The sequence below is a fragment of the Homo sapiens genome, chromosome 4 (genome assembly GCF_000001405.40).
Source record: "Homo sapiens chromosome 4, GRCh38.p14 Primary Assembly".
NCBI classification, from domain to species: domain Eukaryota; kingdom Metazoa; phylum Chordata; class Mammalia; order Primates; family Hominidae; genus Homo; species Homo sapiens.
The window spans coordinates 70,552,979-70,613,926 of NC_000004.12; the positions used below are offsets into that span (position 1 = coordinate 70,552,979).

The 60,948-nt window shown below is 38.7% G+C and overlaps 1 protein-coding gene across 1 annotated transcript, besides 1 other annotated feature; it reads left to right on the plus strand.

Annotated features, from left to right (window-relative positions):
• On the plus strand, positions 39,278–54,310 carry AMBN (ameloblastin). The gene is made up of 13 exons (NM_016519.6): positions 39,278–39,395; positions 40,349–40,417; positions 44,021–44,071; positions 45,378–45,425; positions 46,558–46,668; positions 48,440–48,676; positions 49,646–49,684; positions 49,820–49,858; positions 49,994–50,032; positions 50,282–50,341; positions 50,438–50,482; positions 50,899–50,943; positions 53,207–54,310. The coding sequence occupies exons 1-13, from the start codon at positions 39,381–39,383 to the stop codon at positions 53,750–53,752; spliced, it is 1,344 nt and encodes a 447-aa protein (NP_057603.1). The 5' UTR covers positions 39,278–39,380; the 3' UTR covers positions 53,753–54,310.
• Positions 46,150–46,355: a silencer, noted in NCBI's record as "fragment chr4:71464845-71465050 (GRCh37/hg19 assembly coordinates)". NCBI's record gives its function as "represses an EF-1alpha promoter that drives an FKBP-Casp9 reporter gene in an ReSE screen in K562 erythroleukemia cells {active_cell/tissue: K562}" and the evidence as "EXISTENCE:reporter gene assay evidence [ECO:0000049][PMID:32094911]".

Below are 60,948 nucleotides of genomic sequence, written 5' to 3' on the forward strand. Positions count from 1 at the left end.
CCCGGTTCAAAAACCCAAAGATCTTGTGATATGACAACCACCTGAATTTCTCCTTCACAATCCGAGTCAACAATTCCTGGGACTACAGTAATGTCCTATAAGTTAAGATGACTTTTACCCAAAATTAATCCCATATATCCTGTTAGCAAAGATCTCCAAATACAAGTGTGAATCTTAGTGGGTTTGTTTCTTCCAATTAACGTAACCTGTTCCCTAACTGGGAGAGCTAATCCTGCACTTCCAGGTGTTCCTGGGGAGAGACAATCAATGTGCCTCCGGAAACCCACCCCTGAAACCGAGATGTGGCCTGGACAGGGTATGCCCTCATAGTTTGAGGTGCCTGGGTCCAGGCTGCCTTCTCACTTCCCGACAGGAAGATGCCATTTTGATGAAATTTTGAGTGGTATTGATTAGCCCAATGATTGCAATGAGGGCGAAGTCCTGGCGTTTTGTTGTTAAGATGGGAACTGTGTTACAAGATCCCTTTTTTCCAGAGGTCTGGCATTGTTCTCTTTTGAAACGCCTAATTCTTCTACACTTATAACACTTTCCCACTTTAGGGCTTGACCCTTGGCTTCTTTTAGATCTGTCAGCTACCAAATTAGCCATAGCCTGAGTCAAAACTGCAGAGCAATGAAGCTCAGTTCCCACATCTTGACAAGCTCTGAGAAAACCTCTCAAGTCCTCTGCACATCTCACAGGTGCCAGTGCATGTTTACAATCGATGAAAGCCAAAGCTAAAGTTAGCCTTTCTATAGCCACAAAAGACGGTACAAGCCAATTTCCATTGTCTTTCCTGTTCACCACTTTCCATAGGTGCTGTAGGTGTGGGAAAAAATTATCTCAAATTTTGAAATAGCAAAAAGGTGGTACATACCAAACTCCAAACAAACAAAAAAAAAGAAATAACCAAATTATTCCTCATGTTAACCTGATTCAAAAACTTCTCTTTCTTTGTACCTCTAGGGCACTGACCAGTACCTTTTTAAAGCACTGACCTTATGTTGCTGCCGGCAGACCTGTAATAGGGTTTCTCATTCGTCTGGGTTGGTTTTAGTTTTTTCTGGGCTTTAGTTTTTTCTGTTCCAGCAGACCCTCCTCGTTCAAGTCCCCATAGGACCCTACCTATCCCTATTGGTCCTTGCAAATCTCTGCCAGTCTTTGCTAGTCTCTACTTTTGTACCTCTTTAGGGTACTGACCTTATATTGCTAGTCTTTGCTAGTCTTTATCTATCCCTATCTGTCCCGGTCTGTCCCTATGGTACCTGTTAGTTCCTTCAAGTCCCTGTCTTTTCTTACCTATCTCTACTTATCTCTATTTATCTCTATCCCTGCAGGTCTCTTCAGGTCTCCGTTTGTCCCTGATAGTCCCTGTTGGGGCACCACTTGTGGCTGACTGCCACGGTTACTACTTGAGACCATCACTACAGCAGTTACTACTGTTACCACTTGAGACCACCACTACATCTGAACGAAGGGACAAACATAGAAATGAAAACCAAGGAAAAAAGAAACTATTTTAAGGAAAGGCTAGCATGGGGAAGAAGAAGAGAGCTCCCTACTACCCAATGATCATAGGCCACCCCCTGTATATATTGGATAACAAGAGCAGGAAGGAGGAGGTAATGATTGATCAGCTGCTCAATTGATCACAGGTTCATATTTTTACTAACAGGCTTCAATCATGCCCAATCATAAGAAACACTTGTGCGGCCTCCAACACCTCCTCAAGGAGAACTACAAACAATTGTTCAAGGAAATAAGAGAGGACACAACCGAATGGAAAAACATTCCACGCTCATGGATAGGAATAATCACTGTCATGAAAATGGCCATACTGCCCAAAGTAATTTATAGATTCAATGATATCCCCATCAAGCTACCATTGACTTTCTTCACATAATTAGAAAAAAACTACTTTAAATTTCATATGGAACCAAAAAAGAGCCCGTATAGCCAAGACAATCCTAAGCAAAAAGAACAAAGCTTGAGGCATCACGCTACCTGACTTCAAACTATACTACTACAAGGCTACAGTAACAAACACCATGGTACTTGTACCAAAACAGATATACAGACCAATGGAACAGAAGAGAGGCCTCAGAAATAACACCACACATCTACAACCATCTGATCTGACAAACCTGACAAAAACAAGCAATGGGGAAAGGATTCCCTGTTTAATAAATGGTGTTGGGAAAACTGGCTAGCCATATACAGAAAACTGAAACTGGATCCCTTTTTACACCTTATACAAAAATTAACTCAAGATGTTTAAAGACTTAAACATAAGCCTAAAACCACAAAAACCCTATAAGGAAACCTAGGCAATAGCATTGAGGACATAGGCATAGGCAAAGATGTCATGACTGAAACACCAAAAACAATGGCAACAAAAGCCAAAATTGACAGATGGGATCTAATTAAACTAAAGAGCTTCTGCACAGCAAAAGAAACTATCATCAGAGTGAACAGACAATCTACAGCATGGGAGAAAAATTTTGCCATCTATCCATCTGACAAAGGGTTAATATTCAGAATCTACAAGGAACTTGAACAAATTTACAAGAAAAAAAAACAACCCCATCAAAAAGTGGGCAAAGGATATGAACAGACACTTCTCAAAAGAAGACATTTATGCGGCCAACATACCTATGAAAAAAAGGTCATCATCACTGGTCATTAGAGAAAAGCAAATCAAAACCACAATGAGATACCATCTCACGCCAGTTAGAATGGCGATCATTAAAAAGTCAGGAAACAACAGATGCTGGAGAGGATGTGGAGAACTAGGAACGCTTTTACACTATTGGTGGGAGTGTAAATAAGTTCAACCATTGTGGAAGACAGTGTGGTGATTCCTCAAGAATCTAGAACCAGAAATACCGTTTGACCCAGCAATCCCATTACTGGGTATATACCCAAAGGATTGTAAATCATACTGCTATAAAGACAGTGCACATGTATGTTTATTGCAGCACTGTTCACGATAGCAAAGATTTGGAACCAACACAAATGCCCATCAATGATAGGCAGGATTAAGAAAATGTGGCACATATACATCATGGAATACTATGCAGCCATAAAAAAGGATGAGTTCATGTCCTTTGCAGGGACATGGATGAAGCTGGAAACCATCATTCTCAGCAAACTAACACAGGAACAGAAAATCAAACACCACATATTCTCACTCATAAGTGGTAGTTTAACAATGAGAACACATGGACACAAGGAGGGGAACATCACACACTGGGGCCTATTGAGGGTGGGGCACTAGGGGAGGGATAGAATTAGGAGAAATACCTAATGTAGATGACGGGTTGATGGGTGCAGCAAGCCACCATGGCACACGAATACCTATGTAACAAACCTGCACGCTCTGCACATGTATCCCAGAACTTAAAGTATAATTTAAAAAAAAAATTTAAAAAGATAGTTGACAAATATTACATGATAGTAATAAACCATAATGTATCTGAAAAAAAAAGAAATTTTGAATCAAAAAAAAATTTGTCTCTGTTGATCCAACTATATAAAAAATTAAGTTGGAATTTCCTATCATTGTGAATTGTTTACTCTTTATCCCTTCCTGAAAACTGGAATCAGTGAGATAATTTTTTTTTTCTGTTTATCCCTCTCTGTTGCTGCAACATGATATTTCCTAAGGATAACAGAGGGGGCATTTGGTAAGAGAACAAAAAGAAGGGAAGGGAGAGTTTTTAGGAATAATATCAAATGGAAGACAAGCTAAGAGGTGGTCTGTCTTAGCAATGTGAAAGATCTTACCACCTCATAGGCACTCCATCCATGGAATGAGACCGCTCCATCAGCCCTATCCAATGAGGAATCAGATAGAAATGACTACTTGCTTTGGAAGCCTGGGACAAATAAAGTGTGGGGCCTAAACTAAAATAATCTAGCAGCCATGGAAAATGCTTAAATCCAAAGGGAAGGTTTTTTTGTTCCCCTCTGCTGTATAGAGTAATATATAAACTTAAACTGTTATTTCTATGAGAGATGGAAGAACTCTTATCTGTGAGTAGCCAGTGAGGATGACTAATTGCACCCATGCCCCTGAGGGATCTATATGAGTTGCAAGATATGACTCTGACCAGGACTGTGTTGTACATTCTTGTGGGCACTATTTGTGTGATTGATCAGCTAATGTAAGATTGCTTAATTATGTCCTATTTCTCCCCAAACTCTAACACTCGGAAGGATGTAGTTGTGGGGTAACAGAAAAGGAAAATTCCTGTACAATAAGCACCAACATGCATATATAACACTGCTAAAAATCAGACGTTGTGTCAGCAAGTTTCTTCTAGTTAATTACCAATCATTCACCCACCTCCACGTTCTGTCTGCCCTACACACTGTAATCGTAATCTGGTTTGCTTTTCAAAGAAATGTCTCACCAGACTAATTGAAGCTAGTTACACCAATGCAATCTTAAGAAACATGCTTAGGGAAGCTTTTACACCATGCCAAACAAGTGACTACTACATGACTGCCGAAAGTCATAAGCTTACATTCTCAGATCTGATCAAATCTGTCTTTAAACCATTACAATCGTAAGCACATTAAAATTTTGACAAATTATTCTAGATGCTTTAAAGAAGTCAAATAGTGGGCATACTGCAGAGTTGACATTACACACATGACATATTTGAAAATGCAGGCTGGGCACGGTATCTCACGCCTGTAATCCCAGCACTTCGGGAGGCCGAGGCGGGTGGATCATGAGGTCAGGAGATGGAGACCATCCTGTCTAACACGGTGAAACCCCATCTCTACTAAAAATATAAAAAAATTAGCCAGGCGTGGTGGTGGGCGCCTGTAGTCCCAGCTACTCGGGAAGCTGAGGCAGGAGAATGCTGTGAACCCAGGAGGCGGAGCTTGCAGTGAGCGGAGAGCACGCCACTGCACTCCAGCCTGGGCGACAGAGCCAGACTCCGTCTCAAAAAAATAAAAAGGAAAAAAAAAAAGAAAATGCAATTCTCTTCCCCTTCCCCCAAGTTTCTCTTTCTTCATCCTTATTTTTGTTAATGGTTCTACCACATTCCACATTACCAAAGCTCATAACCATCGTGACCCTTTATGCTTCCCTCTTCTCCTGCCCATCATATTCAATCAGGTGCCAATCCTCTCCTTGTCTGCTTCAACACCCTGGTGACATTGCAAAGAACATTAAGTAAGAGCATTTACTTGGAAAACAAACTTGACAAACTCTCTAGCATGTCATAAAAATTAAATAAAGATTGACTATAATTATTATTTATTGCACTGTAAGTTTTCTGGCCTGTAAGAAGAGCAAGAGAATTTTACATTCCACTTTCACTTTCAGAAAGTGTTGGAAAGTTTCAGGGAGGAAGGAAAGAGTACTGGTCAATAACCTGCTCTGTGTCCTTAGACAACTTAACATCTCAAAGCCTACATTTTGAAATCTGTAAAACAGTGATGCTAACTAATAATAATCACCCTATCTCAGTGCTGTGGAGGATAAAATGAGAAATGAATTCAAAGCTGTTCTGCAAAATTTGAGCAATATATACTTATAATTTCAATTCTCTTTTTAAAATACAAAGTGAAAATAAACAGGTTGGACTACGTGATAGGTTTAAGATAAAATTCTAGCCGGGCGCAGTATCGTGCCATTGCACTCCAGACTGGGTGACAGAGCAAGACTCCGTCTCAAAAAAAAAAAAAGATTCTGCAGAAAATATAATCTTCACCTCACAGGAACAATGCTTTATGGACCTTGTGACAGTTAAGGTGTCACAGCAGATAGCCAAGGCTGCTTCTGCTTTCTGTAATGAAATTATCATTCTTTACAAAAGAAAATCTGAATTACATTTATATTTTTTATTTCTTCTTTTTCATGAAGATGGTTAGGGTTGCAGTCATATGCTATGAACTGAATCAGGATGAAAAGGCATAGTTAAACTTTTCATTTTGTAGCATAAACAGTTTTTTATGTTTTAACCTTTTATGTGGGAATAATTTTAAACTTACAAAAGCATTAGAAAGATAGCACAGTGAGTTTCCATACACTTCAAACAGCACTTGGAATAATGCAGTAAATACAAAAATCCCATTCCTTGAGGAGCTTACATTCTGTATATGATGTATCTAAAAATAAAAATAGATATACAGCCAAATGTGAGCAAAAGTTAGTTCTGGGCAATTTTTATTTTCTCCTTTAAACTTTCTGGTATTTCCACATTTCAAAATCAAATAAAAATAGACACTTTCCTCTAATGTATTATTCACATGGTGTCAAGATTAGTTAGCACTATAAAATTAACCTTATACTGGAAGACTTAAATTAAGCCGTCTTGACAATTTCAAATTCATCTGTTTCCTTTTCTGACAGTTGAATTTCTGTAGCTAGAAACTGTCTCCTTTCCCTAAGGTCCCTAATTGTAAGGTGGACCTTGAATGCCCTCTGCTGGCCAGACAACATCAGCAGAAAAAGACAGTGAAAAGAAACCAAGAAAAATCACAGCGCAGTCACCATTCTCTTTACACATGTATTTGTCCCTCATTCTTTCATTCAAAAGACACTCACTGTGTGCCTATTATGTGCTAGACACTATAGCTGGAAATACAAAAGATATAAGATGTAATCTCTGTCCTTGAAATCACCCTATACTTTTTTCCAGGAAATTACCAAGTCTCAGAAAATTTCTTGGGCCTGGGACTCAAGAAAAAGCACCAACTCTTGCAAGAAAGGATGATTGGTATGTATTTATGCTGGGCTATGAAAATAACTTCTTTCTCCATGAAAATCAGGAAAATAACATCTATCTATGAAAGGATACAATATCCTTTGGAAGATACTGAACATTTAAACTTCAAATTTCCATAATACACTACAGTCAGTATACAGTAAGAGACCTGACATTAAAGGAGAAAAAAGACCCAAGAACTTGAGTACAAATGTGGTCAGTTGTCCTCAGAAAAGTTAGGTACATTCTTGGTTCTTTCCTAACTTAGACATGATTTAAATATTCACATCATTGCAAACTACAAAATTTCAGAAAACAAAATTCTAGCAGACATTTCATTTCTACCCCCATTATTACACAACTAGTAGTTATCTGCTTGATGTGGTGAGCAAACATGATATTCCAGGAATGACATCCCTAAAATAAACATTGTCTACAATTGATACTTTAACCAGAAATGTATGGCAGACAGCTGGGATTTGAGAGCCGCTTAAACATCTACTAGTGGGTCAGTACAACTTGCAAGCTCATTGTTTTTTGTTTTGTAAGTTTTTTTCTTTTGCTTTGCAGTGAATGCAGCAGGACTCACTGTTTTTGTATCCAAGGAGTTTGATCCTTTTGAGCTGTGGTAGTATAAAAATTGCAGAAACATGAGAAACTACAAAGGTGTGAATTTTACAATAAGACATTAGAACTTTCCAACCAAAGATTGAAAGAACTTTCAAATCTTTCCAACGTAGATTTGAACAAAATCTACGTTGTCATTTGTCTCCACCAGTTGGCTCCACCCAAAAAAAGACCACATCACTCTTTGCAAATCCACTATAATGAATTAGTTTAACAGTGTATCTTCACTTAGCCCAAGCTTTTTTCATTGTTGCATAGTAATAGGACTTCATAATAAAGATCGGACACCCCTGGGAGGAATTTTGGCAACTTTTATGAGCATGTTTGTCAGTGCCAATGATTTGAGGTGCTATTCATGTGTGCTACTAGATGTCTCATAACGCATAGGGAAGAGCCAGACTAGGAATATTTGGTTCATACTCGGCATGACTTTCAAATGCCCCAACAGATTTTCATGCAGGTAAATAAAACAATTTGTTTATCTGAGCCTATAACTAATTCTTATTTATCTATAACACAATATATTTTTTGCCCAATGTTAACACAAGCAAAATATTTTAAGCTCATCTCCTCATCTTAATCATGGGAAGATTGTACTTTGTTTTTGTTCAAACTTTTCCAAGAGTTCTCTACATTGTGGAAATGTCCCTACAGGCAGCACCACTCATGGCATTTGAGCCAATAGCATATACTTATATCACTGGCATTTGTAGCTGATGCAAATACTTCTCAGTAAAAAATTGAGACACCATTAATAGTAATTGATAGGAGGTCAGCAGTTCGAGAACAGCCTGGCCAACATGGTGAAACCCTGCCTCTACTAAAAATACAAAATTAGCTGGGCATGGTGACACATGCCCATAATCCTAGCTACTCTGGAGGCTGAAGTAGGAGGCCTGCTTGAACCTGGGAAGTGGAGGTTGCAGTGAGCCAAGATCGCACCATTGCACTCTAGCCTGGGTGACAAGAGTGAAACTCCAGCTCAAAAAAAAAAAATTGTAATTGATAGACGTGAAATGTAATGATCTCATCGCATTTTATTAATGTCTATTATTTTAATTTTGTGGCATAATGATAAGAAATCTTGAAATTGCCTCTTGTTCTTCAGTCTTTTCCTATCTTTTCAATCTTCCACTCCCAGAGATCTGCCACGAAACTTCTCTGTTGTCCCCTGTACTGCTATTTCTTTTTTCTTTCTTTCTTTTTTTTTTTTTTTTTTGAGAGGGAGTCTTGCTCTGTCGCCCAGGCTGGAGTGCAGTGGCATGATCTCGGCTCACTGCAACTTCCGCCTCCCAGGTTCAAGCAATTCTCTGCCTCAGCCTCCTGAGTAGCTGGGATTACAAGCGCCCACCACCACGCCCAGCTAATTTTCGTGTTTTTAGTAGAGACAGGGTTTCACCATCTTGGTCAGGCTGGTCTTGAACTCCTGACCTCATGATCCACCCGCCTCGGCCTCCCAAAGTGCTGGGATTACAGGCATGAGCCACCGCGCCCAGCCCTATTTCTTTTTTCAACAGCTAAGCTAAGTGGTATTTTGAGATACTCAAGACAGAATGTATACCTCCTCATGTGGTTTCAAGATAGGATTTGTTTTTTGAAATATTCTGTCTTGTCTTCATCCTATGCAACACACAGAATTATTTTAACACACACTCATAAATAAGGTCCAGGTCATTTGCAAGAATATTATACTTCCTCATTTTCTCACTTCAACAATCTGTAATTTGTCTTGACATGTTATCCCCTCTGCAGTTAAGGTTATTTATCTCCTTCTCATATCATATACAGACAGGTCTAGACTGTCATTACTTATCCTAGCAATAGTTTTGGTTCAAGTATCCTCTGTACCTCTGCTCTTTCATTTTCTTCTACTTTGTATTCAGCATGGCTTTTAATTTAGCTTCTGCTAAGTTCTGCCTTGGTCATTACAAGTAGGTGCAAACATCTGACTATTTCATTTTGGCTACTTCTGTAGTCATGTTCAAGCGTTATATATTAAAATGTACATTCTATTACACTTTTCTTTCTCCTTTAAGTTATAATAAGAACATATTTTTATTCAATGTAATGTATTGTTTAAATTATATGGGCAAATGGGTCTTGCCATGAATTTAACTTCAGAAAAGGAAATACTTGGTATTTAAAAAGTGGCTTCAGGTCTGAAGAGAACAAAAAGTGTATATTATTTTACTGCCCCCCACCCTCGGACACTGTCTCCCTCCTCTCTGACCTGTAGTTCTATCTCCTCTTCAAGGTTCATTCAAGGTCATTTGCAATTAGGCTTTGCAACTGTTCCTGCCTCTAAAGATCTCTTCTGTAAAATCCTATGGCTCTATTTACTATAAATAATTAGCACTTAGCCTTGAACTACCACTGTGGATTTGGGTTGTGTTTATGTGTGTGCATAATTGTCTTCTCGACTAGAGTGTAAACTTCTAGGAGGCAAAATTATTTGCCATGATCTTATACCCCCTACCACTATACTCTGCACAAAGTTAGAACTTAATGAGTTCTGGTTGAGTAAATAAACTGACTTTTAAACTTTATATAGTAGTATAGTTCTTGACACATCTCTACTATAACACTTGTCAGGCCAAACCTTAACTTGTTCTTTATATGTCTGATTCTCTCACAAACTGTAAGTTCCTTGAGGAAAGAGGCCATGACTATTCACCTTTGTAATCTCAGCATCTGAGCAGACTGACTAACAAAAATCCAGTATGTGTTTATAAATGACTGAAAGAATTTATTAATTAAATTTGTGCATTCCAATGTAACTATCAATTACATGGCAACAACCTAATAGGAATGAATGCAATTATATGAGTTTCAACATGAGAAATCCCAGAACGGAGGTTCCCAGAATTGTATCTTCAGATTTGCATTATCATTTTGTTCTGACCTCATGTCTAATTTTCAATCCTCTTCTCTGCAAAAATTTTCTCTACAAGGAAATCATTTGAAAGAGTTCTGAGAAAATAGAGATAAGCTCATCCTGAGGTTAGACAGATTTTTATCCTTCTTTGAAATGGGAGAAATTATTTTCAAGGACTAAATTGCATACAGTTGAAAATAATCTTAAACATCTAAAATAATGTATTCTAGTCTATTTTACCACATACGCATTACCACAGAATCAGCATGTGCTATATTTTAAATGACATCTAATGTATTATTTCATCTTTTTTTAAGTGAAAGCAAACTTATTAACAAAGTAAAGGAATAAAAGAATAGCTACTGCATAGGCAAAGCAGCCCATTCCATCTTAATAATAAAAGAATTCACATCCATTGTAGAAATGCTAAAAAGAAATGTAGTCAACATTTATCATCCATAATTCTAACAAAGATGAATACTGTTTTATATATTTCTTTCCAGTCTCTTCTCTATGCATCTGTATATCTATGATTTTACGGAATTAGAGTCACATAACATAACCAGTTGTTTTCTCTAATGTTTACATTATATCATTGGTTAAAACAAAATTCTATTACATAGGTTCTCAAATGTTCTTGTCTCAGGATGCTTTTACGCTCTTAAAAATGATCAAGGACCCCAAGGGCTTTTGCTGTGATTCACTCAGGATGGTGGCAGAAATATTAAAAGGAAATATTAAGGGAAATTATAAAGAATAGTCACAAACCTTTTAGAAGGCCGAAAGGTTATGTAGCTCATAATAATTGAACAGGCTGAAGGCAGCTGGTTCTTACCTTAGAGCATTAGGTCATAAGGTACATATTAAAGACAATAGAGGCTTCCCCAGTTAAGTCTGTTTTCCCTACCTCCATTAACTAGCCTTTGAGCCAGATGGCCCCAGGTAGGGGGTGGGTCAGAGATTGACCAAAGATATTGTCCCCTAATAGTATTTACTTTAGACTCAGGCCGGGCGCGACGGCTCACGCCTGTAATCCCAGCACTTTGGGGGCCAATACCTGAGCTTTAATCATTCCTAGAACTACTCTCTTAACCATGTTAATTATCCACAAGTGTGTTTACTCAAAGCTTCTGCTGTTAATTGTATACTAAATAAATTCCTGAAGTGCGAGCTGCTCAAGGTCGGCTGCAGTGACAAACCTCTCTTGGTGTGCAGCCAGTCGGACGCTCAGCAGGACTGGCAAAGCAGAATATCTGTGTGTCAGTGTTCGTTTTATTCATCCATCATTTAGGTCAAAGTCTGCGGGCAGACCCCCACAGCTCATGCCCTCATGTGAAGAGCAATACCTCAGGCTTTGTGGATTAAAGCAATTTTTTTAAATTTTTTATTTTTTATTTTTTTTGAGACAGTCTCACTCTGTTGCCCAGGCTGGCGTGTCTCGGCTCACTGCAATCTCCGCCGCCTCCTGGGTTCAAGCAATTCTCCTGCCTCAGCCGCCTGAGTAGCTGGGACTACAGGCACGCACCACTATGCCCGGCTAATGTTTGTATTTTTAGTAGAGATGGGGTTTCACCATGTTGGCCAGGCTGGTCTTGAACTCCTGACCTCAGGTGATCCGCCTGCCTCGGCCTCCCAAAGTGCTGGGATTACAGTCGTGAGCCACAGCACCTGGCCAAATTTTTTAACATTTTAATTAACTTCTTAATAATAACAATAAACCAAATACATGATAACATAAACTACATGAAAAATTACATATTTTCAAAACAAAAGCAAAATTACAAAAAAACAAAAATTTGGTAAGAATTGTGGCACTGTTTTTACATATTTGTAACCCTCTTTACTGTCTGACTACATAGAAGATAGGTAGATTCTCATATCTGCTTCTGCACTCATTCTCTTGTGTCACACATCATGTAGCCTCTGGAAAACCGCTATGCAATCATGAAAGAATAAGAATAAAAAGCGCAAATAACTTCTTAGTACAATTGATCCTTATACAATGCAGGGTGCCAACCCTGCATAGTCAAAAATTCATGTGTAATTTTTAAATGCCCAAAAACTTAACTACTAATAGCCTACTGTTGACTGGAAGCCTTATCAATAACATAATTAATCAAGTAACACATAAATAGAGTAGTATCTACATATATTTTGTGCATTCATGACACATTTAACTTTTTCTTAATTTTTTAATATTTCTAGGCTACATGATTCATCTGCAAACTTTTTTAAAATATCACAAATCTCAAAAAAATGTTTTAGTTTTTATTTTAGGTTGAGGGGTACATGTGAAGTTTAGTTACATAGGTAAACTCATGTCATGGGGGTTTGTTGTACAGATTATTTCATCATCGAGGAATTGAGCTCAGTACCCAATAGCTATCTTTTTTGCCCCTCTCTCTCCTCACATCCTCCACCGTCAAGTAGACCCCAGCGTCTGTTGTTTCCTTCTTTGTGTTCATAAGTTCTCATCATTTAGCTCCTACTTATAAGTAAGAATGTGCAGTATTTGCAGTATTTTCTGTTCCTGCATTAGTTTGCTGAGGATAGCCACCAGCTCCTTCCATGTTCCCACAAAAAACATGATCTCATCCTTTTTTATGGCTGCATAGTATTCTATGGTGTATATACCACATTTTCTTTATACATTCTGTCATTGATGGGCATTTAGGTTGATTCCCTGTCTTTACTATCAGGAACAGTGCTGCAAGGAACATTTGCGTGCATGTGTCTTTATGGTAGAGTGATTTATATTCCTCTGGATATATACCCAGTAATGAGATTCTTGGGTCAAATGATAGTTCTGCTTTTAGTTCTTTGAGGAATCACCATACTGCTTTCCACAATGGTTGAACTAATGTACACTCCCACCAACTTTTTATAAGTGTCCCCTTTTCTCCACAACCTCACCAGCATCTGTTATTTTTTTGACTTTTTAGTAACAGCCATTCTGACTGCTGTGGGATAGTATCTTATTGTGTATTTCTCTAATGATCAGTTATATTGAGGTTTTTTTCATATGCTTGTTGGCCGCATGTATGTCTTCTTTTGATAAGTGTCTGTTCATGTCCTTTGCCCACTTTTTTATGGGGTTTGTTTTTCTCTTGTAAATTTGTTTAAGTTCCTTATAGATACTGGATATTAGACCTTTGTCAGATGCATAATTTGCAAATATGTTCTCTCATTTTATAGGTTGTCTGTTTACTCTGTTGATAGTTTCTTTTACTGTGCAGAAGCTCTTAAGTTTAACTAGATCCCACTTGTCAATTTTTGCTATTGTTGCCATTGCTTTAATGTCTTCATCATGAAATCCTTGCTTGTTCCTGTGTCCAGGATGGTATTTTCTAGGTTGTCTTCCAGGGTTTTTACAGTTTTGGATTTTTACATTTAAGTCTTTAATCTACCTTGACTTGATTTTTGTATTAGGGAAAAGAAAGGGTCCAGCTTCAGTCTTCTGCGTACTGCTAGCCAGTTATCACAGCACCATTTATTGAACAGAGTGCCTTTTTCCCATTGCTTCTTGTTAGCCTTCTCAAGGATCAGGTAGTCATATGTGTGCAGCCTTATTTCTGGGCTCTCTATCCATTGGTCTATGTGTCTGTTTCTGTACCAGTACCATGCTGTTTTGGTTACTGTAGCCTTGTAGTTTGAAGTCAGGTAGCATGATGCCTCTGGCTTTGTTCTTTTTGCTTAGGATTGCCTTGGCTATTTGGGCTCCTTTTTGGTTCCATACGAATTTTGAAATAGTTTTTTCTAGTTCTGTGAAGAATGTCAATGATAGTTTGATAGAAATAGCATTAAATCTGTAAATTGCTTTGGGAAGAATGGCCATTTCAATGGTATTGATTCTTTCTATCCATGAGCATGAGATGTTTTTCCATTTGCTCGTGTCTTCTCTGATTTCTTTGAGCAGTGTTTTGCAGTTCTCATTGTAGAGATCTTTCACCTTCCTTGTTAACTGTATTCATAGGCATTTTATTCTTTCTGTGGCAATTGTGAATGGGATTCCCTTTCTGATTTGGCTCTCAGCTTGGCTGTTGTTGGTATATAGGAATACTATTGATTTTTGTACATTGATTTTGTATCCTGAAAGTTTGCTGAAGTTATCAGCTGAAGGAGCTTATGGGCCAAGACTATGGGGTTTTCTAGATGTAGGATCATGTCATCTGCAAACAGAGATAGTTTGACTTCCTCTCTTCTTATTTCGATGCCCTTTATTTCTTTCTCTTGCCTCGCTGCTTTGGCCAGGAATTCCGATACTATGTTGAATAGAAGTGGTGAGAGAGGGCATCCTTGTCTTGTGCTGGTTGTCAAGGGAAATGCTTCCAGCTTTTGCTCATTCAGTATAGTGTTGGCTGTGGTTTGTCATAGATGGCTCTTACCATTTTGAGGTATGTCCTTCAATACCTAGTTTATTAAGAGTGCTTAACATGAATGTGTTGAATTTTATTGAAAGCCTTTTCTGCACCTATTGAGATAATCATTTTGTTTTGGTCTTTAGCTCTGTTTATGTGATGAATCACAGTTATTGATTTGCATATATTGAACCAATCTTGCATCCCCAGGATGAAACCTACTTGATTGTGGTGGATTCACTTTTTGATATGCTGCTGGATTCAGTTTGCAAGTATTTTGTTGAAGATTTTTACATCAATGTTCATCAAGGATATTGGCCCAAAGTTTTCTTTTCTTGCTGTGTCTTTGCCAGGTGTTGGTATCAGAATGATGCTGGCCTCATAGAATGAGTTGGGGAGGAGTCTCCCTCCTCAACTTTTTGGAAGAGTTTCTATGGGAATGGTACCAGTTCTTCTTTGTACATCTGGTAGAACTTAGCTGTGAATCCACCAGGTCCTGGGCTTTTCTTTTTTTTTTTTTTTTTTTTTTTTGATCAGGTAATCAATTTCTTCCTGGTTCAGACTTTGGAGTGTGTATGTGTTCCAGAATTTATCCATCTCTTCTATGTTTTCTAGCTTGTGTGCATAAGGGTGTTCATAGTAGTTTCTGATGGTTATTTGTATTTCTGTGTGGTTAGTGGTAACATTCCCTTTGTCATTTCTAATTGCCTTTATTTGGATCTTCCCTCTTTTCTTTTTCATTAGTCTAGTCAGCAGCCTATGTAGCTTGTTAATTTTTTAACAAAACCAACTACTGGATTTGTTTATCTTTTGAATTGTTTTTTGTGTCTTGATTTCCTTCAGTTCAGCTCTGATTTTGGTTATTTCTTGTCTTCTGCTAGCTTTGCGGTGGGTTTACTCTTGTTTCTCCAATTCTTTCCATTGTGATGTTAGGTTATTAATTTGAGATATTTTTAACTTTGGGATATGGCCATTTAGTGCTGTGAATTTCCCTCTTAACACTGCCTTAGTTGTGCCCCCAGAGATGCTGATATATTGTATCTTTGTTCTCATTAGTTTCAAAGAACTTCTTTATCTCTGCCATAATTTCACTAATTACCCAGAAGCCATTCAGGAGCATGTTGTTTAATTTCCTTTTTTTTTTTTTTTTTTTTTTTGAGACAGAGTCTCACTCTGTCACCCAGGCTGGAGTGCAGTGGCACAATCTCAACTCACTGCAAGCTCCGCCTCCCGGGTTCACGCCATTCTCCTGCCTCAGCCTCCCGAGTAGCTGGGACTACAGGTGCCCGCCACCACACCCAGCTAATTTTTTGTATTTTTAGTAGAGACGGGGTTTCACTGTGTTAGCCAGGATGGTCTCAATCTCCTGACCTCGTGATCCGCCCACCTTGGCCTCCCAAAGTGCTGGGATTACAGGCGTGAGCCACTGCGCCCGGCCCACATGTTGTTTAATTTCCATGTAATTGCATGGTTTTGAGCAATTTTCTTAGTCTTGACATCTATTTTTATTGCACTGTGGTCTGAGAGTGGGTTTGGTATGATTTCAACTCTTTTACATTTGCAGAGGATTATTTTGTACCCAATTATGTGGTCAATTTCAGAGTATGTGCCATGTAGCAATGAGAAAAATGTATATTATGTTGTTTCAGGGTGGAAACTTCTGTAAAGGTCTATCAGATACATTTGGTCCAAGGTTCAGTTCAGGTCCTGGATATCTTTGTTAATTTTCTGCCTTGATGAACTGTCTAATATTGTCAGTGGAATGTTGAAGTCTCCCACTATTATTGTGTGGGAGAGTAAGTGTCTTTGTAGGTCTCTAAGAACTTGCTTTATAAATCTGGGTGCTCCTGTGTTGGGTGCATATATATTGAGGATAGTTAGGTCTTCTTGTTGAATTAAACCCTTTACTGTTATGTAATGCCCTTCTTTGTCTTTTTTTATCTTTGTTGGTTTGACATCTGTTTTGTCTGAAATTAGGATTGCAATCCCTGCTTTTTTCTGTTTTCCATTTGCTTTGTTGACTTTCCTGCATCCCTTTATTATGAGCCTATGGGTGTCATTTTGTGTGAAATGGATCTCTTGAAGACAGCATACCATTGGGTCTTGCTTTTTTATTCAGCTTGCCACTCTGTGCCTTTTAAGTGGGGCATTTAGCCCATTTACATTCAAGGTTAGTATTGATATGTGTGGATTTGATCCTGTCATTGTGTTGTTAGCTGGTTATTATGTTGGCTTATTTGTGTGGTTGCTCTCCAGTGACAATGGTCTGTGTGTTTAAGTTTGTTTTTGTATTTGCTGGTAGCAGTCTTTCCTTTCTATATTTAGTGCTCCTTTCAAGATCTCTTGTAAGGCAGTTCTGATGGTAGCAAACTCCCCCAACATTTGCTTGTCTGTAAAGGATCTTATTTCTGCTTTGCTTAGGAAGCTTAGTTTGGCTGGATATGAAATTCTAGGTTGAAGATTTTTTTCTTTAAGAATGTTGAATATAGGCCCCCAATCTCTTCTGGCTTGTAGGATTTCAGCTGAGATGTCCGCTGTTAGCCTGATAGTGTTCCCTTTGTAGGTGACCTGCCCTTTCTCTCTAACTGTCTTTAACATTCTTTCATGTCGATCTTGAAAAATCTGATGATTATGTGTCTTGGGAATGCTCTTCTTGTGTAGAATCCTAAAGAAGTTTTCTGTACTTCCTGAATTTGACTGTTGGCCCCTCTAGCAAAGTTGGGGAAGTTTTCATGATGGATGATATCCCAAAATATGTACTCCAAGTTGTTTTCTTTCCCCGCTCCCTTTCACAGAGGCCAGTGGTTCATAGATTTGGCCTCTTTATATAATCCCATAATTCTCGAAGTTTTCATTCATTCCTTTTTATGACTATCTTATTTCAGAGAACCGGTCTTCAAGTTCTGGGCTTCTTTTCTCAGCTTGGTTTATTCTGCTGTTAATACTTGTCATTGCACTGTGAAATTCTTGTATTTTGTTATTCAGCTCTGTCAGACCTGTTAGGTTTTTTTTGTACCAGCTATTTTGGCCTTCAGCTCCTGTATTGCTTTATTATGATTCTTGTTTTCCTTGGATTGGGTTTTGCTGTCCTACTGAATCTGTTCCTATCTATATTCCAAATTCTACTTCTGTCATTCCAACCAGTTCAGCCTGGTTAAGAACTCTTGTTGGACAACTGGTGCAGTCATTTGGAGGACATATGACACTCTGGCCACTTGAGTTACCAGAGTTCTTGCATTGGTTCTTTCTCATCTCTGCATGTGGGTGTTCCTTTAACTGCAGTGTAGATTGAGTACAGTCAATAGACTTCTTTTCTAGATGTTTTCACCAGACTGAGGCTTTGTACAGGTCTTTATGTGAAACTGACTTCTTGTCTCTGGTTTCAGAGGTGGGTATGTTAGTGAGGTATTTTTAGTGTTGAAGCTTTGGGGTGTGATCCAGTCGGTGGCATTTAGGCTTATTGGTCAGTTGGTAGACTCCAGCTCTGTTGTGTGGTTCTCCTACGTTTCCTTACAGCTGCAGCTGCATTCCCTCTCAATGCTCTGAAAATGTGGGTTCCTCTCTCCCTTGAGTGCTAGCTGTAGATCATGGTTTGGCACTCCTGGCTACCCACTACAGCTCTGGAGCAATCTTAGTGTTTATATTCCTTCCCCAACTTGGAGGCAGCAGAGGAAGGGACCTTAGTAGTGGTTGTGGCCAAGCATCTTTTTCTTGTCTCCTGGGGCTCCACACCACAGAGATGCAGGTCAATAATCACGTAGTGCAATCAACCTAGGATGAAGGGTCTGTGATGTGGGCCTAAGCCAGGCATTCCCTGTCTGGTGACAAGCAGTGGGGGGTGTGGAACCCATGGGAGATGGACTGACCTTCTCTCCTTGAGTCAATTGCAGCTTGTTGGAGGTATGGATATGGCACTTAGGGTCTTTGCTTCTTCGCCAGTCCCAGGGTATCAAGGGCAGTTTCATTGCAGAGGCAGTGGCAGAGAGGCTTTCATTTGCCCCAGAGGCTCTGTTCAGGGAGTTGCTGAGTTGTTACTGGCTCAGTAGCTCTGGTGGGGGTGGCTGGACGCTCAGGCCTGGAAGACCTGCCTGGTGAAGAGATATGGGAACGGGGACCCATCTAACAGCCTGGCCACTTTTCCATAGGGCTGCTGCAGCATACTGGGGGCTATCTCCAGTCCCTAGTCACCTCGGATTTTCCAGTACCTGGAGGTATCACCAGTGAAGGCTATGAAACAGCAAAATGGCAGCATGCCCCTCCTTCTGGCAGCTCCATCCCAGGTACAGACCTGTTGCCAGCCTGAGCACACGTGTAGGAGGTGGGTGGAGACTCCAGTTGTGTGGTCCCACCCACAGAGTAGGAATGGGATCAAAGACTTGCTTTAAAAAGCAGTCTGGCCACATTTTTGTCAAGCAGCTGTGTTGTGCTAGGGGTACACTTCAGGCCCTGGTCACCTCGGACATTCCAAAGCCTGAAGGCCAGAATAGTTAAATCACCCAAGCAGCAAAGATAGCAGCCCACCCCTCTCTCTGGGAGCTCCATCCCAGGGAGGTTTCAAATTTCTGTTTGCCAGAAAGCACTGGCAGGCATAAATGGAAACCATGGTAGGGAGGTCTTGCCCAGTAAGGAGAAACGGAATCAGAGACCCACTTTAAAAAGCTCTGGCCATGTTTTCACAGAGCATTTGTGCTGTGCTGGGGGATCCCTTCCACCCCTCGTCAGCTTGGATTCTCCAAAGCCAGAAGGCTGGAATGGCTAAGATGCCCAAACAACAAAGATGACAGCCCACCCCAACCCTCCCCCTGGGAGCTCCGTCCCAGGGAGGTGCAACACTGCTACCAGTGGCTAACTGGAATTCCAAGCTAGTGGGTCTTAGCCTGTGAGGTGCTGTGGAAGTGGGGCTTACAAACTGTTGCTGCTTAGCTCCCTGGATTTGGCCTCTTTCCTAGGGGTTTTATGGGGGTCTAACCTCCCACTTTGCCGATGTTGCAGCTTTTTTTGCTAGGAAGCCTGGGGAGGCCAAGTATCTAAGGCTCACAGGTCTCCACAAGTGCCTGAGCAGCTGCTATGCCAAAACTCCACGTAGCTCTGAAGGGCCTGGTGAAGTGGGTTCATGAGGGGGAACTTCTGACCTGAAGGTTGCAAAGATGCATGGGAAAAACGTGGGTTCTCAGGGTGGCACATTCACCCACTGCTTCCCTGAGTGAGGGGAGGTTCCCTTGGTTCCATGTTATTCCTGGGTAGGCCATCGTCCTGCCTTGGTTTTTTCCATTCTCCATTGGTCAAGTTGTTTCTTCAATTAGTCCCAATGTGAGTACCTGGATGGTTCAGTTGAAGATGCTGTATTTACTCGCCCCTTCCACTCCTCTCCGTGGGAGCCACACACACTAGCTGCTTCTAGTCGGCCATCTTGGCCACCTCCCCTAAAAAAAATTTTTCAATATCTTTATTGAAAACAATTCACTAATAAGTGGACCCACACTGTTCAAACTCATGTTGCTCAAAGATCAACTATATCACTATAAAAGCAATTTTGACCTCAGGCCCCACAAAAGAATCTCAGGGACCTCCGTGAGTTCACAGACCGCACTTTGAGAACCACCACCCCACAAGACTGGATGTGGGTGAGAAAAACCTTTTTTTTTTTTTTGAAGTGGGTGAGAAAATCTTAATAGACCTTTTCTTCAAATGCAGATTCTGGATTCTGCTTCATACACTTTAAGAGTTCCATATTGGTCCTGCCATCCCAGGTAGGCCCTAGAACACTGGCCTTGGCTGTGGTTGTGTCACAGTCCTGGGGGACAAAAATTTGCACATGCACTATACCTCGGGTCCCACAACCACAATGGCACTATAAACAACCAGAGACTCAGCTGGGCTGGGCTGGGCAAATGCTTGTGACTGGAAGTACCAAGGAAGGCCATATATTACTTTTATAGTAAAAAAAGATATTTTTATTTTGAAAAAAATTAGCATTTATTTAGCTATAAATTAAAACATTAAACACCATCTGTGATGGTTAATTTTGCATGTCGACTTGACTGGACACCAGGGTCAGATATGATTCTGGATGTGTCTGTGAGGGTGTTTCTGGATAAAATTAACATTCAGATCAGTTGATTGAGTAAAGCAAATTGCCCTCTCCAATGTGAGTGGGCATCATCCAATCAATTGAAGGCCTAACTAGAACAAAAAAGCTGATCATCTGAGAAGAAAGGAGAACTCCTCCTGCCGATTTTCTAGCCGGACATTAGATTTTTTCCTGCCTTTAGACTTGAACTGAGACATCAGCTCCCCTGGGTCTCAAGCCTGCTAGCTTGGAGATTAGGACTACACCATGGGCATTCCTGGGTCTCCAGATTGCAAACTGCACATCTTGGAATCTGTCAGCCTCCATCACCAAGTGAGCCAATTCCTTTCTATATATATTCAATGTCTTTCTATATATAACTATACCTTTATCGGTTTCTCTGGAAAACCCTGATTAATACACCATTCTTAGGCCGGTCATGGTGGCTCACGCCTGTAATCCCAGCACTTTGGGAGACCGAGGCGGGCAGATCACCTGAGATCAGGAGTTCAATACCAGCCTGGCCAACATGGGGAAGCCCCATCTCTACTAAAAATACAAAAGTTAGCTGGATGTGGTGCTGGGCACCTGTAATCCCAGCTACTCAGGAGGCTGAGGCAGGAGAATCGCTTAAACCCAGGAAGCGGAGGTTGCAGTGAGCCGAGATTGCGCCACTGCCTTCCAGCATGGATGAAAAAGAGAGACTCCATCTCAAAAAATATACATAAAATGAAATAAAAAATAAAAAAATACATCATTCTTGGAAAAATAAAAAGACCAACACTAGTAGTGTCTAGCCAAACATCACCCACTAAAGGAGCCATTTTCAGTGAACCAAACCATTTGTAAAGCCATCTCAAATGTGAGAAAGATGCAGGAGGTTGTAGCCAAGGAACTCCACATATTCCAGGGCCAGTGGCACGTCCAGCCCTATCATGAGCTACATATGTCCCTGTATGTCCCGGTCATGAGCCATGTGTTAGGTTTGGGGTTGTTTTTTGTTTTTTTTTTTTTTTTTGCCATCTAACACCTGTGTCCACACAAAATTATATGATTATGATTTTGATGTTGATGTTGATCTTTCTATGGGGAGATACTAAAGTGATTATGAATAATCTGACTAGAGAAAGAACTCTGCTCATTATAAATTAATAAAATAGTCATCTAATTTTAACTTTGTTTTTCAATATAACCATTGTGTCAGGAAGTTTATTCTGGACAGGTGTCTAACAGTGGAAACCTCTTTCTGGGAGTTGGAAAATGCCTTCCAGGCCCACTTCCCTTTTAGAAGGTTTTTTAATCATGCCTATGCCATTTCATCCTGCCCTCCTGCCATAGCTGATTGGACTAGAGATGGATTCTTTTCCTGGCCAACAGTCCATGAGATGCCCTGACTCAAAAGCTTTGCCAAATATGGGCTTCCTAAATAGAACAATCAGACTGAGGAAGAGGTAGTTAGTAACAGCTGGCTCACTTAAAGCAGGGACAGAGAATAGCTGTGTCTCCGTAAGGGTAGCTGTCACTAAAGAAAGCTACAGTGCCCGTTAAGTCTTTGAAGCTGCTGGCAGATACCAGAGCAATCACAATGTCTTGGATCACATTCCATCTTCATGAGGCCTGAAAATGCATCTATTTTGCTTTAATTAATTAAGAAGCATATTTTGTTGTTACATGGTCTAAACAACATACTGCTCTGTGAGTTGGAAGACAATTTAGTCACATTTATCCTGCATGTTGTAGTAAAATAAAAGCACTTAAGATTTAGGTCAGGTGTAAAAAAAACCAAAATGCCTACCCAGGCAAGGCAGGTAACATATATAAGTAAGCCAGCCAGGTGTGGGATCAACAAGGAAGATACTTGCCCTGCTAACTGGAGCAACTGCTCCCCAGCTTTGGTCATAATTAACATTCAGAAGAATATTTTCATTGTTTGACAGAACTTCCAAGTTTTAAATGAGATAATGCATGTCAAGTGATTATTGTATGCTCAGCACATTGTAACAGCTCATTAATATTAATTATTATTAGTTTTATATTCATTTACAATCATCATTAGCAGTTATATATCTATAGGAATTATCTGGACAAATGATACTACTTGACAAATTTACATAAATTCTTTAACATATTTTTATCTCAAGAATATTTTTTGATCATGCTCTTTAAAATGCTTCTCTAGTTCTAATTGGTCTCTTAATTGATTCATGAAGACCTTAAAATGTGAGGTATGCTAACTCATCTGGTTTGCTTTTTGCTAATGATTCATTTCTCTGGTTTGGAGAAACTCATTTTTGTGTTTTTCCAGCCTATCTTTTCTGTGGGTAATTACCCCATGCACACCTTCAGACATTGCCTATCAAGCAAAAATGTAGATTGAATACAGTATAATTTTCTCCAAGTTGGCTTAGGTCTTTAATCAGAGACTGCCATTTCTGACCAGCCCTTCTAAACCAAATCAGTAAGTTTTGTTGTTTTAAAGGATTGGTACAAGTAATGAAGTTCAACTAAGAAAAGAACAAGGAGATTGTATCTGAAAAAGCAGCATCATAACACAACATACACACTGCAGAGCACTTCCACATAACTTACAACTCCAGGCTTTAGAATGGTAGAAACAAATTCATCTTGTTTTGTTTAAAAAAAAAAAAAAATCAAAGTAGAGAGCCCATAGTCAAAATGAAAGTAATTCAGTCATGCCTCTGGGCTTCCTTCTAACAATTATTACAAATTAATATTCACAATATATTTAAGGCATGTCAAAATCTCAAAATAAAAAATGTGTATTGATATAATCCATTCAAATCCAGTTTCCTACCTAGGGGCAGGATGTGATAAGGCAGAGCATACATGGATTTTGAAGTCAGACTGACCTGGATTCAAATTCTGACATGCTGGTCGAATACGTATCTTGGCTAGTTCCTTAGCTTCTCTGAGCGTATGTTATCATCTCTAAAGATGGGACAACTAGACTTACTTTTAAGTCTGTGATGAAGGTTAAATAAAATACCACAGAAAAGGTGCCTTCCCATTGCCTACCATTTAGTAGACATTTAACAAATGGCTTTCTCGTTTCCATTCCCTCTTCCGAGCACAATGTAAGGATCAATCAAGTGTCCCATATGCCTTACAAGGTAAGTAGAGATGGTTTCCATAATCTTAAACACAATATGTATTGAAGGATGAAGGATCTTCCACCTTAGGCCTTGAGTAAGCACAGGTATGGGCTGTTCCTTCACCTCAGGTAGATCTGTCTGGAGTAGGTGGATTGAGCAATGTAATTAGTTTGTTTACTCGCAAAGTTATTTATGTAACAAACATTGAACCCTATTCTGTGACAGGCACTGTAGATACTGAAGGTAAATAACACCGCCGCCCTCAGGGAGCTCACATCCCAAGTTGTAACAGACTCATCCTAAATAGCATTTCCTAAGGTATGCTCCACAGAACACCATTTCCACAGGTTAAAAGTGTTAGAAGAAAACTAAGTTTGGAGGAAAGTTTTAAAGTTTCTTTACTATGAGGTTTTTCAGAACCAGTAATGGGCTTGGAGACATAGAATGCAGTGTTCATATTTGATCACAGAACGTTTTTATCAAGGAGCATCTCAAGAGGCTAGCAGTGTTGCTCAGGTCATGCTTTGGGAAGAGCAGACCTATAGTACAGCTGTGAGCGTTCTCCCACACAGCTGTTCCTACAAGCCTTCAGGGGAGGCTGGGGGGAAGCCGGCAGTCTCCTGGATAACGCTGTGCAGTGCTATTTCAGCCCTACATACTGGAGTAGTGGGAGAGCCATAAACTTTGAACCTAGACTGGACTGGAAATTTGATTCTGCAGCTCATCTGCGTGGCCTGGAGCAAGTTGTAAAAGCTCTTTGATCTTAAGAGCTTGTTTCACTGCCTAAACAATGGGGATCATAATAACATCTTCTTTCTGGGGTTCTTGTGAGAAATAAATATAATAACATAGGGAAAGTGTCAGGCATACAGTAAAAGTAGAACCTAATAGATAGCCCCTTCTATTCCCTTTGCCCCCTTATTCTATGCTACATTTTATTATATCCTGGGAAGCACAGCGCAATGAATGAGTCAGAGATAAATACATCCTGCTGGTTTAAAGAGCAGATGCATGTGCTTCATCATCTGTGCTTCCTCTATTATTTTGCTTGTACCTGAAGAGTTTTGTACCTCTTTGCACTTCTGTCTTCCAGCCAGAAATGCTGAGACAACAGAAGGAAAACAACAAGGTCTTTACCTTACCTTAATGAGAAATCTCCTGGTTGTCTTTTGAGAAAAGAAGTTCTGACACTGGCAGGTCAATTTACTTATTTATTTATTCATTTATTTGTGTGTGTGTGTGTGTGTGTGTGTGTGTGTGTGTGTGTGTGTGTGTGTGTGTATCACCCAGGCTGGAGTGCAGTTGCGTGATCTCTGCTCACTGCAACCTCTGCCTCCCATGTTCAAGAGAACCTCCTGCCTCAATCTTCTGAGTAGCTGGGATTACAGGCGCCCATGACCACACCTGGCTAATTTTTGTATTTTTAGTAGAGACGGGGTTTAACCATATTGACCAGCCCAATCTTGAACTCCTGACCTCAAGTGATCCACCCACCTCAGCCTCCCAAAGTGCTGGGATTACAGGCGTGAGCCACCGTGTGCAGCCTTCAGCTGATTTTAGAGTCTTACATTTTTATAACATCAACCAAACATTACCTTACTCATCTAAAATTCAGTAAAATCCTCTAAGCTCTTCATTCCCAGGACTCTCATGGTCAGGAAATTCTTTAAGAAAAACAAAAGATGATATTTAACTAAACATTTCAAACACTCTGTGAAATGAAGCATCTGAGAATCACAATACAGATTCCCTAGTCACGACTACAGTCCATGTTTGTCTAAAAATAGGTGAAATTTATTTTTGCTGATAAAACTAAATCTGAAAGAAGTAATCAGGTGAAACATATCTTCATATATTATCTATAACCAATAATACTCCACTCATTTAGCTTGTCAGAAAATGAGCTATTCCACATAAGTGAATTTTCTAGATAATGAAGGTTATAGTTGCCCTACTTCCTACTCCATTCATCTCACCTTGCTTAGAAAGAAGCATTAGAAAGCAGGAGAGGATTTGGAGAAAGGACAAAGTCCACACGCAGAACCCAGAGCAAAGTAGACAGCCTGATTAGGGATTAAGAGCGGGAGGGAGTAGGGAGTTGGGGGTTGAGTGTGGTGGCTCACACCTGTGATCACAGCAATTTGGGAGGTCAAAGCAGGTGGATTACTTTTTGAGGTCAGGCATTCAAGACGAGCCTGGCCTAGATGCCAAAACCCCGATTTTACTAAAAATATAAAAAATTAGCTGGGCATGGTGATGTGCACCTGTAATCCCAGCTACTCGGGAGGCCAAGGTGGGAGAATCGCTTGAACTTAGGAGGTGCAGGTTGTAGTGAGCCAAGATCGCACCACTGCCCTGCAGCCTGGGCAAGAGAGCAAGGCTCTGTCTCAAAGGAAAAAAAAAAAGACAGTGGGGTATGGGGTATGGTCTCTGGTAGGAGAGATGGAACCAGAAATGGGCAGCTAGACAGGTTTAGAGACAGAAGATTTGAAATTAGAGGTTTCTTGAATTGGAAAATGTGTAGCTTAGAAAGAATAAAATACCTAGGAATACAGCTAACTAGGGAGGTAAAAGATCTCTACAAGGAGGACTCCTAAACACCGCTCAAAGAAATCACAGTTGACACAAACAAATGGAAAAACATTTCATGCTCATGGATAGGAAGAATCAATATAATTAAAATGGCCTTACTGCCCAAAGCAATTTATAGAATCAATGCTATTCCTATCAAACTACCATTGACATTCTTCTCAGAACTAGAGAAAACTCAAACTCTTTTAAAATTCATATGGAACCAAAAAAGAGCCCAAGTAGCTAAGGCAATTCTAAACAAAAAGAACAAACCCGGAGGCATCACCTGACTTCAAACTATACTATAGGGCTACAGTAACCAAAACAGCATGGTGCTGGTGCAAAAACAGACACATAGACCAATGGAACAGAATAGAGAACCCAGAAATAAGATTGCACCCCTACAACTACCTGATCTTCGACAAATCTAACAAAAACAAGCAATGAGGAAAGGATTCCCAATTCAATAAATGGTGTTGGAATAACTGGCTAGCTATATGCAGAAGATTGAAGCTGGACCCCTTCCTTAAACCATATATAAAAATTAACTCAAGATGGATCAAAGACTTAAATGTAAAACCCAAAACTGTAAAAACTCTGGAAGACAACCTAAGCAATACTATTCAGGACATAGGCACAGGCAAAGATTTCACAACAAAGACACCAGAAGCAATTGCAACAAAAGCAAAACTTGACAAATGAGATATAATTAAACTAAAGAGCTTCTGCACAGCAAAAGAAACTATCAGCAGAGTGAACAGACGACATACAGAATGGGAGAAAATGTTTGCAAACTATGCATCCAACAAAGGCCTAATATTTAGCATCTATAAGGAACTTAAACAAATTTACAAGAAAAAAAACCCATTAAAAAAGAGTGCAAAGGACATGAACAGATACTTTTCAAAAGAAGACATTTATGCAGCCAACAAACATGTGAAAAAAAGCCCAACGTCACTGATCATTAGAGAAATGTAAAATCAAAGCCACAATGAGATACCGTCTCACACGAGTCAGAATGGCTATTACTAAAAAGTTAAAAAAAAATAAGAGATGCTGGCAAGGTTTTGGAGAAAATGGAACACTTATTTACCGTTGGTGGGAGTATAAATTAGTTCAACCATTGTGTAAGACAGTGTGGTGATTCCTCAAAGACCTAGAGACAGAAATACCATTCAACCCAGCAATCCCACTACTAGGTATAAACCCAAAGGAAAATAAATCATTCTATTAAGACATATGCACACATATGTTCATTGCAGCACTATTCACAATAGGAAAGACATGGAATCAACCTAAATGCCCATCGATGGTGGACTAAATAAAGGCCTGGTCTGGTGGCTCACATCTAGAATCCCAACACTTTGGGAGGCCAAGGCAGGTGGATCACTTGAGTTTAGGAGTTTGAGAGCAGCCTGGCCAACAAGATGAAACCCTGTCTCTACTAAAAATACAAAAATTAGCCATATGCAATGGTGCACACCTATAGTCCCAGCTATTTGGGAGGCTGAGGCATGAGAATTGCTTGAACCCGCGTGGTGGAAGTTGCAGTGAGCCAAGACTGCACCACTGCACTCCAGCCTGGGAGACAGAGTGAGACAAAAAAAAAAAAAAAGATAGGATAAAGAAAACGTGGTACATATACACCATGGAATAATATGTAGCCATAAGAAAGAACAAGATTAGGTCCTCTGCAGGGACATGGATGGAGCTGGAGGCCATTATTCTTAGCAAACTAACACAGGAACAGAAAGCCAAATACTGCATGTTCTCACTTATAAGTGGGAGTTAAATGATGAGAACACATGGATACATAGGGAGGAACAACACTCACTGGGGCCTTTCAGAGGGTGGAGGGTGAGAGGAGGGAGAGGATCAGGAAAAATAACTAATGGTTACTAGACTTTATAGCTGGGTGATGAAATAATCTATATAACAAACCCCTATGGCACAAGTTTACCTATGTAACAAACCTGCACTTGTACCCCGAACTTAAAAGTTAAAAAATAATAATAAATAAATATTTGGATGAAAAAAAAGCCATTGGAAAAATGATAGATTATTTAACAAATGGTATTGAAATATCTGACTAAAAAAAGAAAATGTATGGCTTTTTAGTCTACAGTATTGACTTAAAGATTTGAAGGAATTTGGTCTTAGGAGTCTTTGGGGCTTATTGAGAGCTTTGAGGGCTTCTATAGGCCTTTGGAATGTGTTAAGAAAGGCTCCAGAAAAAAAGAAAACAGAATTCATTGATGGGGCTGGAGCTAGGTTCCAATTTTAAAAGAAAATGAAGCGGAAAGACCCTCTATACTTTCTTCTGGTTTGTAAGCCAGCTCTCTAGGGTAGAGAAGGAGATCATAATTCAGGATCAGACCTCTGTACATCTAGCAGAATATTGACTGTGCTTGCCCTAGAAATTGATGAGGGGAAGGAACTCCAACACATTTCATTCTTTTAAAGGCAAAATATGTACAATGTTACCTGTCTGCCTCTTCGACCAAAAAATTCAGAACATAATCTACCCTGATTTTAATGGCACAATGACCATTACAAACACCCATTCCTATTTTAACAGAGGCTTCCAGAGTGGTGAGAAACATTAGATCCTGTACAAAGTATCCTTGGGCTCTCTGCTTTTTGTTTTTATTTTGTTTTAGTTGTTTTTGTCTTTATTCTTGGCATCAGCTATTATTTGTGGTGACTAGAAGTTTTTCTAAATCTGGAAACACTTCTCTTTCCCTTCTGATTTACTGTTTCTAATATCTTATAAGAAAAGATAAAATGATGACATTAATTTGAACTACAACTCAGGTATGAAAAAAAGGGAACCAAGAAAGTCTTTTATGAGTATGTAAACATTAGTGCAATGTGCACTCTGTTTTGCTGGCTTTGAAGAGACTTGTTTTGCTTATTTCTAAGAGACTTATTTCTATCCAGATAGCTTCATTTAAAGATAAATGGCATCCATACTAGTGATGTATAAGCGCACTTGATAAATACTATGCCACCCTTGGTTTCTTTCTTTCCCTTACACCCTACGCATATTCCCTCAACAAATTCTTGAAAAAATATCCAGAATGCAGTCAATCATATTTCACTGCTCCCACTGCTACCACTCTAGCCCAAATTATCATCATCTCTCAGCTGAATCACTGCAGTCCCTCCTAACCCATCTCTGTGCTTCCTCCTTTGACTTCCTTCAGTCTATCAAATGCAGCCAGAATGGTCCTTTTAAAATGTTAGGTCAGGCCGGGCATGGTGGCTCACACCTGTAATCCCAGCACTTTGGGAGGCCAAGGCAGGAGGATCGCCTAAAGTCAGGAGTTGGAGACCAGCCTGGCTAATGTAGCGAAACCCTGTCTCTACTAGAAATACAAAAAAAATTAGCTGGGTGTGGTGGTGCAGTGCCTGTAATCCTAGCTACTCAGGAGCCTGAGGCAGGAGAATCACTTGAACTAGGAGGTGGAGGTTGCAGTGAGCCAAGATCACACCACTCCAGCCTGGGCGACAGAGCGAGACTCTGTCTCTAAATAAATAAATAAATGTAAGTAAATAAAATGTTAGGTCAGATAAATCATAAATCCTCCTCTGCTCACGACCCTCCAATGGCTTCCTACTTCACTCAGAATAAAAGCCAAAGCCATTACTATGACCTCTGAGATTCTACATGATTCCATCTCCTATGGCTTTTTCTCATTCAGTCCTCTCCAACCACACTGGCTTCCATTACTGATCTTCAACTTCTCATTTAAGTTGCACTGAAATTCAAACATCCAATTAATTCCTTTCATACATTTAGCTTTTTCCCATAGAGAAATTTTAAACTGTTTGGTACAATTTGGTTCCATCATCAGACAGATCTGGGTTGAATCCAGACTGCTTACTGGCTGTATGATTTAATGATATTACTTGCCTTATGGGATTGTTGTAAGGATTAGGCGAAATAAATGCCCAGGGCCTAGAACATAGAAAAGACTTGATAAATACAATCTATTGTTTTTCATATAAATTACATATATGTGTATATATGTATATACATATATATGTGTATATATGTATATACATATATATGTGTATATGTGTGTGTGTGTGTGTGTGTGTGTGTGTGTATGTGTGTGTGTATACATATATATATCCAAATATCAGATTTTTACATTATGGAACCAAAAAAATCCAAAAGTTAGAATAAAACTTTTAATTTTCATGGTACTATTATTTGTCTACATGTAGCTTACATGCAAAAAAAAGGTAAGGATACTCTTCTTTGCTTCATGTTCTCCTAGTCAGTTATTACCATATCCATCTTCCAAAAGGAAAAACTAAGGTTTTAGCATGCTTGGCATTGTGATCATATCATGTCCTACCAATTATATACATTTTTCACTAAATTCCTAGTAGCACTTAAACTCGGCCAATTTGCTTATCTGTCACCATCATGGATCCAGTTCATTTCTTTTCATGGATCATTCCTTCAGTATGGAAGGGTTTTTTACCTTATACATATCAGTATATACTTTTCATCCCCGGCAATCCTGTATTTGAAACAACTTCTACAAGAATACTTCTATAATTAAGCCTATTTCGTTCTAGTAACCTCATTATTTGACACCCTTCCAATATTTATACTGAATCAATAATCATTTGCATTAATTGTGTGCTTCTAATGTATCAGGAACTGTTCTAAGCACTTTAGTGTATTATTTCATTTATTCCTATGTAGGCTCCTTGATTAACACCCTTTTACAGATGAGGAAACTGAGGTAACACATGGTAAAATAACTTGTCCAGGACACACAACTAGACAATCATGACACTGTATCTCAACTAAGCAGTCTGATCCCCAAAACCGACGCTCTTAGCAATTAAGCACTTCATACCCTATCTTCTTTTACGCATTTTTTTATAGTAAGTCTCATGTCAGCTCATGTGTCAATGTCATGTATTGTTTCTCCAACTAGACTATAACTTTTTTTTTTAATAAGCCTGAATTGCTCTCTTTACCTCCATTAAACTTAATACAACGGTCTCTTCATAGCCTTTAGTAAATGCTCTTTAACAAACTCAGCAGTTAAGTGACTAGCACAGGACATGTGCGTGACTTGCTTTTCAGTTATTTACACCAAAAACTTCTGGGCCGAGCAAACCCAAATACCACTTCTACTATAAAACTGACTCTGATGTAATCATGAAGGGTCCACGTGTGAAAAGCTGAAGTCATTCTGTGTTGGCTTGTGGTCAACTCTCTTCTTCCAAAAGTCCTTCTGCATGGGCTTACTACAGGTACAAACAGCAGGTAATAATCCGGGACAGAAACAAATGAATCATCATTTTAATACACAAAGCAAGTGGGTGTTTTACTGACAAGCTGCCAAGAGCTACTGTATCAATGGCATATATTTCTGCTGCAAACTCCTCTGTTTGTAAAGGACCAATGCCAAATTTGTTCAGTGTCAGAGTTTCCAGGTAGGTGCCTTTGGAATCCACCGTGAAAGAAAGGAAGCAGGGGCAAAAAATGACATCAGCCTGACTCCAATGAGTATTTATGAAGTATACTACCTGAGAAGTTACTGTGAACTAGGAAGGCTTCCAAGGAAGGTATTTTAACTTAATTTTTATTTTAATGTCTATCAAAAAATTTACATCAAACATGATAAGAGATCCATTCATATGTTACATAAAATGTTGTATAATATATGCTTAATGATATAGAAAACACATACAAACTAATAAGAATATCAATTCCCCTGTGGTTAATAAACAAAAACATTAACAATTTACAAAAAAAAAAGGAAATATAGTTAGTAAATAAATATGTAAAGAAAATATTTAACCTTGGTGATCAAAGAAATATAAATTAAAACACCAGTGAAATAGTGCATAATACCAGTTAATTTATGAGGGGAAAAATTAATTAAATGAACAAATTCTGGCAAAGTTGTGGTAAAACTGGTATAGATGAATTATTAGTAGGGTATAACTTAGACAATTCAGCAATACTTATCAAAAGTCATAAAAATATGCATATTAACTAGGAATCATACTCATGGTAAATTATACCAAGAAAATAATTCAAAATATAAAAATTGTTTTGAATCTTTACTAATTAAAATACTCATTGTAAAAAATTAGAAACAACCAAAGGTTGAAAAACAGAGGTCCTAAGCATCGATTTGAAGATTTATTACCCAGACAATTAAAAAATGTAATATTTATCTCTGTAGCTACATGTCAATATTTATGACATAATGGTAAGTACATAAAGACCAATACAAAATGATATTTACACTATAATCATAACTATGTTAAACATGAATTTAACATGAATAAGTACTGTAAGAAAAAATAATTTTTAAGTTGAGTAAAATTCTGTCTAATTTGTCTTCTTTTATATTTGTATCATCATCACTGTGTTGTTTTTCTGGTTCTTGTTCTTGATTATGAAATAAATGGAAACCAATTAAAAACAATGTCTTCTAACATAGTCTGCAGTTTTCAAAATAATTTTTACCATCATATTAGCAGGCAAAAATAATCCAAATTTGACTTCTATGTTATAGCACTATATGATAATTATATCAATAGATTTCACTTATATTTATCATTTATTTTAGCAGGTATTAAAAATTGAATGTAAACATTAGCCCAAACCATCATGATAATAGGCCCTACAAAAACACTAAAGGATAGCAATCAAGGTGGGTGGCCTGGTGGTCAAGAGCAAGGTCTTGGAGTTTGAGTCCCAGCTATGCTACATACTAACTCTGCAGGATATTAGTACCTTTTCTAAAGCCCAGTTTTCATAGTACTTATCTCATAGGGTGGTTCATGAAGATCAGTTAAGGTAAGGAATATGAAGCACAGCACCTGCCATATGTGAAGTGACCAGTAAAAATAAGCAACTAAGATTATATACAATAGACTTCAAGATTCACACAACCTTTATTATTCCTTTTATTATTCTAATATACAAAGGCAGTGTTATTAGTCCATTCTCACACTGCTATAAAAAACTGCTAGAGACTGGGTAGTTTAAAAGGAAAGAGGTTTAATTGACTCACAGTTCTGCAGGGCTGGGGAGGCCTCAGGAAACTTACAGTTATGGCAGAAGGGGAACCAAACACATCCTTATTCACATGGTGGCAAGAAGAAGTGCTGAGCAAAAAGGGAAAAGCCCCTTGTAAAACCATCAGGTCTCATGAGAACTCACTGACTATCACAAGAACAGCATGGAGGTAACTGATCCCGTGATTCAATTACCTCCCACTGGGTCCCTCCCATGACACGTGGGGAATATGGGAACGATTCAAGATGAGATTTGGGTGAGGACACAGCCCAGCCACATCAGGCAGCTTTAAAAGTTGGCCTTTCCCTGACATGACCATGCTCTCTGCCTTTGATCCCTTATGCTGAAGCTTAATGCGTGATACTCCATCCGATTCTTTCCTTGGAACACTTAATACCTACCCTTTCTCCCAGTAATTGAGAACTGCTGTTCTGTAGCATTCTTATTTTGGAGATTAATTCATGTGGGTTTATGTCTCCTGATATTATACGTGCTTTTTAATTAAGTTATTATTGATTTGTTGTATGTTTCATTAACAATCTCTGTGTTCCTCTCTTCCTTATATAAATATCTGATAAATTCTTTACAGACAGGTGTATGTGGTATGCCTCTTTGCATCTGCCAGTGATTGATTGGTCCGTGTCATCTGCCAGGGGGTAACTAATTCATGTTGACATAGTGCATAAAAGCAAGGACTCAGAGCCAGATATCTGAGTCTGAATTCTACTTCTAACACTTACTGACTATGTCACTTCAGGCAATTTTCTTTGCCTCTCTATAGTTTTGTTGTATTATGTATAGAAAGGGGAAGAATCACCTTTTCCTAAAGTTCTTGTGAGGATTAAATAAATTAATATATGTAAAACAGTCAAATTATTACCTGTCCACAGTAAGTGCTATCCAAATATTAGCTATTAATATTACGATGCACATCAAACAGCAAATGAAGCAAGTTAGAGGAATGGGTGTTTCTACCTGACAGGAATGTTAGACATGAAAGCCATATCCAAAAAGTTAGAAGACCACATACAAAGTAAATATTAAAGATCTTTAATGAGCAAGCCGTCATAATGAAGTGATGAATGACACATAGTTGGAATTCGGAGAAGGGAAAAATCACAGTGGAGTGGAAAGTAGGGGAAGGAGTCACAGAAGAGGTCAAATTTGACTGGGACTTTGCAAAACAAGTTGTAAACAGGCAAGAAAAAAGTCTAGACAAAACCCTCATGTTCATTGCAGCATTATTTACAAAAGCCAAGATATGGAAATGACCCAAATGTCCACCAACAGATAAATGGATGAAGAAAATGGGAAATATACATACAATGGAATATTATTCAGCCTTAGAAAGAAGAAAGTCCTGCCATTTGTGACAACGTGGATGAACCCAGAAGACATTATGCCAGGTGAAATAAGCCAGTCACAAAAGGACAGACACTGCATGATTCCACTTACATGAGGTATCTAAAATAGCCAGACTCACAGAAGCAAAGAATAGTGGTTGCCAGAGGCTGGGGGGAGGGAGAAATGGAGAATTGTTCTTCAATGAGTATAAAATTTCTGTTATGCAAGATGAATAAGTTCTAGAGATCTGCTGTACAATATGCCCATAGTTAACAATACTATATTGTGCACTTAAAAATCTGTTAAGAGGACAGATTTCTTGTTCAATGTTCTTACTACTTAATAAAAAAGCACACATACAAAAGAACACAAGGAAATTTTTGGAGGTAATGCATATGTTTATTACCTTAGTTGTAATGCTGATATCAAGGGTATATGCGTATGTCTAAACTCATCAAGATGTATACATTAAATATGTGCAATTATTGTATATCAATTATACCTCAATAAAGCTGAGAAAGTATTTTAATATGAAGCAGATTTTTAGCCTTCATATTTCATTTCCACAAGAATGATAATAACTCATGATCACTGAACATTTCTTGGCTACCAGCTAGTGTGCTAAGCACCTTATATTTCGTATTTAAATTAAATTAATGCTGACCTACGGTAGACCACATTTCACAGATAAAAATGTTATATGAGCTTGGGCACAGTGGCTCATGCCTGTAATCCCAGCACATTGGGAGGCCGAGGTGGGTGGATCACCTGAGGTCAGCAGTTCGTGACCAGCCAGGCCAACATGGTGAAACCTCGTCTCTACTAAAAATACAAAAAATTAGCTGGGCATGGTGGTGGATGCCTGTAATCTCAGCTACTCGACAGCCTGAGACAGAAGACTCACTTGAACCCAGGAGGTGAAGGTTGCAGTGAGCCAAGACTCTGTCTCTCTCTCTCTCTCTCTCTCTCTCTCTCTCTATATATATATATATAATGTGTATATATATAAAACATATGTATATATACACACATATATACATATAGAAAACATACTATATATACACATATATAAAATATATACACATACATATATACATATATAACATATATGTATATATGTTATGTATGTATGTATATGTTATATATGTATATATGTTATATATGTATGTATATATACACATATATAAAATATGTGTATATATAATATATAAAATATACTATATATACATGTATATATAAAATATATATACATTTATACATATATACATATATAACATATATACATATATAAAATGTATATATACATATATATGCATATATACATACATATATACATATATATAAAATATATGTGTATGTGTATATATATATAAAATATATGTATTTATATAAAGTGAAAACATGGAGGCCAGGTGCAGTGGCTCATGCCTGTAATCCCAACACTTTGGGAGGCCAAGGTGGGCAGATCGCTTGAGGCTAGGAGTTACAGACCAGCCTGCCCAACATGGTGAAACCCTGTCTCTACTAAAAATACAAAAATTATCTGGGTATGGCGGCGCGTGCCCTTAGTCCCAGCTACTCAGGAGGCTGAGGCATGAGAATTGCAGGAACCTGGGAAGCGGAGGTTGCAGTGAGCCAAGATCGTGCCACTGCATTCCAGCCTGGATGACAGAGTGAGACTCCGTCTCAAAAAACTTTAAAAAAAAAAACTACATGAAGATTATATAGTGGCTCATTCAATGTCATATGACCAGTGAGTATTACAGAGGGGATTTAAACAGCTGTGCTCTCAACCACTTTACTAACATATTCTGCCAGATCTTGTTGCTCTAAATTTTTCATTGTAACTTTTTCTATGGCCTATGTCTCTTCATGTGTCTCACATCTTTTGTCACTTTGAGATTTTTTTTTATTTTGCTGTACTCCAGACACAAGTATTTTCTTATAACTGACTCTCTGATTCTTCTTCATACAGGTATGGTCTTGGCCAACATAACATGGTTTCCATCAGCTATGGTAATTTCCTTATATCTATAATCACTGTCAGAAACTCATTCATACATTCATACTAATTTCCAGATTTCATTGTAATAGAAAATTTTTTGTAGGATATATTAGTATTACATTTACCAACTTTCCCAGTAACATACATCCCATAAAATCTGACAAAAAACTGTTTATTAGCTGAAAAAATGAAACCAACTCCAATTGATTACAATCATTATTACAATATGAATACACACTGTCTCATGCAAAGTGGGAAACAAGATTGGAAAGAGGAACTGAAATGTTCAATTGACTGTCTAGTTACAGAGGGTGAACTTTATGACAGCCTTAGAGATCCTTACATAGTTTTTGAGTGGGGCAGTGAAATGCCAAAACCAGTATTTTAGGAAGATAAGTCTAGTGTTGGTGTGCAGGATATTGGAGGAGAAATAAACTACCAGATAAACATCTGGAAGTCAGTAAGCCAGAATGGAGTGTGACATTTAAAAAAGGAAGAAGCAACAGTGTGTATGATATATTGGATATTTGGCTCAAAAGCAAAGCAGAACATAAGAATCCTACCAAAACATCATTATTAGTGTGTCATGATCACGCTTATAAACTTTACAAGACACACACATACACACTATTTGCCAGTTTTTTAGCCAACTAGGAAGCTCGTTCCTATGGATTCAGCATCAACTTCCACAGAGAAAATGTCCTCCATCAGGTCCCTCCTCTACCTCCTTGGAGCTTATGAACCTAGCTGCCAGCACTCCTCCTCCTCCAGCACACACACACACACACACACACACACACACACACACACAGTTCTTGTGGTCTCATATTTCATGTAGTTTCTCCTACCAAAAGGACAATCAACTCATTCATTCAGCACCCAATAAATGGCAGCTGCTGCATCTTCACCATCTCACCAATCTTTAAGACAAGCTCAGGCTGGGCGTGGTGGCTCACGCCTGTAATCCCAGCACTTTGGGATGCCAACACAGGAGGATCACCTGAGGTCGGTAGTTTCAGACCAACCTGGCCAACATGGGGAAACCCTGTCTCTACTAAAAATACAAAAAAAGTTAGCCGGGCATGGTGGCGCAGGCCTGTAATCGTAGCTGCTCAGGAGGCTGAGGCAGTAGAGTCGCCTGAACCCAGGAGGCGGAGGTTGTAGTGAGCTGAGATCACACCACTGCACTCCAGCCTGGGCAACACAGCGAGACTCCGTCTCAAAAAAAAAAAAGACTAGCTTGTGGTCATTAATTATTATCCTTACATAACAGAAGAAGGAACTGGGGCTCAAAAGAGATTAAGGGACTGCATCAAGCACCAGAGACAGCATGAAAAATAATACTTTTCATTTCAATAACATTTTGCTGTTTGCAAAACACATTCACATTCTTCATTTCTTTGCATCCTAAAGATAATTCTGGTATCAGTGGAACACAGAGGTTTTCAGGAGCAGCTTCTAAGATAACATTATTTGAAGCTGTTAGGCCTACATTTGGGTATGGATACAGCTTTCTCTCAAAATACCAGCTTCCTCAATGTTCCCTGTAATTGACAAGATCCCTACTTCCCTAAAGAGTGTACTGACTCATCCCTTCTTCAGAACTAATCTTAAATGCTTATCCCTACCATATCTGAAATCACAACTTTGGAAAGACAAGGATGGGCAGAGAAGTAACAAAAGCAGCTAATATTCAATCCACATCCAAGATATTATCTGTTCACGGAGAAAAACCAATCTGTGTTGACGTTAACCTTTTAAGTGATCGAAATATGTCTTATTAACCTGGCTTGATACTAATGCCTGGGAATGTGTCTATCTGAAGAGTGAACTGACACTTGTGCCCATTGATTTGGTTCATAGAGAATGTTCTGATTTACGTCCCCGTCCCCACAGATTTTTTTTAAAATGCACCAAACGTTTACCTGAAGTAAACCTGATTCTTGCAAAGGGTCCAACTGTAGTTTCTTACAAAAGCTTGGCTATCTCTAATCAATTATCTCCAGATATGAAAATATCTAGGAAATTCAAGGAAGAAATCACACACATTAATTTTCCATCTAACATTTTAGTGTTTTCTTTTAAACTCTGTGTGTGCTGGGGGGAAGGACAGTAGTCTCTTTTACTACAACAAACAGGAGGGTGAAAACCTGAAGAATGCTAGCATTGGGTCACTAGCTTTATCTGCAGATAAAACCTGCACAAAACAGGTTTTGTTTTGCACCTATTTTACATATATTTTCCCCAGCTCACCAAAATAATTGTCTTCAGAGCCTATGTCCATTATTCCTTTACTGCCTTCCCTGCTATCAAGTTCTCTGAATAAGTACAGGGGCTGCAGTACAATTAAAAATAATGAGACCCTACTGGGCCAATGTCCCTGCACGCAATAAAAGGGTGTGGACTAATTGCAGGAGCAGAGATTCCCGCCCCAACTCCCCCCCGCCACCCCTCGCCATTTTGCTTCACTTTGATTGGTGGATTGGCACTTTAAATAAAGGTTTCTAATCTTCCCTGAATGAGAAGTACAGAGCAAGTCCCACGCACAGTCCTGAAAAAAATTTTAATCTTCTTTTCTTAGAACTATCTTGGTTGGCATCATCAGGCCCTGAGAGCACAGTGCATGTCAGCATCTAAGGTAAAATGGGATTTTATGATTTCCATGTGTTTCCTGTAAATTCTTTTTTTCCTATCTCCTGACAGCTTTTATAAAGAGGATTTATCTTCATTTGTCACCAGTAGCTGAATTATTGCTTGTTGTAATCCATTAGCATGTCCCAGAGATGACATGCCTAACACCCATTCAACTAAGAAAAAAAAAAAGACTTTTATTTATAGATTGTGTTTTTTTTAATGTTTTTGATTATAGTGCCTAATTCTTTTTAATATTAGAAGATGAGTAAATTTCTAGGCTATTCAGATCTCTATTCATGTAAGAATAAAGAGCTTTTTGAATTTATAGAATAAATTTTAAAAGATAATTCATTTTAGGAAGAGGAAAGCTAAATTTGAGACATATTTTCCACTAACATCAAAGAAAATTAAGATAGCCAATTTACTCTCATTTGAAAAGAAAAATTTTGTCATGGTTACGTAGATTACCTAAACATGCAATGATGTACCCTCTATTCCTGCAAATAAAGGTTTGTTATAAAATGACTTAGTTGCATTACATTTCACATGCATTTCAAAATGTGTCCCAAAGGGTAAGCAAAGTATAAACTTCTGTGAATAATACCTTATAGACCAATATTTTACTTAGTGGGAAGGATTTTTAAACTCATAATTCACTTTATGAAATGAAATATATCACAAAGAATATCGATGGAGGTTGTTCCTACATACTTATTTAGGCTGTAGATCCATTTAAAACGTGCTTAGATATTTTTTAATTGCTTGTTAATTTATTTCAGAAACTACTACATACAAATCGGTTGTTTAGTAACATTTAGTTTTTGTTTTTGTTCTTCTAACCTTTATCCCGGTGGTTTTTGTAAGAGCAGAGACTCAGGCTCATTTTCAAAAATTGTCTTTTAACCATTCTGAATAAAAATTCATCTGATTTAATTCTCCAACTTAATTATGTTTTAGATTCCACTTTTCAAAATGAAGGACCTGATACTGATCCTATGCCTCCTGGAAATGAGTTTTGCAGTGCCGGTAAGTCAGTCTTTAGAGTGTGTCCCAGAAAAGGTTATTGATTGTCGAACTCCAAACAACACTGAAGGGATATGGACTGAGAGTCCACGCATAGACTCACTTGATTTAATCCAGTGGTTTAGTCCTATTGAGTCAAAAGCCATAGTTGCTCAGATGTCAGTCTTGCAATCCAAAAGCGGTAAGTGATAGCCGGGTGCGGTGGCTCACGCCTGTAATCCCAGCACTTTGGGAGGTTGAGGCAGGAGGATGACCTGAGGTGAGGAGCTTGAGACCAGCCTAGCCAACATGGCTAAACCCTGTCTCTACTAAAAATACAAAAATTAGCCAGGCGTGGTGGTGGGCACCTGTAATCCCAGCTACTTGGGAGGCTGAGGCAGGAGAATTGCTTGAACCTGGGAGGCGGAGGTTGCAGTAAGCCAAGATTGTGCCACTACACTCCAGCCTGGGTGACGGAGTGAGACTCCATTTAAAAAAAAAAAAAAAAAGCAGTAAGTGAAGTATGATATTTCTACTAAAAAGTTATTTAAAATAGTCCCAAGACAATTTCTAGATCTTATTCCACTCATTCAAAGTTAAAAGCTTAGATAGTCTCCACAATGCATGGCGAAATTTTATTATCAACTTATTGCTATCATTATAAAGTTGAAATGGAAAGAGGAAATTTCTTTGAAAAAAATACATTTTCTTCATTTCAAAAAGAACTATCTCTAAATTTCTATGGTTACAAAACTCAGCTAGATAATTCCATTTAAAGCTAGTAATTAACTAGCAAATTTACCTTGTAAACATGAAATTGTGTGACTGAGAGCTGAAGTTTCATAAATCAAAACATATCATAGTGATGGGGCTAATTGTGTATTACAGTCCCACACCTGATCCATTCTAGTATATATTGAAATGATCTCATACAAACACAATCTTTTGAACACTGAACTACTCCAGCCAACAGCATGCAATTCTGTTATCACAAAAACTTTATTTGGCTGCTATATGCATTTAGCAAATATGTTGAGCAGCTGCCATGCATCCAGTAAATAAGACATGGAAAAATGAAAGTAAATAAGACATGATCTCTTGTCTCCAGTAGCTCACAGTTGGCCTCAAATGAACTTTAGAGTATTTTAATTCCTTGAAAGAAAAGGTTAGCTACTTGGTCTTCTTAAAGTGTTTTAGAGAAAGAGAATGGAAATGGAGAAAGAGGTTGAAAACTGATTATAATGATGAAAACCTTAATTCCACAAATAAAAATAGTCTCTGTTCCATCACGCAAGATGAATTTTAAATGAAAGAAAAATTGAGGGTGCCACCCTAGCTTACCTTTATATGATACTGACGTTGGGATGAGCCTCAGTCATTCACTATCAGTCTAACACATTGGCATTCTTTGAACCTATAATGATCCACACCTGAATCAATTGGGTCCACTCTGAGGAACAGAACAATTGCTTATTATTGCCAACTCATTGCCTGTCAAATCAGATGTTCTTCTCCTATTAATTCTGCATGGGAAATGTATCCCCTATCTGTATACATTCGTGTAAATATTCTTTAAGTCATGACTTAGAGCAGATGGAAAGCAAAGTACACTTTGTTCTGTGGCTCAATCCAGGATGTGTTATTTATGCACTGGCAAATAGTGGGGAAGAAGGTCCTGCTCTCACGATTCCCCCAAATTCTCAACAAGCTAACCACCACATACACACATACATGCACAATCACTCTTCCTGTCTACACAGCTAACCTCTTTCCTACCCAGAGTATTTGCTACACATTTGTAATGCCTTTCCCTCTATTCTTTTTTTTTTTTTTTTTTTTACAGTCTGGCTCTGTTGCCCGGGCTGGAGTGCAATGCTGAGATCTCAGCTCACTGCCACCTCCTCCTTCTGGGTTCAAGCGATTCTCCTGCCTCAGCCTCCCAAGTAGCTGGGATTACAGGCACGTGTCACCACGCCCAGCTAATTTTTGTATTTTTGTAGAGACGCGGTTTCGCCATGTTGGCCAGGCTGATCTCAAATTCCTGACCTCATGATTTGCCCACCTCAGCCTCCCAAAGTTCCGGGATTAGTCTTGAGCCACCATGCCTGGCCCTTTCCCTCTATTCTTGTCCAAAACTGAATTATTTAAAGAAATTCTCACTATGACCCAGAAGGTGGGATTTTACTTACATGAAAAAGGTGGTGGGTGGAAAAAGTAGGGGGTGTAATTCTTTAACTTCTTACTCATAAAGGAAAAATAATACTGATATATTTGGTAAACATTCCCTAAATCCTTGTGGTATAACTGAAGGAAAGACGGCATTACAACCCCTTGGTCTTAGAAAGTGAGAATATCCAAAGAACCAGAGACTCTCAAAATCCAATTTACTCTAATTCCTACTCTTCCATTCGCCATGTTTTCTACCGGTATTTGTGTAAAGTAATAAGGATTGGTTTCAAAAGAAAAATATATTTAACAAAAAAACAAAAAACAAAAGGAAAAGGCTAGGCATGGTGGCTCATGCCTATCATCCTGGCACTTTGGGAGGCCAAGGCAGGAGGATTACTTGAGCTCAGGAGTTTAAGACAAGCCTGGGCAACATAGTGAGACCCCCATCTCTATTTTTTAAAAAAGGAAGCCAGATGCAGTGGCTCACATCTGTAATCCCAGCACTTTGGGAGGCTAAGGTGGGCGGATCACTTGAGCTCAGGAGTTCAAGACCAGCCTGGCCAACATGGTGAAACTCTGTCTCTACCAAAAATACAAAAATTAGCCGGGCTTGGTGGTGCACACCTGTAATCCCAGCTACTTGGGAGGAGAATCACTTGAACCCAGCAGGCAGAGGTTGCAGTGAGCCGAGATCACGGTACTGCACTCCAGCCTGGGTGACACAGTGAAACTTAGTCTCAAAAAAAAAAAAAAAAGGAAAATATCTTACATTTTAAAAAGCTAATTGTATAGATAGGTATATTTTTGAACAACTTTTAAGTGAACACATTAAGTATAATAGTATTTTGTGCTAGAATGCTTTTTATTTAAGGGAAAAAAACCTTTGATATGATCCCAAAGTATAGTAGGTTTACACATAAAATAATCTTTCACTAAAAATGATAGGGAATTTGCTGAAGCCCTTTGAATGGGAATCCAGTTAGATTTTTCATATGATTTTTCTGAATGTCATGATCCCATGCCATGTCTTGTAAACCAAAATCATATAGATTTGTCGAAAGCACATGAAAATTCAGCTTGGGTTTGTCCCCTTTACTTTTTTCTGTGGTAATTTTTAAAGAAAATAAAGTACTAGTAGTTTTCTATTTTGTTGCTTTATTCTATTTCTCCTTGTGTGTAACTTTAAATCATATTTTGCTTTTAAAGCAATGAAGCATTAAGATGCAGACAAAGGATAGATGATGCAGGTGGGAGCAAAATTATCAAATACTATGTTGATTCTCCCAAATAACTTATGCTCTTCTTCATTCTGCCCAAGCACTCAAGTCATTTGCATAATAAACCAAAATGGTGGCCTCTCAGGTAGCCCGTATGTACTGGAGCAATATCCTACGCCCAATGGGCATTGAAGGAAGTTTTGTACCAATAAGACTCAAAATTATTCTTATTTTCATTCAGTTCTTTCCTCAGCAATCTGGAACACCGGGTATGGCTAGTTTGAGCCTTGAGGTATGTATTGTCAGAATTTTTAACATATTAACTTTACATTGGTATATTTGTGGTACAGGAGAAATATAATCGTGTGCTTCTCAGTTTTCCTAGCCAGAAGTTTGTGGCTGTTATCCTGAGGAGTGCTAGAAAAGTTATGACATTTACTAGAGCTTTGTCTTATAATTCTACTGCAGTTTTAAACTCTCAGGTGTTTTAAGTTTTAGAACATTGTTTCTATGCAAACCAAAGCAATATTAGTATTTAATGCCTTATATATAATATGCACATTAATAAAATTACTACCTTAATTAAAATACATTGCTCCATACTCACAAATAGTTTATTTTTAATCCTGCTCCTTATACTATCTTACATGATAAAGTTCTCATGAAAAATTTTGTACCTGTACAAAATTTAATTTTTTATAAGTCTGGTAAATAACATTAACATTGTACTATGATACTTCCTGCATAAGTTGTACAGTGTATTTGTCTTATTGCAGTTCTCATGTAATATATATTCTGTTTAGAAAACTCCAGCAAAACAGAAATTTTGGTCATGTCAATGAAAAATATTGACAGTTATATATAGAAAGATATTTATAAGATTATAAATTTTTCACAAGGTCTTGTGAAATTTCCATGTGTCATGGTAAGCTGGGGGCAGTCAATACCTATTTGAGCTAGACGCTTATTTCACATGGAAGCTAATTTCGCTGAGGGTTTTTTTCTCACTTTTTAGCTTAAACTCAATCCAAAGCATTCTAAATCTCTTCCCGTGAAAAAAGTTAAATTGGCATTCTGTTGAAATGGTAGCATTCTCGATAATCTATCCAGATACTTAACATTTCTTTCAATAGTTTTTATTTTTAATATTTTGAAAGATTTATTTTATGGGAAAGAGGTAGAAGTTTTATTTGTTTGTCTTGTTTGTTTGTTTCAAATTCCTCTTCTGGCTGAACTTGTAAAGGGCAAAGTAAATTAAATGGGGAGAAAGAGTCAATGAAGCAAAGTCCTCACAATTACACTTATATTTCAATGGAATGAGCTATTTTCCCATGTTTCAATGTAACCTCCACTTAAATAATACTTTTTCTCCTTTAATTAATGATAAAAGCAACTGCATTATTTTAATAGCAATAATAATAACAATGGCAGAACCAAATTTAATATTTCCACCTTTCAGTGATGATTTGTGTCTACTTTCATTTTATTAAATTGATTCACACCAAACTTTGTGTTGATAATGTCAAATATCATGAGAAATCAGTTGTGTCAAACACAGCATATGCGATAAACAGTAACCCACTTTTTTTTCTTGATAGACAATGAGACAGTTGGGAAGTCTGCAGAGATTAAACACACTTTCTCAGGTAATCATATTTCTTATTGCAAGTATTCATGGTGGTGGTAGTGTTAATATTAGCAGCAGCATTATAATTCATCAAATTTATTTATGAATAGACAATATACTAAAGATTGGAAGAACCAAGAAGTAAATGAGAGCCTAAAACAAAATAAGATACAGTGACAGGGAAAAACAAAAACAATATTGAATTTTATTGAGTTAAGAAAAGAATCTTTTCCTGCATTATTAATTTTATTATGTGGCACAAAACACAAGTGCTTAAAAAGCTAAATCTCAAACAATTTATGCAAATATTGCAGACTAGCTCAAAACGAAATTTAAGTTCATTGAAAGGAAGAGTTCACCTACCCATTTGATTTACTTATTTTATTTTTATTTATTTATTTATTTATTTAGACAGAGTGTCGCTCTGTTGCCCAGGCTGAAGTGCAATGGCATGATCTCGGCTCACTGCAACCTCCATCTCCTGGGTTCAAGCAATTCTCCTGTCTCAGCCTCCCAAGTAGCTGGGATTACAGGCATCTGCCACCACGCCAGGCTAATTTTTGTATTTTTTAGTAGAGACGGGGTTTTGCCATGTTGCTAGGCTGATCTCGAATGCCTGACCTCAGGTGATCCACCCACCTCGGCCTCCCAAAGTGCTGGGATTAGAGGCGTGAGCCACCACGTCCAGCCATACCTATCCATTTTAAATTAACCAACATCACTTTTGCTTTTGCTATATTTATGCTATGTGTTGATTTTTTAGAAAATGAAAACCAGGCCAGGAGCAGTGGCTCACGCCTGTAATTCCAACATTTTGGGAGGCCAAGGTGGGCGGATCATGAGGTCAAGAGATCAAGACCATCCTGGCCAACACGGTGAAACCCCGTCTCTACTAAAAATACAGAAATTAGCTGGGCATGGTGGTGCGTGCCTGTAGACCCAGCTACTCAGGAGGCTGAGGCATGAGAATCGCTTGAACCCGGGAGGTGGAGGATGCAGTGAGCTGAGATTGCGCCACTGCACTCCAGCCTGGCGACAGAGCAAGATTCCATCTCAAAAAAAAAAAGAAAAAGGAAAAGGAAAACCAAATATAACCAATGTTATATTTAACATTTAAATATAAGCATGTCTTTTTTTATCCATGTCTTTAGTATTCTAGATACGGCTTTGGAAAATCATTTAATTCTTTGTGGATGCACGGTCTCCTCCCACCACATTCCTCTCTTCCATGGATGAGGCCAAGAGAACATGAAACTCAACAGGTGAGTGAATAGCATCAATATGTTTGAAACCTCAGGCTTTAAAACCTCTTCTTACTTGCCTTCTTTAAGTTATGATATATTAGAAACAGCCAAGTCCTAGCATTAACAAAAAATTATTCTCGTGCCAAATAAATCGAAGCCTATAACTGCTTTTAGCGCTTAAGAAATATTTTTAAATTTAAAACTATTTGCATATTTATTTAAAATAGGAAGATACAGCCTCCAAAATATGAGACCTATATTAAAGATATCAGTAAACAATCCTCGAAAATCAAAGCAGGCTACATCCTGGACAATTTTCATTTGAATCAAGATTTCCTAAATAATTCCTCAAAGGCTGATTTCAAATGATGACAATAATCCTGGTTAAAATACCATAGCCAGGTGCGATGGCTGACGCCTGTAATCCCAGCATTTTGGGAGGCCAAGGTGGGTGGATCACTTGAGGTCAGGAGTTCAAGACCAGCCTGGCCAACATGGTGAAACCCCGTCTCTACTAAAAATACAAAAATTAGCCAGGCATGGTGGCAGGCACCTGTAATCTCAGCTACTCTCAGGAGGCTGAGGCAGGACAATAGCTTGAACCTGGGAGGCAGAGGCTGCAGTGAGCCGAGATTGTGCCACTGCACTCCAGCCTGGGCAATAGAGTGAGACTCTGTCTCAAAAAAAATTAAGAAATTTAAAAAAAAAAAACATCATGAACCCTACAGAAGTCAATAAATATATCAATCTGTTAACCATTATTGATTAGGTGCCTAATAAATACATAAACCAAATTGTGGTTTGGTAGTAAAAGCGAAGACATTTAAGAATGGCTCCAAGGATTGTGAAATTTCATCTTATCTGATTCAGATAGGACAAGACAACATATTTCAAAGTGCTGAATTGTGACATGTGAGTAATGAATACTGCGTGAGCTCAGAGAGGGGTGATGGCTGGAGAGGCAAAGCAGAGCCCCAAATTGTTGCGAGACTTCCTTGCTGGTCTGAGGAGTTTACAATCAATCTACAAACAATAGGGAGCCATTCACCAAAAGTAATTTCTACAAGAAGTAACAAAACATGGTGATTTTAACGGGGAATTTTTTCGTTTAATATATGGACTCAGAACCAAGATTTAACAGGGAATTTTAGTTCCAGGCGGTCTTCCACAGCAGGAGCATTACCACGAGGTCACATTCAGTAGAACAATAAATTATGTTAATGGTGACTGTTTCTTAACTTAATTGTTTCCAAAGTGGACTCCATGATGCAAGAATTTGATTGGCATTTTAATTAATTACCCTTTATCCTTTCATTAACTCGAAAAATATATTAGGCACCCACCATGGGCCAGGCACTTGTTAGGAGCTATGTTATGTACACGGGCTATAAAGAAAAACAAAACATATCATTCTCTCTCCGTTGACTGGGGGACAAAGATTTATAACAAATAATTATCATCCAGTGAGAAAGTGGTAAAATAAAGATACAGATACATACAGACAGCTATGGGAACTTAGAGAAGGACATGACTCATCCTACCAGGAGGTTCATGTAGCTTCACCTTTACGAGCAATGGTGGTCCCAAAGGAGGTAGGGGAGGCACACACAAGACCTCCCCAAACAACATTAACACTAACTGGTGCTTGCTATGTAAACTCAACTTCAAGACAAGTCTCCTAGCCTCCCTTCCAGATAGAAAGCGCCCCAAGCCCCTTTGTTTAGAAATTCTAGGCACCGTTGTTTAATGAGCCATCCCTTCCTAACACTCTTTTCAAATTTCTCTGCAGTATGAATATTCTTTGCCTGTGCATCCCCCACCTCTCCCATCACAGCCATCCTTGAAGCCTCAACAGCCAGGACTGAAACCTTTTCTCCAGTCTGCTGCTGCAACCACCAACCAGGCCACAGCACTGAAAGAAGCACTTCAGCCTCCAATTCACCTGGGACATCTGCCCTTGCAGGAAGGAGAACTGCCTCTGGTTCAGCAGCAGGTGGCACCATCAGATAAGCCACCAAAGCCTGAGGTACTTCCTTTCTCTTGAAGTCAGATCAGAATCACCAGCTAACCTAATAGAAGAAAACGAATTTGCAGGGCACTTTTAAATAATCGTAGCCTTCAGGCATAATACGTGATATAAATATATTCTTAATCAGTCTTCCACATCTGAGATTTATTTTTTGAGTAAAACGTAAATATCCATTCCTATCTTTTGCCATCAGAGACAGGGCATGGATTCTAAAAGATACTGTGCCTATAAAACTGGGTTTCTTAGTTGCGAAAGATGAAAACTCCCATAGGAAATAGAATAAAACCCCAGAGAAGTCCAGGTTTCCTATCACTGGTCTTTTTTGGTATTGGAAAAACTGAAAAAAGTGATTGATCCCTCAGCATAACAAGTAGGATTTTGCATTATTATCTCTCTGACAAAGAGGTGACCACTATGCAAAAAGTATCTTGTAATAATGTAGAGAAAAGTGTAATGGATTAAAAAAAAAATGAAGGTACCAAGTAACCAGTATGTTGTGGGCATTTATCATTCCCCCATATCACCCTGCCTACAATCCTATAAAAATATATATTATCAGCCTTTTTAAAGAAAGGAAGACAGATTTTGAGAAGTTACAAAATTTGCCCAGGAGTACACAAAAATTAAGTGGCAGAGCCAGGGTTCAAACCAACCAGGTATGTTCCAGTTCCAAAATTCATTACTTTCTAATCTGCAAGAGATAGCAAAGCCATGATAGATGTGCCTCATCTCCCTGCAGGTACATTTGAGTAATGTTAGTAAAAGACCATTGCAAACTCTTGGGTCATACCTCCCAAAACACTAAAAGAAAGTAAAATAATGAAACTCATTTTAATTGTTTTATTGTAATTGTAAACAAGATAAGGATGTGATCAGTTCACTTTGTCTATTTTTTTATTTTTAATGTCACTTTGTCTATTTTGTTTATTTTTTGACTGATAATTTTAATATTTATCTGTGATATAGCTCCCAGGAGTAGATTTTGCTGATCCACAAGGTCCATCAGTAAGTACAGATCTCAATGAGACACTTTCTGTATTTTATTTTTTAATTTTTATTTGTTCACTTTTTTATTTTTATTTGTATTTAACTACTTTGTTCATTTTTTACTGATAATTTTAATATTTATCTACAATATAGCTCCCAGGAATGGATTTTCCTGATCCACAAGGTCCATCAGTAAGTACAGATCTCAGTGAGACACTTCTATTTTTTATTTTTATTTTTATTTGTTCACTTTGTCTATCTTTTATTTGCATTTATCTATTTTGTTCCTTTTTTGACTGATAATTTTAATATTTATCTGTAATATAGCTCCCAGGATTGGATTTTGCTGATCCACAAGGTTCAACAGTAAGTACAGATCTCAATGAGACACTGTCTTGCAAAAACTGTCTCTATATTTCAAAAAATAAGAGTGAATTTTTTCATTGTCCCATTTATCCATGAATATGAAGTATAATGGGTTCCTTTGTTCTCTTAAATATTAAATACTTATTTTCTATACTAATCCATCTGAAAATGTGTTTCATATACCTCAAAAATTACTGTTATGGGGATGTGCCTGTGAGAATTACTTATTCTGTTTTCTACCATTTAAAGATTTTCCAAATAGCCCGTTTGATTTCTCACGGACCAATGCCACAAAATAAACAATCTCCAGTAAGTTTTTTTTAATACCACATCTCTGTTTGCAATTTACTTAAAAGTTTTTCCATTGGAAAATGCATTTTGTGATAATGATTGTATTTTATTTAGCTTTATCCAGGAATGTTGTACGTGCCTTTTGGAGCAAATCAATTGGTAAGTCCATATTCTATAAAAAGTATTGTTTTTAATTAAATTTTATCTTAAGAGCTAAAATTCAAAAATCTAGGTCTCACACAAGAGATTCCAAATAAACATTCTCTGAACACCTACATTAGTACTGAAATATTAAGGAGGCAAACTTCCTATTTGGATAATCTTGGCCAGACACACACACACACACACGCACACGCACACACACGCACACAAGGGTATTAAAGAAAAAACAAATTTTAGATCTGAATTATCCGAGTTGACTACATTTATTCCATAATGACTCACCTCTCCACTTTGCCTCTGTACACAGCATTAATATTAAGGTTTAAGTGAAAACTAAATAACTTTTAACTTTGTCTTGAGTAGATAAGAAGGTAGCTGGTTCGTAATTTGACGCAATATTTCTTTTTGAACAGAATGCCCCTGCCAGACTTGGCATCATGAGTTCAGAAGAAGTGGCAGTGAGTAATGTCTTCTAACTCTTCTTAAAATAGTGGCCAGGGAAGAACAGTCACTTATGACTGGCTGCAAGAGACGTCTGCCATGAATGTAGCCAAATGAGCATGGGACTCAGATTTTTCCACTCCAAAAACTAAGCTTAATTCTGAAGCAATATCCAAAGATTTCATCATGTTTCCTATGTAATCTTTCATTTCTGGGTGATGACTATTCTTGAGCATAGAGTTTTGCCCCATTGCTTGTAGATGAACAGAGGAGAAAACTCCCCTTGAAAGGCCGTCATTGAACTATAAACACTTCAAACCAAAAGGATACACGTGGTTCATACAGAGTTCTTGTTCTTTCTGGGACCATTTAACCCCTCAAAACATCAAATTCAACAGCATTACAAGTAATTCAGATCTCAAAATTGAAAGATCAAAAAGCAAAAGAAAACCAAGTTTAAAATGTGATTATTATAAATGTCAATGTGCATTGTCAATGAGCATATACTCTTATTATGTTATCATTATCCATGCAAGTTTAAGATTTGAGATCAATAAAGTCATACAACTTGACTTTTTCCCTAAGAAAATTTTTGCCTGTTACATCTGTTAGAGCACAAGGCAAGACAAAACAAAAGCTATATTGAATTAACAAATCACTGTCAACTACAGATCCTGTCAAGTTAACAAACACACACACATATTATCTGTGAAAGAAAAATTACATCTCAGTATTTTTGTGTGCCTTCCATGTGCCACACACATAGGAAAATACTGTAAACAAGACAAGGTAAGATTTTCGTTTTTGGCTGGGCGCAGTGGCTCATGCCTATAATCCCAGCACTTTGGGAGGCTGAAGCGGATGGATCACCCGAGATCAGGAGTTTGAGACCAGCCTGGCCAACATGGTAAAACCCCGTCTCCACTAAAAATACAAAAATCAGCCAGGTTTAGTGGCGCGAGCCTGTAGTCGCAGCTACTCAGGAGGCTGAGGCAGGAGAATCACTCGAAACTGGGAGGCAGAGGTTTCAACGAGCTGAGATCACGCCACTGCACTCCAGCCTGGGCAACAGAGCAAGACCCTGCCTTAAAAAAAAAAAAAAAAGTCTTGTTTTCAAGGAACTTACAGTCTAATGAATGGAAAAGATAGGTACAAGGGCAGATACCTAATGTCAAAATCATGGGCTAAAAGTAATAACAATTTTATTAGAGAGAAAGAGTCAGAGAGGAAGGGCAGTTAGCCCAGTCCAGGGATTCACAGTATCATCCCTGGAGGAGATGATGTGAAAGCTGAGAGAGAATGAAGAGTCAGGAGAAAGGAGAAGGAAAGAGTATTGTATCTATATAGCACCAATACAAGTGGCTGGAAGTTCAAAATTCAAGTAAGTGTTAATTGCCATCACATAGTATTAATTATTTCTATTCTGCCTCATTCCCAAAAGATTTTGTAGAGCTTATGAAAAACACACAATAAATATAACAAAAAATTGAAAGTAGGATTTAAAATGAGTCATAATTTCAAGAAAATCAGAATACAGATATGCAAGTCACACAGGCCTGCTCAATTGCTACAAACAGCCTAAGATTTTGGACCCCATATTTCTGGCAGCAAAGGTAGAAAAAGAAACATGGTCAGTGCTGGTATTCTATTTGTCCACAAGAAGAAAATATTTTAGTTACTCCAGGGAAGTCACATTTTTTTTCTTAAACTTTGTGCTTTAAAAAAATTAAAGTCTTAGCTGGGTGCAGTGTCTCACCCCTGTGATCCCAGCTACTAGGGAGGCTGAGGCAAGAAGATCACTTGAGCCTAGGAGTTCTAGACCAGCAGCCTGGGCCGTATAATGAGACCCCTAAAAGAAAAAAAAAGTACATGGAACTTCATTTGGGGGACACTGAAAAATGCCATTGACAAGATTCTCGCTCAACAAATGCAGTTATGAATTTCAGTTCTTATTTGTTTTGTGATGGTAGTACTCATTTCAACTGCTTGTTTTCTTAAAATTAAATTCAAACTCACCTTTGCCTCAAGTCTTGCTTCTGCCCTGTTATCTCCCTTTTACGGAAATCATGCCGAGATCCACCCAGATAAGTGCAGAATCCTCTTCATTATGTTTCAAAGCCAGTTTAGTGAGAAATGAGCTTACACAAAGCTATCAATCAGCCAACTTCCTATTCTCCACCAGTTTTTTAGAGATCCTTGGTGAATGTGACCAGGTATAGCTGCATGGTATAGTTAATAGCATGTGATGATGGCATCTTTGACGAATGTTTTTTTTTCCAGGGCGGGAGAGAAGACCCAATGGCCTATGGAGCCATGTTTCCAGGATTTGGAGGCATGAGGCCCGGCTTTGAGGGAATGCCCCACAACCCAGCTATGGGCGGTGACTTCACTCTGGAATTTGACTCCCCAGTGGCTGCCACCAAAGGCCCTGAGAACGAAGAAGGAGGTGCACAAGGCTCCCCTATGCCGGAGGCCAACCCAGACAATCTAGAAAACCCAGCTTTCCTTACAGAGCTAGAACCTGCTCCCCACGCAGGGCTCCTTGCTCTCCCTAAGGATGACATTCCCGGCCTGCCAAGGAGCCCTTCAGGGAAGATGAAGGGACTCCCCAGCGTCACCCCAGCAGCTGCTGACCCACTGATGACCCCTGAATTAGCTGATGTTTATAGGACCTACGATGCTGACATGACCACATCCGTGGATTTCCAGGAAGAAGCAACCATGGATACCACGATGGCCCCAAACTCTCTGCAAACATCCATGCCAGGAAACAAAGCCCAGGAGCCCGAGATGATGCATGACGCATGGCATTTCCAAGAGCCCTGACAGCTCTAAGATATTAGCTACTTTCTGTATGCACAAGCTTCCCAGCTTTGTCCCCACAGTGTACCTTTTTGCTAAAACACTTATTACCCTTCTGCAGCAAAGGCATTAAAAGCGCTAAGCATATATTAATAAATGCAAGTGGCTAGAAATAGTGTAGGTCCCCTTCTTGCTTTCAATATCTTGTTGAAATAAAATGTGTCAATTGTCTCTGTGATTTAGAAACACTATTAATAACATCAGAGCAAGGTTCTAAGGGTCTCAGCATTTGATCATCACTTTTTCTTAGCTGTCTTAAGCATTATAGAATTTCTCTTACCAGCATGACACTATTATATTCAGGAAACATGGCACTGCTTTTTTCTCTAAGCAAAGGCAAATATCCTCATAATTCTAAGCTAATTCATTTAAACTTTATTAAATGGGGATTGGTGGAAAACTCCTGACTGGTATTACTGGGTTTGGTATAATTTAATTTAAAATTCTCATTTATAGAGTATTTTATTTAATCTAGTATAAAAAATCTAGCCTATTTTAAATAAAGAATTTTTCTCACTGAAATTATCAGGAATTGTATGCTTATTATTTATATAGATTTAAATGGTTCAAGAAAAGCATACTCATCCTCTACCTTTGCTTCTCTTTAATTCATTGTATTCAATTCATTCATTCTTTCATCAGAATTTTACTGAATATTCATGTCCTGGGTGCAGTGCAAGGTATCAAAGATACAGTCCCTTCCTTCAAAGCTTACAATGGACATGACTGACAAGTAGACAATCACCATAACAAAACCCTAGACCAAGCTCAATTACTTTACATATATTATCCCACAACAATACTGTGAAATAGATACACTCAACCCCACAGCACATGTGAAAAGTGCTATGAAAAGGCCAAGCACAGGGTGCCCCTGGAGCCACAGAGAAGAAGTGCCTAACCCAGCCTGAGGGTCATCGGAGAGTCTAGGAGGAATCAGACAAGTTTTCTCAGAACAGTTTCTAGAAACGGTTTCAAGAGCGAGAGCCCTCACTCTCCAAGAGGAAGAAACAGAAAAAGAGCCATGTGGGTGTCATGTGAAAATTAGCTCATTCCTGTGAAATATAATGTGGGAAAGGGGGATGCAGAAAATGACCCTTGCTTGTCACCAGGGCTAGGTTGTATCGAGCAGAGCTATACACCTAAATTAAAGGGCTCCCAGCCCAGATCTGGTCACTCCTACAAAGTAGCCTCCTACCCCCTTCTCTTCACCTTCTCCTAAGTGGCCCAACCCAGGTCTTCGACTCCATGAAACTCAAACTTCTCTACATCCATTGATGGAGATTCCGTAGATGCAACCCACAAAAAAGAGCCCTGAGATGCCTCCCAACCTGGGGACTTCAGGAGGCTTACCAGGAGCATGTAGCCACCACCTATTGCCTCCCTCTCTTTAAGCAGGGTTCTGCTCATCCTCACTCCATCAACTGCAGCTGAAAGAGAGATACAGAAGAAAAATTTCAGTTTGCCTCCCCTAGTGTCCCTGGCAAAGGTGCGAGGGTAGGAGAATGACCTCCATAGTAGCCAGCAGATACCCACTGAGATCTATCTTAGCATCGCAGACAGTTTCCTGAAAAGCAGTATGGTACAATACATATAAACAGATCTGGGTTCAAACTTTGGTATCACATCTTATTATCCATGTGACTTTCGATGTGAAACTTAATCTCTCTGTGCCTGTGTTTTCATTTCTATAATGGGGCTACGACCTAGCATAGAGAGTTGTTATGAGAATGAAATGAGATAAAGCTCACAGATGAAACTGCTGAATCATAGCAGTTTTCTTCTTTTCCAACTGATCCTTTTGGTAAAGAGTATTCAGCAAAACAGCAGCAGCAACAGTGGAAGAATGGAATTGTTCCCATTATCTGATGAATTTGTGTTTTTCCATTAACACTCCAACCATTGCCCTGCTGGTCCTTCTTTGCAATTCAGAGCATGCTTTTGTGAGACACACATGCTGGTTTCCCCAGTGAATCTTGCCACAGCAGGGGCTCAAAGTTAGTCTCTCTTACTGATCATCTGGACACTTAATAATGGTAATAGCAGCCGGGTGCGGTGGCTCACACCTGTAGTCCCATACTTTGGGAGGCCGAGGCAGGCGGATCACCTGAGGTCAGGAATTTGAGACCAGCCTGACCAATATGATGAAGCCTCATCTCTACTAAAAATACAAAAATTAGCCAGGTGTGCTGGCATGTGCCTGTAATCCCACCTACTCAGGAGGCTGAGACAGGAGAATCGCTTGAACCCAGGAGGCGGAGGTTGCAGTGAGCTGAGATCACGCCACTGCACTCCAGCCTGGGCAACAAGAGCAAAACTCCATCTCAAAAAATAACAATAATAATAATAATGGTAATAGCCAGATCAACTTTGCAGGGGAGACAACATGTTGTTGAGTCGTTGAATAACATCTATCCCTGCCACTATTGTCACTTCAAATACTGGACCATTGGGCAAACACCAAGGTGGCCAGGGAAAGAGGCTAAATGTCACTCTCAGAAGAAGCCATATTGATTATTGAGAATTTCCTCTACTTTGGTTTTCTTCTACCAGGCATTTACATGAGAAAAAAAAAAATCTTCATACTGTGTCCCATTCTGAGAAGACTGTCCAGATAACCTGTCTTCTAGACCCTCCTTATCACCAATCTTTCAATTTTATTCTTTCCAAGTCCCTGACCAGGTGACCCATCTGGTACTAACCCTGAGTCAGTGTAGATCTGTATCACAAGCCATCGTCTCCTTCTACACAAAATAGATAACCAGAAATTCCATTTAAAGTTCTGCTCATTGAGTGGGGTTGTAGTACATTGATTGTCTACTTTCTGCTGATGCCAGAATACCATACAGAAATCCATGAGCCAGGAACATACTCATCAAGAGGAAGTATATGGAAGTCTAAACCACTTACTGGTGCAATCTAACTGAGCCCTCCAGACCTGCTGGAGCCTGATATCATATATGTTTCCATTTAAAATAAAATGCTGTTATGTTCCATTTTATGGTTCAGTTGATCATATATCACACAGTTCAAGATGGGCAACTCAAATAACAATCATTTGGCATCCCATAGTCAGGCATATTGTGTCTAGTGGAATCCAGTAGCAAGGCAAAAACTACTTTTTCACAAAGAAACCCCTAAGGTTCTGTGCTATTATTCTCCTATCGGGGCTTGCCACAAGTCTCATACAGCTGCAGATACTTCCAACACATTTGAGTCTTCTGGGTCATAATGCCCAAGTAACAAGGATGGACCCCTTTCATGTTCTGTCTACTCAAAATGTCCAGCCTTCTGAGTTATACAATATGTGGTATACTTTACCTTCAAAACACAAAGAAGTCCAACAAGAATTGTGCTTCTTTCTTTTTGTAAGGTGGTACAAGATGCAACAACTTGGAAACAACTTTAGCTATCCCAATATGCCTCAGGCTACTAGACCCCTAGAAATGTTGTTAGCACCGTTAATGTTTTGGTGTTTATCTTCTACCCTCTGGCTTGCTACCTCATGTTAATCCAATCCTGTTGCATTGTGTCTTCAATGTACTGGATGGGCATGATGTTCTATGGAATATAAAGAAGATCCAGTACCCTCAGGACTGTTAGGCTAGATTGCAGGAGAGTTGACATAGTCCTAGGGCAAGAGAGTATAAATTTACATTGTTCCTGTTTTTTAAAAGCAAATTACTTCTGATGTTTCTTACTGATTAGAACAGAAAGAAACAGCTACCAGATCACTAGCTATATACTAGGTGCCATGGGCTATGCTGATTTGCTCCAATAAAGTTATCACGTCTGGAAATACATTTGCAACTGGCATCATCACCTGATTAAGATTGCAACAATCCACTGTAATTCCTCATGACCCATTTAGCTTTTCCACCAGCCAGACAGGTGAGTTAAATGGGGAGGTGGTAGGACACCTTTTCTGTATCTTCCAAGTTTTCTATCATAATGCTAATCTCTGCAATTCTCCCTACAAGACTTGCTATCTTGTTGGGAGTAAGGAAGAAGGTGTACAGTTCCAGGGGCTTCCTTACACTTGGCTCTTCCTACTATAACTTTTATTCCATTGGTATAAGAATCATTGTGGGATTATTATATATATCTATTCCTGGGCTGGATGCAGTGGCTCATGCTTGTAATCCCAGCACTTCGAGAGGCTGAGGTTGGCAGGTTGCTTGAGCCCAGGAGTTAGAGACCAGCCTGGGCAACATGGTGAAACCCCTTCTCTACAAAAAAATACAAAAATTAGCCAGGCATGGTGGTGCCTGCCTGTGGTCTCAGCTACTTGGGAGGCTGAGGTAGGAGGATAATTTGAGCCCAGGATGTGGAGGTTGCAGTGAGCTGTGATCACGCCATTGCACTCCAGCTTGGGTGACAGAGTGAGATCCTGTCTCAAAAAATAAAGATCAAAATAAAAAATAAATTAAAAAAAAGGCCGGGTGCAGTGGCTTACACCTGTAATCCCAGCACTTTGGGAGACCAAGGCAGGTGGATCACTTGAGGTGAGGAGTTTGAGACCAGCTTGGCCAACATAGTGAAACCCCATCTATACTAAAAATACAAAAATTAGCTGGGTGTGGTGGTGTGTGCCTGTAATCCTAGCTACTCAGGAGGCTGAGGCAGGAGAATTGCCTGAACCCAGGAGGTGGAGGTTGCAGTGAGCCGAGATCGCGCCACTGCACTCCAGCCTGGGTGACAGAGCAAGACTCCATCTCAAAAAAAAAAAAAAAAAAAAATCTGTTTCTCATCTTACTTCTATAAGCTTTAACCAGTAAATATGAGGCTTTTAAGGTTCAGAACCACTTCCTAATAACCCCCCATCTTACACATTCTCCCTACTTAATTGCCTCAGGTCCCTCTGATAGTGGCTTAGGGAAACTATCATGGTATACAATTTGGCCACATTTCAAGGTTCTTCCTCATAGGAACCTGATGTCCCCTCAGTTGAGGGGCTTTAGGTCTGGAAACTAGATAAGAAACTATACATCCCACCACAGCAATTTGAGTTAGGCTCAGTGAATGTAGAATTTTTTTTTTGTCTTTTTATGTCAAGCAGCACATTTATGTCAAGCGGAAAGTGGACAATCAATGTAGGACAGGATGTCTATCTATTTTTTCCTATAGACCTGTGATGAAGTAGCCATCATACAGAACCCTATTGGTCAAAACATGCTGCTTAGCATTCCATCCTGTGGCTTATTGGTCATTGCATCCTTGTCTCTGAAAGATAAGCACCACCCCCTGGCCTCTGTCTACTATTTCAGACTCCTATTTTTCCCATTGAAATTCAAAAGCAGCATCCCTCGTTATCATATCTGGTCCACAGAGAAAAACTACAGTCTTCGTTTCTTAATGCCTTAGTGAAGAAAGCGTTGTCTGGGCTCTTCTGAGTAGAAAAGGGTGAAGAGTGAATCTAGAGGAGTAAATGCAATACAGTCAGCCCTCCATATCCAGGGGTTTTTCATCTGTGGATTCAACCAACTGCAAATGAAAAATGTCATTGGATCTACAATGAACATGTACAGACTGTTTTTCTTGTCATTATTCTCTAAACAATACAGTGTTAAAACTATTCACAGAGCATTTACATTGTATTAAGTATCATAAGAAATCTAGAGTTGACTTAAAGTATTTGGGAGTATGTACATAGGATATATGCAAATACTATTTCATTTTATATAAAGGACTCGAGCATCTGCAGATTTTGGTATCCTCAGGGAGGTCCTGGCAATCCCCCACAGATACCAAGGTATGACTGTACATCCATTATGCCAATGTGTCAGGTGTGGCACACCTACCATTGGTGTAAAGACAATAATCTTTATGTAGTAAATTAATAACATTTTTAAAATTTACCTCATGTGATGCTGGTTTTCCATTTACAGACGCACAAAACAGATTTCTTTTAAAATAGATTTTCTTAAGTGATGAGATGTAAGAAAAAATATTAAGTAAATAGAACAGGTTGTGATTGGATATGGCAATAATCATAAAGACAGTCCATAAATGACTATGTACATGAATGAACTTTGGGAAAACATTGATTGATTTAATTCAACCTCCTCATTTATGGGTGAGGAGACTAAAAGTCCAGAAGAGTAAGGTCTTTTTTGAAGTTTTGGCTGCTATTGGAGGCAGAAGAACCCAAGCCTCTGGATTTCCCATTTGTCACTCGTCCACACAGATCCTCCACAGCACTGAAGTATTCTTTTGAGAACCTAATGAAAGCTGTGAATTATTATTCCCAAAAACGTAAATGGAAACAACACGTAAAATTCTGCCTACAATGTCAGCGATTACTCAGACAGCCTAAAGTTCATTCACGGACCTAAAGTTAAGCAACCCTCATCTAATCATTTAAATACCCACCAATGTGGAGTGTTATACAAGATGAAGCAAATATTTAAACTGACCCAGGCTAAGTGTCTGAATTTTTCTAGAACTCAATAACATTGTCTTTGGGAAAATGAGTCTTAAACACATAAAAGCTTTGAACTTCTAAGTGTGTTTCTCTTCCTTCCAAAACTTCTCAGTACTAAAAAAGTTGACTTCTATAGACAGTATGTGGCTACCAGTCAAGTGACATCAACAGACAGACTGCTGCATTTTACAAAGAGAAAGATCAAACCAGAAGTTTAGTTGATTTCTTTCTTCCATAAACATTAGAGACTGGGGGTAAAGTAGAAACAGCAGCAACCACACTTCACAGAAGCCAGACGTTAGAAACACAAATTCCAGCTTTGAGGAATGATTATTATAAAGCTGTTTGTCATAATAACTTTTGCTGATGCCTTCAGCTGTCTCCCTGCACTTTCATCTTTCCCCAGGGTTCAGCAGCTTTCCAGCTGGAGACCCGCGCCTAACAACCGGTTTGATAATTACTTAAAGATAAGCTCTAGCGAGCACAGAGAAGGAAATGACCGTGGGTTTTTCAGAGTGAATGTGGATTTGCATTCTAATTTATTCACAAACTAGAAATGTATGGGTGTTATTTAAAGATGTGTTTTGGAAAAACTGACATAAAAAAGATCAACCCTGAAGTTATATGTCTAGCACGCTTTGGGTATCTTTCAATGTGACTGTCTAGGGCTGTGCTGCCTCCAAGAAGCAAAGAGGACAGTTTCCCAGAAGACAGAAGCTTCAGCACTTCCATGGGT

Excerpts from the sequence above, each read along its gene's own strand:
- AMBN (NM_016519.6), top strand. Across the intron at positions 46,669-48,439 it reads GAGAACATGAAACTCAACAG|TATGAATATTCTTTGCCTGT; the intron begins GTGAGTGAATAG and ends ATTTCTCTGCAG. Across the intron at positions 50,483-50,898 it reads CTTTTGGAGCAAATCAATTG|AATGCCCCTGCCAGACTTGG; the intron begins GTAAGTCCATAT and ends CTTTTTGAACAG.